Source organism: Trifolium pratense, linkage group LG4 (genome assembly GCF_020283565.1).
Source record: "Trifolium pratense cultivar HEN17-A07 linkage group LG4, ARS_RC_1.1, whole genome shotgun sequence".
In the NCBI taxonomy this organism is placed as follows: Eukaryota; Viridiplantae; Streptophyta; class Magnoliopsida; order Fabales; family Fabaceae; genus Trifolium; species Trifolium pratense.
Window position 1 is genome coordinate 25,882,174 of NC_060062.1, and position 72,089 is coordinate 25,954,262.

Sequence of the window (72,089 nt, forward strand, 5' to 3'; positions counted from 1 at the left end):
TTGAGTTTGGCCAATTCTCTTTGTTTCTTCTGAATGGTATAAACTTGTTAAGGCCCTCAGTAGCCTTCTTGTCGAATACAGCACTGCACCTTGGGCAAAGCATCACCTCAGACTTGTTAAGCTTACACCTTTGTAGAAAATCAATCAGTTCCTCTTCAGCCCCAGGATAGACTACTTTCATTTTCTCATAGTACTCATTCTCTGGAATAGAAACTAATTGAGCGCCTCCTGATAAGTCCATGGCATCGATCATCAAGCATTCGACCGGTTCCACATAGGAAGCATCAGATATTTGTAGTGGATCTTCGTCAATTTTCATCTTGTGTCCGGATTTCTCTCCAAACTTCAGCCTTCCATCTTTCAAAGCCTTTTGAACCAGATCCCTGAAAAGAACACATTGTGAGGTTTTATGACCCAAAAAATTATGAAATTTGCAGAAACCTCTTTTCTTTTGCTGTTCAAGGGGAGGCACTTTCAATCCCTTTGGAACAACAATTTGGCCATCAGTAACCAACAAATCAAATATTTCATCACATTTAGTTATATCAAACGAATAAGTTTTAGCAACAAATTTATCATTTTTGGGTTCGACAGGGTTTTTTCCATTCGAAGGTTTTAGTAATTTGCAGACATAAGGGGGACCAGGTTTTAATTCGGCCACATTAATTTCATTATCTTCTATGTCTCCGTAGTTTATTACATATTCCTCATCATCATCATCTATAGTTTCAACATAAGCAATCTTTTCCCTTTTTTGAAACTTCGATGATCTGGCCTTCTCAGCCTTAAGGCGTTCGACCTGTCTTACCCTATCTGCTAATTGTGCCATGTCTCTTAGATGTTGTGTATCTAATTTCTTTCGAATTGAATAATCTAGGCCTCCAGCAGCCATTTCGACTAACTCATGTTCAGGCACTTGGGTAAAGCATCTAGCCTTAAGTAGCCTAAATCGATTCAAATAGTCATCTATGGACTCTGGTGTCTTTCTCCTGACACTGGCCAATTCCTTCAAACTAATCTTAGATTGGCCCATATAAAACTGTTCATGGAAAGCCCTTTCCAATTGAGTCCAATGCTGAATCGAACGGGGGGGGAGAGTTGTGAACCAAGTGAAAGCATTTTTTGTTAGGGAATTTGGGAAATATTTCAACCTTAAATTTTCGTTATCTGCCAAATTTCCTGCTTCGGCAAAAAATCTTGCCACATGTTCCACTGTTGACTCAGTTGTGTCCCCAGCAAACTTTGTGAATTTGGGGATCTTCCATCCCCTTGGCAATTCAGTTTGTAACACGTATTCAGATAATGGGGAAATAAAGTTAGGCCTATGTAGGCCAACATTGAAACCGTTTTGAGTTAAAATAGTTTCGACTAAATTTGCCAAGTTATCTTGTTGCGCAAAATTATTTCTTTGCACATTTCGAATCACTTCGTCAGCATTCTGATTTCGATTAACCAAAATTACTTCAGGCTCTGGCACATGGTGCACCACTGGAGCCGGTGGTTCCTCTTGTACCACTTGTGGTACTTGATCGTTTGGAACTTCATTGTTCACACGAAACCCTTGGTTCTGAACCTGTGTTTGGTTTCGAATGGGCTGAAGGTTTTGGTTAGGCATTGTAGGAGTACCAAAGAAATCTGCAATCCGCCCCATCTGATGGGCTAGCAACTGATAATTATTATTTGTATTGTTGATTAAAGGGTTCAAAATAGTCCCCAATTGTGAAGTCAGAGTGTTAACCATTTCATGATTACTCTCGTCCATTTGTTGTTGAAAAGACATCATAGTTACATTGGTTAAATTTTGTAAGGCAATATCTCTGGTCCTATTTCCCACAACAGAGGCTGCTGGGGAAGGCATGGTACTCCTGTCAGGATTTGGGTTAGAATTATGTAAGCCTGCCATCAAAGAATCTGGCATTCCTAATCCCGATTGGTTCAACAAAAACGATCGAATGGGGCTCCTTACATCTTCAGCACCAGGCTGACTGCCCCCTATACCATGTGATACTAACGAAGATATCGACCCAGATACAGTCGAACTCGTTGAGGGCATTGTCACCCCTATATTCCCAAAACTGACTGCAGGAACGCTCGCAGCAGATGTTCCAGAGCCTTGGGCCATGACAGTAGCGTTACTAATTGACGCTTGTGTTGGCTGTCCTTCAGGATTTGGGACATTGTTGTTATTGTTTTGATTATTATTTGGTGGTCTAACCATTTTTGATCTAGATTTGACACTAGTTAAATTTGGTAAAGATTTACCACTTCTCAAATGCATACAAAATCAAAACACAAACTATAAACACTAACTGTCTTAATACTTGTAAAAGGATTTTTAGAAAATAAACTTCTTTTAAACAATGTAAATTGCACAAAACAACCCGTCCCACTGGGCGTGCCAATTTGTTTACACTGATTTTTGGTAAACAACCGCTAGTTTAAATTAATTACTTGAGAGATCAACTAGTAAATCTCGGGACAATTGTTCATGCATTTCGTTAAAGGAAATTTGGAAGTTTATCTTTAAAGACATCCTTACTTTATAAAAGAACACTATGTTTAATTTCTGAAACATATGTTAAATGCAATTAAAGCAAGTTCACTCGAACGAGGGAACTAATGAAAAGCAGAATTTGTAAATGCTTTAAGAAAATAAAGACTTATGAAAAGTAAACTTGCATTTAGAATGTAAAAGTTACAAAGAAATTGTAAAGGTTCACCGATTCATACATCTTTCTCGAGTAACTCGTTTCTCGCCTTAACATGGATACTTTGAGTGTTTGAGATTTTGTGTAAATGAATTGTGACCACTACTTCGACTACACATACTTCTATTTATAGAAAACTAAGCAACATCTATCCTAACGTTAAACTACTAAACTTCAGCCACGCGTCCTTTGCATTTGAAATGAACCAAGGCCTGTAAACCGTTGTAACCGTCGAAGTCGAATCACCCTTAAATGATAAAAATGCTCTAAGTCCATAATTCTTGACTACTTCGATTCATTGGCTTCCATCGAAAGATTCTTTCAGTCTCGAGCTATGAAGCTTTTCCATTAGGATTCTCTTGTTCTTGAAGACATTAAAGACTAAGGCTACCTAAAGCCATTTCAACAGGTTTTTTTATAGCAATAAATGTCTTTGGAACTGGAGATTATAACATATTTTACCTTGAGCTAAAATATGGGATAACACTACCTCAAAACAATGTTTGTGCATCATAGGAGCTTCGTCCCATATAATGATCCTTGCCTTGACAATCAAGTGGCTAAATGAATGTTAGGATGAATAGTTCAAGTAGAGTATTCATCCACATTTATGGGAATGCAAAACATGAAATGTGCAGTTCTTCTGCCAAGTAAAAGCAGTGCTGCTACCACTTGATGCAACATTTAAAACATATCGGCTCTTTATGTAATATCTATAATCTATAACAATATATAAAGAGGATAGGGGAGTTTGGGCTGACTTTTTCTTTGGTTCATTTTGCCCTTAACTTCCTTTATGGTTTTTTAATTATTCCATAATTGTCCTTAACTTCCTCTAACTACCTCTTTTTTATTTATGGTTTTTTCATCTATATCTATTCTATCTATAACAATATATAATAGGGGAGTTTGGGCTGGCTTTTTTTTTTGGTCCATTTTGCCCTTAACTTTCTTTATGGCTTTTTAATTATTTCATTAATTTTCTTTATGACTTTTTAATTATTCTATAATTACCCTTAACTTCCTTTAACTACCGCTCTTTTTTTTTAATGGTTTTTTCATCTATATCTATTATATACTATATATAAAGAGAATACATGAGTTTTTGTGTAGATTTTTCATAATATCAACATTACCCTTGCTTTTTTTTAGTAGCAACAAAAATCTTTTATTAACAAACTTACAATAACATAAAGCACATATTTTTTTAGCAGCTAAAATCTTTTATTAACTAAGCATAACATAAGACATCTTTTATTTTGTACATAAGTTAGGCACAGGCAGGCGCGGAACGCCTAGATAAACAAATAAAACATCATGTCGAATTTTTATTATAAAAATATATATATATATATATATATATATATATATATATATATATATATATATATATATAAATAAATAAATAAATCGAACCTTTAATAAATACGGGTCCGCATATATTTTCAAATCAATTAAGCACCATCCTACACGATTTTGTTTAATAATCTGACTCTTTCAATTCATTTTTTAATACTAATAATTTCATTTACCAAAAAAACAACTATAATAATTTTTTTGATGATAAAACTATAATAATTCTAATAGCTATGAATTCCCATTTTATTTTTTTATTATTGATGACAACAAATTATATGAAGTTTTTAGTAGTAGATTAATATAGTTTTTATAGTAATTGAAGACCAAAAGCAAACAAATATCGGGAAAAGTGAAGATACAAGGACCAGAAGCAAGAAAAGTGGAAAAAGCAGCAAAAAGGGCAAAAATGTAATAGAGCAGCGCACTATCGTACCCACGATGAGTCTCAGCGTGGCGCGATGAGAAGACGGATAAAATAGAAGAAAATCTGCTAAAAATCTTTACCATCGTGGCACGATGGCTTGTCATCGTGGCACGATGATAACTTGAAAAATAAGCAGAAAATCTTGAGCAAATCTTCCAACGCACCACGATAGGATCCATCGTGGCCACGATGAGACGAAATTACATGCCATCGTGGCCACGATGGGTGCGATGGATGCGCAGAAAAGCCCAAAACCCAGCTGTAAAACTATAAATAGAGCCTTCCTCCTTACAAATTATTCATTCCAAAATATTGCAACATATTCAAGAGTTAGGAGAACTCTAAGGAAGAGGCAAGGAGGCCAAGGAACTCCAAGGCCAACAAGGTTCTTTTCTTTCTGTCTTTGTAATTTATTTTTCCTAGGTTAGGTGGAGTCGAGAAACTCCCTTTTTTTTATAAAACATTAGCGTGCAAAGGCATCACATGATAACTATGACATCCCAACTATGTTGGCACCCCATAATCATCACCTATCATTTGCAGCACCCTAATAAATTTATTAGAAAGAAAGAAAAAAGAGACAAACTTGGGGGGACTAGACCAAAACCCAAGGAAACAAAAATACAAGGACCCTGCCACTACCTCATTAAAAACCTTTCCTGGAAAACCCCAAGGAATAAAACCAAGGATAAGGGAAAAAGAGTGCAATGGATTTAATGAAATCTAAAAGACTGAAGACCCATTAAATTACTAATATAATTTCCTTGAACACTAGGCGGAACATTATCCCACCAATAAAAACCATCAACATTGATGCCTAAAGCAGCTATTTTATCTGCACAACAGTTCCCTTCAAAAATAAAATTCGCTAGAAGGAGGGGTTGAACCTCCGATCTTGTGGTTAACAGCCACACGCTCTAACCAACTGAGCTATTCTAGCTTCTTATCAAATTTCTATAATATTTATAAATTCAGTTATTTCTATTTCAAACTTTTTTGTTGTCTGGTTTTAGTTATTTTAATATTGATCACATTAGAATAAAATCTAAGGACCCAGTGGATATCACATAGGAAACAAAGCTAGTAATCCCGACTGAATGACAGCATATTAGGGCCTACATGAAACCATTAAATTCAGTATCTGCCGTCTTAGTATAGGATTGGAAAGAACGTTAATTTCTACCTTGCAGAGTATTCCTGTGGGTCCCCACGGTGAAGAGATCAAAGTTTAAACGAAAAAGTGGAGCTCTGGATAATGGTGTCTAAATAATGTAAAGGTAACCTTTAACTAAGCTTTGTAAAAGCTTGTAATAGAAATAAGAACATATATTGCTTCAAACCTATTTTCAAGAGTCTAAATCCTTAAAGAGATAAATAATTGAGCCACCAAGTAGGAGTAAGGGAGGGATCCGATCACACTTAACCACCTCGTGTGGTCACACACACACCCTTTATTTTCAGTCATTTAATTTCAGCATTTTATTTCCTGTCATTTACTAAAGTACCCGCAAAGATACCTTCTTAAAACAAACAAAGCGAAAACAAATATCCATATTCTTAAGCGAAACTAGTAACCTTGACACAATCTCTGTGGAGAACGATAAACTTATCATTTTATTACTTGGTAGCGATTTTGTGCACTTGCAGAACCACCGTCAATTATCATAAGAAAATTGACCCACTTAATTGTCCTATGAAATGTTGCACAAAATGAAATTGATGGTGCTTAATTGTCATTTGAAAATTTTCCTATTTAATTGATGATAATTGATTCCACAATATGATGTTTATTACCTTGATCATAATTTTTATCATAATTGGTTTACATGCCATAATGGTTGAGACACTTTATTCACATTAAGTGTTGTGGGTTCGATTCCAATGGTAGACACATTTATTTTTTATTTTTTAATAATAAAGGTATTGAAAAAGTTGCCTCCAAAACTACATATGCAAATTAGGGTTTACCTAGTTGGATATTACAACCATTATATATAAGAAGATTTAATGCAAATGGTAACTAACGCACAAAAGATATTAGTTAAATGTATAAATTCAAAATTTTTGTCTTAAAAATTGTATATTCAAATATTTTAAAAATTTAAATTATGATTTTGCTAATGTATATCTTTTCTTTTATTTTTCTTTAGAATTTCTTAACTAATACACCCGATGCACTGGTTATCAAGATCATAATTTCTTTTGACAAAATGTTTTAGAGCATCTTCGAGTTTTACTTATTTATTACTGTATTATTTTTTTATCCGGCCGAGATAATCTTATTTTAAACTATCATATAGTAAATATGGATAACTCTTTCAATAAAAATTCAATAATTAAATTGTCACATTATATAGTAGTTCAGTATTTAATTTTTAATGTTGTTTTTGTCTAGTGGTGAGGAATTTGAGTAGTATGTTATAGGTTCTTGGTTCAATCTTCAACTCATTGCAAACCCAAAAAAACTAATAAATATATTACATGCAATAGAATTTTTTTTTTTAATAGTACTTGTAACTACTCTCTCTGTCCCAAAATATAAGAAAAAATTGGTTAAAAAAATAGTGTATTTTGTTAAATATTTGGACTAAATACATCAACTTTCTTTAACCAATTTTCTCTTATATTTTGGAATAGTGACAATAAATTATCAAGCAAGAGCATGCTAGGACCTGTTTAATTTGTGAAAATATTTGTAATTTTTATTTTCTAAAATTGTTATAGTTTTATTTATTAACAAGAAAAAATAAACTTTTAAAGTGAGTCATGTGATGAAGATGAGATAAAATGCTAACAGAGATTATGTTTTTAGAAAATAATGAAAATAAAATTTTTTTGAAACAAAATGAAAAAAAAAAATTTGATACCTTTTTTTGGGTACATTCATATTTTTTAGTACATTTTGATACTTTTATTGTTTTAAAAAATGTAAAACAATTGTTCAAGTTTATTTTTTATTTTTTGTTTGGACTAATATTTATTAACAAGTAAAACTAATATAATTTTTTAAAAATGAAAACAACAATATTTTCGTAAAGTAAAATGATCCCAATTTTCTCTGTTTTTTTGGTTTGAGGGGGTGTTAGCTTAGGTGAAGGATAATGGACACTAAAACTTTGACTTTGGGGTTTTGGATTTGGACCAATAATTAAAGAGTATAAACATTTGAAAAATTCTCTTCGCTCATGTTTCTCTTGTTGTCCAGAAATTCCATTTTTATCCTTTTCTTTTTTGTCAAACCATTTTTATCCATGTTAAAAAACTTTGAAATATGTTTTTCGATGTTTTTGTAGTTCAAATACTACTTTAAACTGTAAAAATAATTTGGAAAATGCGTTTCGAAGTTTTTTATCATGGGCAAAAATGAAATTTCCAAAGGGAGAAGAGAAACGTGGGGAGAAGAGAATTTTTCTAAACATTACCATGAGCATCCGAGCCTTGATTGTCTTGTTATTCAAGCTCAAATTTCTCCTTTATTTCTCTCTTTATTCTTATATTGTTGGAGTTTTATCGGTGCTTTGATTTTGGTTTCCCTCTTTTTATGATGAGATCTTTTTTTGCCATCCTACCTCCTTCTCGGTCGCCCTACACATTTTGATTTTTACCCTTCCGCTACTTAAGTAACAGACGTTAAAAAAATGTCGTCCGCTACTCCGCTACTTAAGTAGCGAACAATATAAAAAACAAATTTGATAGGGTGATTTTGGATGTATCTTCTACCTAATAGTGGACAGGTGTATTTTTATCAACTCATAAGATGCGCGAAGCAATGAATAAGGTGGCAAAAGAAAATTGCTTTCATAATTTGCATCTCAATCCACAATACACTTGCAAAAATAACATTAGCAACAAACCGAAATTCTTTTGTAGACTTATAACTGTACAAAATCTAAGCAACCACTTCAGTCCTCTCAATGAGTATTCTTCGCACCGCCAGCCAAGCACCTCCGACATCATCGTCGGTGATAGAGAGCTAAATCCTTTCGAGACTAAGAACTAGAGTTCTACACTAAAAACTAAGAAAAAACATTAAAAATTAACTAAAAATAAAATAGAAAATTCAATATTTCATTGATTCTAAAAATAAAATAGAAAATTCAGTATTTCATTGATTCTAAATGTGACGATGATTATATCCTTTATCTTTTATATATTAAAACAGAATACACTGCTAACAATAATTAAGCGTCCAAACTAATCCAAAATCCCGCGCATACTCCTTCCACTTCTTTCTTCCAATAAACAAACAAAACATATTACTACTATTAATTCTTTCTAATTAATTGTCGCTAACCCACCATCCACCAACCGTCCATTGTGTTACACAGCCTTCCAAGTTCCAACACCTCACAGTGTTCCTTCCGTTTCTTTTCTTTTTTTCCAATTCTATGCAAATAAAAAAATTGTTATTGTGTGACAAACGTGAGCAATAATAATCTCATAGAAAGTTGTTTCTTGGCTTTTTTTTTTCCATAAAAAAATTGTTTTAAATATGAAGTTGATTCATGTAAATATATCGTTTTTTAATTTTAAAAATAGCTATTTTTAAACCAAACTTATATTTAAACCAAAATCATTTTTTAAACAAAAATAATAATCTTATTAACAGTGTACTGACTTCATTCCCTTTCATAAGATACAATTGAAAAATTGATATATTTGGTTCAAAATAAGTTTGATTAATAATACTCTCTCCGTCCCAAATTATAAAGAAAAAATCACATATTTTTTCCCAAATTATAAGGGAAAAATCATTTTCAAAAATATTTTTTGTTTAATCTCATAATATATCAGCGGTGCTATATGTTACGAAACATTGACCTACGACGAAATACAAGAATACGCATGACTTGATTTGTTGGTTACAAACTCAGACAGTTTTTTCATTTATTTCTTTTATTTCTTTTATATATATATATATATATTTCACTTTGTCCCAGAGCTCCTTTCAAAGTCATCTCTCTTAGTAACCATCTCACCAATTTTGCAGTCAGAGAGAAAACTTGTAATTCTTCTTCACCACTTAAAAATATTTTAGAAAAAATGTTTAAAATATCTGATGTTTAACACTTCTCCTTTATCACAAAAACGTGTTGTGCTCTATGACTGGAAAAACATTATAGTATAATATAGAAGTGGATGAAAGTACTGTATTTCTTTTGGAATGAGGTTTGGGTCAGTATGAGCAATTTCATGGAGAGAATGAACTTGAATAAATTCTCATTAGAGGGGTGTATTAATGGAGTTGAGGTATGCTCCATTTAGCATAACTCCATTTAATCCAGTTCAATTACTAGATGTGTGACATGTGGATAATTTTGTTTTAAAGGCTGTGATTAAAAGTTTAACTCATAGAATTTATTATTTAATTAAAATAAAAAATTAAACAAAGCCTTTCTTCTTCTGCCTGCATCATGATTCACCAGTCACCGCTCTAGCTTCTGCCTCTTCTGTTGCTGCTGCCGTCCTCACTATTCCTTGCCGCTGGCATCATGAGCAAACCTCACTGTCCCGCTGTCGCCGCCATGAAGGCTTATCGCTCCGCCTACATCCGCCGCCGATATGGCTATGTTCTTGGTAATTTGTTTCCAGAAGCAGATAGAAAATCCCAATATTTGTGTTTGAGATTTGTGAAAGGTAGGGGTGAATTGCTTGAAAAATACAATTGTAAAAAGAAAATTTCCATTTCGATATGTTCCTTTTGAAAGTAAGAAGAGGTCCTGAACAAAGATACAATCATGGTGGTGCGGCAGTGGGTTGTCACGGCGGCTGGAACGGTTCAACAAGGTGTGGCGGTAGCATGGTGAGTGTGATACTGTTTCGGTGTGGAAGACTTAAACAATACTGATTCTCAGATTTCTAATCTAGACCGTTGAATGTTTAGTAGACACGTGTCAGTATCTATTAACCAAACTGGGAAAACTGGATAGATATAGCACTTGAGCATACCCGGACTCGTATTAATGACCATTGTTTATTGTTGGAGTTGAGATCAACTCCATTTGTATATCCTCCTTTTCCTCCATTAGTTGCCTAGATCTGTGACATGTGGCACAAAGAAAATCAAACGGTTCAGCAATTAATATGTTTTTTTAATTAGAAAACAGAAGAAAATATTTTTCTCTCTCAATGATTCCGTTCTCTCTCTTTTCGATCTGCAATCTTCCACTGTTCTCTCTTTTTTCCATCTGCAATTTTTCAATCCACACTTAAGAAAATCTAGACGACATAGCATGAAGAAATTTCAACAACATTAAAAATTTGCAGCAAGAGAGCAAGAAAAAGACACGGTTACTACGCCGCCAGCTTTTACTTCGATTTGTTCGCCGCCAAAGTTTTGATACCACATGGTTTGCTCGTTGTTCCTCTTCGTCGCACGATGCATCGCTCACTCTTTCTCTCCATCGCAGCTCGCCGTCATTTTCATCATTATTACCAACTTCAGTTTTAGGACAAACGAGTGTCATGAGCGATTAGGTTTCAACTTTAGGATTGTTTTGTTGTAATAATCAATTGTAGCTGTAATTTTAACTTTCAATTTTAGACTGTAATTTTAGGTTTCAATTTTAGCTTGTAATATTTCTCTTTTGGTTATGTTGAAGATTCTGCATTTTTTTATGCAGAAAAAAAAAAATTGTACTACTACATTGTTATAATAAAGAAAAATTAACAATTGTTATCACAAAGAAGTGAGAAATTGTAACTTGTTATGATAAAGAGAAGTGCCCTGCTGGTTGCCTTATTATTATTTGTCATTGCAATGTTTTTACAGTATTTTTGCTTTTGGTTTTGCTGTGCCAGGTTATTTTGGCTTGTACATATTCTAGTTTCCCTTTGTACTGTGTGTTGATGGCTTTGTGTTGATGGTGTTTTAGCATATCTTATTCTGGATCAGTGTCCTTCTTTCATTTATATATAATTTTAGCAAATTTAAAAAAAAAAATGGTACTGTCTTCCAACAAAAACTCAGTTGAGACAGCACTATGTACAATGCCCTTTAGTCTGCGATTTGTGTAGCAAAGAAAGTGAGGATACTTGGCACGTGCTTTTCGATTGTGAGATGAGTCGAAATTGCCGGGATGCTGCAGGATTACAGGTTGTTATCACACTTCGGCTGAATGTTTATAATAATGTAAAAGAGGTTATCTTTGACATGCAAGGAAGCTAATAAGGAAGTAGCAGGTAGAGTGGTAACAATGATATGGCTGTTATGGAACAATAGAAATCAATGGCTGTTATGCAACACAATTGGGTGTTCAAGCTTTTCATTTGTGGGAAGATTGGTATAAGGTACAAAAGTTTAATAATAATATACCAGATGAGGCTGCTGCTGCATATGAGGTTTTGGCCTGGGACAGAGCTTTGTGCGCAAACATTGTAGTGTTATGGTAGTTTGGCCTGTTTTTGCCTATGTATTAAGCTTCTTTTTTATCTCTTAGCCTAATTGTGTAATTGTGTTGATGGTGTTTTAACATATCTTATTCTTTGCATATGTTCAATCAAAAGGTATGCAAATATAGCATAAACAAAACTCGGCATTACTTAGTAACAACATTATAAAGTAACAAAAATCTGCTACAAAATCTGCATTATAAAGTAACACAAATCTGCTACAAAATCTGGATTATAAAGTAACAAAAATCTGCATTATAAAGTAACACAAATCTGCTACAAAATCTGGATTATAAAGTAACAAAAATCTGCATTATAAAGTAACACAAATCTGCTACAAAATCTGGATTATAAAGTAATAAAAATCAGCTGCATCAAAAGCCATACAAAATAAGTCTAAAAGAAATTGCGAAGTCCTAATGTGTCAACTGGACTTGATTGTGTCAACATGCCTTGAAATCCCAATGTGCCAAATTGACTTGTTGTTTGATGTTGAAGACCCAATGTGTCAACTTGGCTTGATGGTGTCAACAAGCCTTGAAATCCCAATGTGTCAAATTGACTTGTTGCTTGATGTTGAAGACCCAATGTGTCAAATTATTATAGTGAAACTAATGTATCAAATTATTAACATTTTAATCTATCAAATCACTAATGTATCAAATCACCATTTACCGTTAAACTGAAACTGTGAAAATGACGGCGACGACGGCGAAACGGATAGAGAGGGTGACAGCGAGCGGTGCTGGTACTGACAAAGAGAGGTGATGGCGGAGAATGGTGTTGAGACAGACGGAGAGTTGATTTCAGCGGCGAGTTGCAAGGAGATGACGGCGGTGAATGATTAGCAAGGAATCCTAATAGTGAAATTGTGTAAGGGAAGAAGAAGAAGAAAGAGGGACGTGATTAGCAAGGAATAAGGAGATGATAGTGGTGAATGATTAGCAAAGAGTTTACATGTTTCTTTCAATTTTTTTCTTTTTTAACCTGAACCGTTGATTTGTTTTATTGCCACATGTCACATATCTAGGCAACTAATGGAGGAAAAGGAGGATATACTAATGGAGCTGATCTCAACTCTTATAAGTGAATGGATTTTCATTCCTAATTTTAATGAATAATCAATGGTAGTTCTTAACAATTACTATGTTTTTTTAGTAGTCTAATGAGTATAAATTTTACCTTAAAGATGAATAAGTGAGATGTCAGGAATTCGAACCCTAACTCCTGCATATATAATGTAATATCCCTACTAACGGAGCTAAGCTTACGGGGACAACCATTATGATTATTTTACTTGTGTTCGAAAGAAAAGAAAAATTGCTCCGAGAAGTTTAATATATTTGTTACTAATAAATGCTAGTCATTCTTTATTTTCTTTAGGATTAAATTTGTATATAAGTCTCTGTTAGCATAACTCACTAAATAAGAGTATTATAATATGTAAAGGTCAAAATTCGAACTAGAAATTCTCCATTTATTTATTTAAAGAGTAAAATTTTGTCCACTTGACTCTTAGACAAAAAAATTGTATATACAAATCACACCAAATAAATATTCGTAAAGATATAATAAAACCTAACGTATAAAAGTGGCGTGATGATGTGATTTATTTTATTGAAATACGTAAATTAGAAAAAACTTACATCGTTAATACTCTCATTTTAACATCGTATACATTTTCGCCACCCTTAATATTTTTTCCTGTTTCCGTCCATGAACAAATCCAAAACTAATAACTATGGCGTAAATGCATTTAAATGTACTTAAATTCGCATACATTAAGTACATTTAATCATTAATGGAGAATGTTAACTTGTGCCCTTAAGGGCACATGTTAAGGAGATAAATGTGGAAAAAATTTATTGAACTTGTGGTGTATTCAATTCTCTAAACATTAAATGTTTTCTATCATTAAAAGCTATATTTCTATTTTTAGGTAGCTTAACATATGCCCTTAGGGCACAAGTTAACATAACCCATCATTAATATAGTTAGCTACAAGCTGCTTCCTAGTTTTTTTACTTGCAAAAGAATTTGCAGGACCTCCACTATCATGTGGAAAAGTACAACTTGCACTATAAAGAAATCCACCACCGAGATGTCACAACTTATAACAAAGCAACCAACATGCTCATATCCATGATAAAACATCTACCAGAAAAAAGTGCAATGGATCTTTCAAATAGCTTATAATAACAACTTTGTTTCAAGTTCTAGTTTTTTATTTTCGGTGAAGGGGATCGTGAAAGACAATCACTTCTCAAGACCCTCCATGTAAAGACTGAGAGGTCATGTGCTCAATTGTATATATCAACTATTCAACATAGTCAAAACTCAAAACTACTCGAGTCAATTACAACTTAAATCGATAAATCAAAACAATTCCATAATTACTGTGAATTCGGCAAACAAATTCTCCCTCTGAGCTCATACGCTTGGTTGAGAGGATGATCGTCAACAAATACATAGATAAAACCTTCATCCCGCAACAGATACGGTTTACGCCTCTGGTTTTTTTTTTTTTTGACGAACAGTTTACGCCACTTTGTCAAAGAGAACTTATTCCGACAAGTTTCACCACCGAACGTAACTAAAAATAAGTAAAACCTTCATTGCACAACGGATATGGTTTACGCTTCCTCAAAAATAGAGAATATCACCCGACTCTCTAAGGTAAACATAAAAATATGAAACTACACAAAAATTTAATTAAAAATAGACACAAATTTTTTTGATAAAAAATACTTGTAGGACCAAATTATTGAAATTTTCCACTTTTAAATTGAAAAGGCAACACCTATAGTTTTGATCTCACAGTCTCACACCATAACAACATCTCTCTAAGTCTCTATCTTTATCTCCACCGTCCTCTCGATGGAAAATATATAATACAAACAACACAAAAGAACAACACCTAAATTTTCCTTTGAATTGAACAACACCTACAGTTTATATTTGATTGAAAGCTCATTTTATTCCATGAAAAATTTGCGACATTCAATTTATTCTTTAGAAAAGAAAAATTAGTCTCTAAAAGAATAAACTAGATTTAGTCTCTTTTTTCTGTACATTTTATTTGGTTGATGAAGACAACAAGTTAGAGGAAAAAGTGGAGAAAAATAATAGTCTTTTATGTTATTTTGGATAGGTAATATCACCGGTGGCGGATCCACCGTCCGGTTAGTCTGGACATTTGCTCACGTTCTGATAAAAATAATTGGTATTTTAGGAGTCAGATTAGAGAAAAATCAAAAAATTTAGGAGTTAATTTTGGGTAAAATTGATTTTTTTTTTTTCAAAACTGAAATATGTCAGTACAAAGTTCAGGTTTTATAAATTTTTTGGCTCCGTCACTGAATATTAGTATGTTACTCGATAGTTGTTATTCATATCCTTTTTCTCCTTTGCAAGAGTTTGAACTTTTAATTAATCCATAGCTCAAACTAATATATTTATACAGAACCATGTATGTATACCTACAAATTTGTAAGCAATTTTTGGAAACAGGATTTACTGCAGTAATTTTTTCACGCAGTGTTAAATTAAGACCGTCCGATCTAATCTGAATGATTCAGATTGATTTGGACTGATTTTGTATAAATGCAATATGACCCGACCGATTTGAAATGGACGAACGAGATCTAAAACAACGTGTATCTTTATGATTTACAATTGCAGGGCATCTTGATCTCAATTTTTGTATACTTCCAAAGGACCGAAGAAGTTTTGTGTAATATAAGTTATCGCATGACATAAGATAATGTGGTTTGTTAACAAAAACCCGTGGCCCTAATTGCATAGACGGTTTCATGTGACTAGTTTATATATGACTATTATTTGTGTTGTGTCACTGGTTGTTGAACTTTGAGAATGATGATATTATAATAACGTTGGAGAAAAAAAAAACAATTCACTTTGGAAAATAGGTTTCCTTGTGACTGCATGATACAGTTATAACGATAAATTGTCTGATTTAAATTATCAAATGAGATTATTTAACTTTGTGTATAGTTTGAATCATTCGATTTAAAATTAATGGCCGAAAAAGATAGATAGTTATTCTTGTTATGATTGTGGGCTCTAACCGCTTTCATTGTACACGGGTTGGAGTACCCTTATACAGTTGTACTCCCATTAATAAATTGTTTTCGCTTGTAAAAAAAATAACGGTAAGAAACTATGTGATTTTGCTATAATAGAAAATTTTGATCCTCCATTGTTGCACTTAGCAAAGTTTTATTTATTTTTTATATGTTTCATTTACATAAAGTAATCTCAAATTTTTGAAACATTATTAAAGACTAAATACAAATATTTGTATCGTGTGAGCATAGTTCAGTTGACAGACTTATTACATAAAATATGTAAGGATCGAGGTTTAAGTCCTTATACTCTCACTTATTCACATTCAAATCTCTTTCTCAGATTATTGAAACTTTGATTAGTCGTGCTGTTAAAATTTAACTTCTTTTTTTGTACAAAAAATTTAACTCATTCTAGTAGATTTAAATCTCATTTATTCCCTTGCAAAGTTTATCCAAACAATTATTCAAATATGTGGACTGTGGTATGCTTCTCCAAAATGAAAGGGACACCTATAAGTGACCACATTTCATAAATAAACTATAAGTGACCACAGCCAATTTTTTAGAATATATATCATCGTTATTCATTAGTACTAGTATTAGTATACGTCCACATGAAGAAGAGCCACAATTTCTCATAAAAGAAAAGAAAGAAGTAGAGCCACAATTTCTTATATTTATTCAAATACAACAAATGAAATGAATATTGATTATTTAAAAAATATAAATTTTTCCGTACTTAAATATTGATATTTTCAAACATTTACAAATAATTTAAAATAATATACTCAAGATAATTATAAATGAACGAAAGGTAGACGAACAACGAGTTGTCCCGCTAAATTTTTATGTATAGCAAAATCAATCAAACGAAAAACTACATTCGTAGACCTAAATGATATAACATAATTATGTATGATTTTTTGAATTCTTTTCATAAGATTCACACTCACTGATGCAAGAAAGTCAAAAGTGTCAAATACAAATAATATAAAATACATAGATCGTCAGAACATATTTTCTTATATGTGATTATTTTACTTGAAGCAGCTCTAAGAACTGTCTTTTACATTGTTCTGCAAGACACTTTCACCTAAATTCGAATGCAGAAATTTTACAATTGTACAAATTTTAAATGGTATTTATCACTTTATATATGTGAATGAAAAAAACCACAAGCACAAAAGACATAAAGTATTCATGTGTGACCTGCCACCCAAAATCTGCCTGGATCTCTAACCAGTGGCCTTTCGCCAGAGTAGAATGACGATGAAATATTACGAAAGATACCAAAAAATTGGCTCACAAATATAATTAATTAAAAATGATATAGAACCATTTGATTTTATTAATTAATGTTATCTAGACAAGTCATTGAGACTAATCAAGTTACTAAACTAATGTGCATTAGGTATAATACGATTAATCTAATAATTTACCAAATATATTTAAATTGTTTCATTTGCTTTTGATCTAACAACTTATTAATCTATTGCACAAAGATAAAGCTTAAATTTTATAGTCCACCTGTGAAAATGAATGCGGCTATTATAATGATGGTATTTCAATTGTATTAATTTAGACTTAATCATTGTCTCATCGATGAAGATAAAAACAAAACATAGATACAAATGAGAAGAATATATGGCCATTAACTACTTAAATTTAATGTCTTAGTTATACATGAATCTATTTTAGTTTATAGTTTTTAATTTTCACCATCAGTATTCGGTTCACTGGACCACCTAATCTGAATGCGGGGAATCAAAAGTCAATCACTACTAAACCAATTAACGATGAATTTATTTTAGTTTAGATGTAAAGTATACTTAAAGCAAACAATCTGTTATAATCATCCTATCATCATAATCATCATAATAAATTGTGTGTGCTTTATTTCATCCCATATATGAAAAATGACAAAAACCAGATATTACTTTCGGCACCTCACATAGTGGCCGCCTACAATAAGAAATATTAGCTTTACCTGTGTGCTGATTTCTCAATTAAATTTTAATCGCTAAATTTACATCATCTTTTCTTTATACTCTCTTATATTTGATGATTAAAATGTAACAATGGAAAAAATAAGAGAATTCAAATGGAGAAAATTCATTCTCAAATCCCTATCAATACGTATGCAATGCAAGCACGACTGTATTTAATGACACGTGTCAATTTAGAGCCACAAGCTACTTTGACAATAAGCACCGCCCAACATAATAAACCTAGCTAATACACATGTGGAATATATGGACCAGCATTTCTATATTTCTGTATTATTATTACACCCTTCCACTTTTTCCAAACAAAAATTTCGGTCCATTTAAATATTAATATTATTGCATGTACCCAAAAAAAAATATTAATATTATTGCTTGTGGTTTACTTATTGCGATCGAACTTTGAATAATTAAAACTTCATTTCTCTGATAATTCGAGAAGTAATACAAAAAAATAGTGCAGTTTAAAATATTGATCGTTGATTTAAATAAAATTTAAGATGATGTTTAGCTTAATGCTGATATGATTAAAAAATATTCATTTAATATAAATTAATATGAAAATATGCTATAAATTTAAATTTAAATTTTATCTATGGATATTAGTTCACAATACTAAACTCCAAAATATCAAAACATTCACTTTTAATTAAATTCTCAAACTTTCACAATGTTAATTACTTTAGTTTTGTTTTTTTTTTACTAAATAATCACTTTAGTCTTAATAGTCACGTTAATGTTTCTTTTTACTAAATTAACGACAAATCGAGAGAGCATAATAATAGATGTAAATATATCTCAACTATATTGACATGTTTGTACTCATCATACAAATAAGCTAACTCTCAAATATATAAAAAAGAGAAAAAAGATACAAGAAAATTTGGAATGACTAAACTAATATCCAAGTGGGAGCTAACAACTATAAGTGTCTAATTAAATTTTTTTACATGTATAACCCGTAGGAAAAATTAGGTGAAGGAAAAAAGTGCATTGCTCCAAAAGAGATAAACAAAATATATATTCTGGCAAACCAAATCTATTTTTAGTGAAAGTATATATGACTTATATTATTATGAATTGTGTCCAATCATTGAGAGTCTTGAATTTGTAATCCACGAGTAGCAATACCATCAACACATTGATTGTTTTATCTATAAATATGTGAGATAATAAAAAATGTATGTTTTGTGAACTCAACACAATTTAACTAAGATTACGATGATTCTAAGGAATCATGGACGGATCCTTAAAAGCAAGCATGACTAGAGTATAATTAGTCTCTACTAATTAGCAGTTAATATTATTCACGTTACATTCTAAAGTGAATCGTCAATCGGTAGTTGGTCAAGTGGTGCATTGACGCTGAACTTGGTAGGGAGGATCACACTTCGATCTCCTGCAACTATGATGGGGGGTTGGAATCATTTGTGTCAGTACTGACCCCGAACCAGATTAAGCGGTCCAATGTGCCAAATCTTAGTGGTGAAAAAAAAAACGAATCACTCACTTTTGTTAAGTAGTCCAGTGACCGAAAGTTCCGCTCTTAAGATGAATAGATGAGGCGTCTGGAGTTCAAACTTCGGCCCTTACATATATAATGAGATTTTTTTACCAACTGAATTAAGCTCACATGACTAAATCACTCACTTTAAACGAGTTAGATTCAATTCTAACAACAAAATACTCCCTCCATTCCAAAATGTAAGTCAGTTTGATCAAATTACGCAAATTAAGAAATGTGATTAATGTTGTAGGGAAAAGAGAAATTATGAGTTAGTTTACAAAATTGTTCTTCATTAATGGTATAAGAAAGATAAATTGAATAATTGAAAGAAGACAGAGTAATAAATAATTAAGGGTATAATAGAAAAAATAACATTAAATGCTTTATTGGTAATGTAAAGTGACTTATAATTTGGTACAATTTTTTTTCTCAAAGTGACTTACATTTTAAAACGGATGGAGTAATAATTTACCAATTTAATTAAGTTTGCATGACTAAATCACTCCCTTCAGAGGAGATAAATTCAATTTTCACAAGGTAACTTGATTAAACTAGTTGAGTTAAGAATTAAGGAGCAGGAATTCAGGACTCAAATCCTGTAAAAAAAAACTAAATAAGATTGTAATACTAACAACTTACGTTCCTTATAAAAAAAATTCTGACAACACGCTCCAGTATTGCGCGGAACATGGGTAGGTCTTACCCAAAGTAGTTAGAATCACGCCAGCTAGGATAACCCCCTAAAATGGTCCCTATCCACAAAAACATTAAAAAACTCAACATAATACGCAAACTAGGACCCACACACACTTCCATTAACTCAAACCAATTCTCACGTTATAAATCCGCTTCTTATCTCTTCACTCACATCACTCACAAACCCAACACAACACAACACAACAACAATCTAGAACTAGCAAAAAGAACATGGAAGCTAAGGAACAGGATGTGTCTTTGGGAGCCAACAAATTCCCAGAAAGACAGCCACTTGGTATAGCAGCTCAAAGCCAAGACGAGCCAAAAGACTATCAGGAGCCACCTCCGGCGCCGTTTTTTGAGCCGTCGGAGCTGACTTCATGGTCTTTTTATAGAGCTGGAATAGCTGAGTTTATTGCTACTTTTCTTTTTCTTTATATAACGGTTTTAACTGTTATGGGTGTTGTTAGAGCTGATTCCAAATGTAAGACTGTTGGAATTCAAGGAATTGCTTGGGCTTTTGGTGGCATGATCTTTGCTCTTGTTTATTGTACTGCTGGAATCTCTGGTATATTTCTTAGCTAACTATTTTTTATTATGCTTTCACCTAAGTTTAATCTGATTAGAGGACTAGTTCTATCATAATTGTTTTCAAGTCTCTTTCGATCAAATAACAATAAAATTAATAATAAAGGTTAAATATGTTTTTTTTCTCTAATTTATAATTTTTATGGTTATTCATAATTTCTTATCAATTTTGATTTTAATTTTTTAATAGAGACTAAAATGGAATAAAATTTATGTAAAAAATTATCTTAAGAAATTTTAATTTTATAGGAATTAAATTAAATATATTTAATTAAGTTGATGATAGTAATAGTAATAAGAAATTCATAGTATATATAGTAGTAGTTTATTGTGGAATTGAGATAAGCTCACATAGAGCTAAACACAAAGAATAACATAAACTATGTGGTAGTGACAACACTAACACGCCTAACATGATAATGACATATTTCCTTCAAAAAAATGATAATGACATATTAATAATAAAAATAAATAAATTGAAGGATAAATATTCATAATAATTTGGTAAAATAAAAGGAATTAAATGTAATTATATGTGTACCAATATGTACTTAGGACCTGGGAATTTCAAGTTGGAACTCGGGTATTTGCACTTGATGGCTATCAAGTGTCTAGTAACTTTTTATCTTTAAATATAAGACACTTTTATAATCGACTAAGGAAAATGTTAACAAATGTCATAAGAAAGTAAGAAACAATTGTAAATATAGTAAAACTATCTTAAAATTTATGTTATCTTAAAATTTATGTAGTCAACTTCGAAATATTCAAAATATGAGATACTAATTAAGGATGCACTAATTAACTAGTATCTCGGGAAGACACTAGTTAGCATGACTCATAATTAAGTTAACGGTCCGAAATATGCACTTAAATGCATCTAATGTTAGTTTGGTCTTTGAATCTAGCTTTTATTAGTCAATTTTGGTCTAAAATGATTTAGTCTTCATATGTACAAGTTAGTCAATTTGTTCCATAAATTTTCTAACAAGACTAAAATTATGTGTGATGCAGGGGGTCACATAAATCCAGCGGTGACATTTGGACTATTTTTGGCAAGGAAGTTGTCCTTGACAAGGGCACTATTCTACATGGTGATGCAAGTGTTAGGTGCTATTTGTGGTGCTGGTGTAGTGAAAGGTTTTGAAGGTAAACAAAGATATGGAGATCTAAACGGTGGTGCTAACTTTGTTGCTCCTGGTTACACTAAAGGTGATGGTCTTGGTGCTGAAATTGTTGGCACTTTCATTCTTGTTTACACCGTTTTCTCAGCCACTGATGCTAAACGTAGCGCCAGAGACTCTCATGTCCCTGTAAGTCCCCTCCTAAAAATAAATAACATTCTATATACGAGAATCACAGTGATCTACGGTGATTTTTTAAAAAACTATGCTCAATGGTTTTTGCAAAATTACGTTGAGTCACCGTGATTCTGACATACCCACTATGAATAAAAATATTTAATCTATGAAAATATTAATTTTTACATCAATACTAACTAATTGCATATTGTAAAAAAAAAAAAAAAACTAATTAAATTTGTGGCTTATTTTATGAGTAGATTTTGGCACCTTTGCCTATTGGGTTTGCTGTGTTCTTGGTTCATTTGGCCACTATCCCAATTACTGGAACTGGTATTAACCCTGCTCGTAGTCTTGGTGCTGCAATTATCTTCAACAAGGACATTGGTTGGAATGATCACGTAAGTTGAAAATTTATAATGAATTAATTTCCTCTTTTTTTTTTTTATTTATTTATGTTGCAAATTTATTTATTTAATTTTTGAATCTTCTAACTAGTTTTTCTCGTGTGTTCATTGATTTATTTAATACAGTGGATTTTCTGGGTGGGACCATTTATTGGAGCAGCTCTAGCAGCACTCTACCACCAAGTTGTAATCAGAGCCATTCCTTTCAAGTCTAAGTAATCGAATCAAACGGTTTGTGATCAATCAAGACATGTTTGTGGGTTTCGTTTCATAATCATCATTATGATCCGTTTAATCTTATATATCATCCTTTTTATTTTTGAAATTTCAAGTGTTGTATTTGGTAACTTGTATGTAAATGTGTAATGTTATTATGAATTTATGATGATGATTATGATTATTAAGGTGTAGCATGTGTGTTGCATAATGGAACAAATCTCGTGATTGTGTATTTTGCCAAATCGCTAAATAAAAAATAAAGAGTGAATAGCCGAATATCTCATTGAAATTGTAAAATTCGTCAAATATCTTCATGAAAATTTCAAAATGTCAAATACCTCTATCTCTGTTTATTCCGTCTGTGGTGATGACATGGTCGTTAAATGTATATGTGACATTTGCCAATATAACGTTGCGTCACAGTGGCATAATTGACGCAAATTAAATTTCATTCAATTAACATCATAATTTTATAACTTGTAGTCAATTGTATCCTCGTAACTTGTATCATGATCAATTACCTCTATGATGTGACGTCACATTAGCATATGTCAAGTGTGTAGTTAACAGTCACGTCATTACCACATAGGGACAATTTGATAAGTGTCACTCAATTTCAAAAAATTATTTGACACTTCAAAAATTTTAGGGTAGTATTTTAACTATTCACTTCAAAAACAACACTCTGAGGTACCATATTTTTCATCATGTTCCATCGACGTTTTTTCCAATTCCAGTTTGAGTTTCTTGAAAATTGCTTTTTTGACCCCCCCTATTCTTCTCCCAAACCCCTCGTGTTGACCGTTTTGCCCTTGAAAAAAACCATTCGGTACATGAAACCCGAACCTATGTGATTTCGTCTCCTATAACCCGAAATATTGCTACGCGGGGAAAACGTATGGGCCAGAGGCTATAAAACATGTGTTCGGTAGTTACGAACCGAAAATTGTTTTTTTTTAATGTTTTGGTACTTACGAACCGAAAACGCTTCGGTTCGGTCTGCAGTTACCGAAGTGACCCTATATAGCCTAGGTGACAGAAAACACGAACATAATCAAATCAAAATCAACAACAGAATAAAAAGCAAGAAAATGAGAGAGATGAGTTTGAAATCTTACTTGTAAGATTGCTTTCGAGGATTAGCAGAGTGAAATGGAAGGATTAGCATAGTGAAATCGTTGTTCTACTGATGAAACCCTCAATTTGTGATAGAAACCCTCGAAATCGCCCTATGCTCTCCTTGCAAAATGTTTTGACGCAAATGATGAAGGTTTTGGGTTTCTGCTAGTATATTAGACAATTTCGGTTCGCACGAACCGAACGTTAGCTTGTTTGGTACAAACCTACCGAACGTTAGCGTGTTCGGTACAACCCTACCGAACGTTAGTGTTTTCGGTACCAACCTACCGAAATTGAGTTTTTCCTGATTTTGCGCCCTAAGATAGCAATAAAACACGCTTTCGATAGTTACAAACTGAAATTTTATCCTTCGGTTCGTATATACCGAACGATACTCAGACCAAAATCGAGGGTATTTTGGGATTTTTGGACGGTTTGGGAGACACATGGAAATTTAAAAAGCAATTTTTGAGTTTCTTTATCTACACTTGCGTTTGTTATCACTTGTTATGGTATTGAAATTTCAAATTAGGGGAGGGATCGTGAGGAAAGGGGAGTTGAGTTAGGTGGGGGCGTTGTTGTTACCTAACAGGCTAACACTAACATGAGACCATCCCATTCATCATTAATGGATTTCGTGTTGTACAATGTATAATGATTTTTCATCATACCGCAAGAAAAAAAAATTAGTACCTTAGTACAATTTGGTTTTGTTGCTTCATCAGGTAAATTTTTTAGTCAAATAGTTTATCGGTTAAAAATTTACCTTGGTAAATAATTGGGAGATTATGTGTTCGAATTTTGACTCTGCATATTAAATATAGTATTTCTATTAATTGAACAATGATCACAGGAAAGATCGAATTTATTTGCTTATCATAATAAAATAATACTAATTTTCATTTTTTAGTGGAGTTAAAGTGTGGTCATTAGTCCGTAAGGCTAATTTAATGATAATATCAATATTGTTAAATTCAATATTTTTATTGAGATCGAGTTTTTTTTTTTTTTTTTTTGTCAAAATTGAGATTGAGTTTAAAACTTTACAATTGTGTGTGTAAATTTGAGTGATGTTTGTCACTTTGTCTGCAAATAAAAATATGTGGTGATTAGTTTTTTTTTTCTTTTTGTAAATGTTGTATATTTTATGTGGTTATTTAGATTCAAATCCACTATTCTTAATGTGTGTTTAATTTGAGTTTTTACATGTGCATGTCACTTTGTTAAAAAATACTAATTGTTGAGATTAGGATAACATAAATAATTTGGTGATGCCTTTTTAATGATAATGATAATACTAGTAGAATACTTGTCAAACTTATCACCAGCTCACATTTGCTAATTAATTTTTATTGTTTTAGAATTATTGCCTCTAATCAAAGAGCTGTTTAATACTATTTGAAAGTAAATGAATGATGTTATTTATAGCTAACTTTTTTTTTTTAACACAAGATGTTATAGCTAACTTATCACATGGATATTGTCGCTATCACCACACTACCAGTCAATAGTTGTTTTATGTTTTTCGCCACATGGATATAGTTTGTAGGAAAAATTATTTATGCAATTTTTTTTTTTAATCAAACAAACGCATATCATTAATTATTAAAGGTTTAATATATAAGAGAATCATCTCAAATCTATGGAAGTTAGCTCAAGAATTGGTTGCCCTAGCAAGAGTATGAGCAACCAAATTCGCTTGCCTCCTAACAGACTTAACCTCAAAGTTTAGAAAAGACGACATAAAAATAACAATATCATGCACAATTGAAAGAAACTCAGAATGACCTCTATGCTTCATGTGAATAACATCGACCAACATCTTCGAATCACTTTCAAATTGAACTCGATCTAATCCTTTATGTCTAGCTTCATTCATAGCTAACAGTAAAGCCCATGCTTCACCCTTTAAAGTTGACATAATAGTAGGCTGCTAGTGTGTCATACCAGCCATGAACTGACCATTACTATCACGAAAACACAATCCCACCAAGGTTTTCCGTGAGCCAGTAACGAAAGCAACATCAACGTTGCATTTTACCCAGCCTTGATTTGGTTTTACCCACCTTAATAGACTTGGTTCTGTAGCCATACTCTCGGTGTTACACTGTAGTTTATGAACCGAATACCAATCACGCCAAGCATCAAAGGCCTGTTTATCGATTTGGCTCGGCATCTGAACATTGTCATTCCAATTTTTATCATTACGATTGTGCCAAATGCACCAGAGTAACATAGCCACTCTTCCAACAATATCACTATTCTCGTTGCTGCACAAAGCGAAAATGCGATCCATAGCATTAGTTTGCTGATACGCGATGTTATGTAAAACTGAAGAAAGACCAGCTGCACACGAATTGTCCCGAGCTACTGTGCAGTTGAAGAACACATGAAGCTCATCCTCAATCTCTTCATCACACATGGGACAGTTGAGACTACATTCCACTCGCCTTTGTAACAAACAATAACGTGTTGGAAGACATCCTCTACATAAACGCCAAAGTAAATGACAAGCTTTGTGCGGGGCTTGAGCTTTCCATATACCATATTCCAGTTACCCGCCACATGATACTTGTCACTACGTATAATATGACGCATAACTAGCTTATAGTCGGATTTCACAGAATAGCACCCATTCTTTTCCTCCTCCCCTCCTCCCATACCACTTTATCCTCCCTAACCGAGCCCACAAGAGGTGTCGCAAGAATGCTCTCCACTACATCCCTTGAAAATAAATTACGAACTTTAGCTATTTCTGCTGTCTTTTGAGTTTATTATGAGATTAATCTTCTAATCAAGAACAATGCACACAGTTTTTTCTTTTTTTTCTTGAGTGAGTTTTAATTGCGTGTGACATATATGTTCCCCCTGGATCTTTGGATAAGTGATTATTTTGCTCTATAGGTTATTTCTTTCTTCTTTTTTTTTTTGGTACATGCTCTATAGGTTATTTCTAATCTTTCACATCTCCTTTGTTTTATTTTTTGATAAACTACTAAAATATTTATACATGTGTTACACCATCTTAGTACATTATATACAGTCATATATAATAATGTAATTATATAAGTAATGTTAAATTAAATGTATATATTGTGGGTGGGGTCTTTAAAAACATCCCCACTTTTCACAAGCTCCTTTGCTGGGATGTTTTTACTCTTTGTGTTTTTGTACAACTAGCTGGCTTGATTTGTTTTGTAGTTCTTAGTAGTGATGTCTTATTTTGAGCTGTATTTTGGTTCTATTTTCTCTCTCTCAAATTTATCTGTTATGCTACTAAATTTGTAAAAAATTGCATTCTTCGCCTATTTTTTTTGGATCATTATTATGTTTCATCGTATGTTTTTAGAAAAATAATACAATATATTCATTTGAAGTAATAATTGTGAGTTTCTAAATCTAATTACATTCATAAGATGGAGAAAAGATTCTTTCAAGTAGAAAAAGAATTTGAGAAAATAATGTGGGCATTTTAGACCATTAAATTATAAATATAAAATAATATTTAAAAGAAATGGAGAAAATTTGATTAATGACTGAAATGTGAAAATTGAGAGAGAAAAAAATTTGAGAGAATACATTCTTTACTAAAAAAATTTGTCGAGCCCATGCAGATGGCAAGTTTTTCACCGCGATATTGAAAATAGAGATAAGGTATTGAGTAACCTTATTCCACAAAGGACCCGAAATGGGTGTAGTCAAAATGAGAATATGCTCACTTTTTTTTTTTTTTTTTACAATGATACAATGCTCACTTTAATCACTCTAACGATGTGCTACCTTTTATTAAGGATAAAATTGCGAAAGCTCACACACAATCGGAAGCGTACAATACCTTGTGTGTGGTGTGATGTAACTGATGATGAAATAAATAATTACTCTACTTCACAATTTTATTTAAATTTAATTATCTTTCACCAAAAGCGTATGTTTAGTAAAAAAAGATTTATTTTTGCCGCCCTACCTGTTTCTCGCGCGCCCTACGCGTTTTCATTTTTACCCTTCTGCTATTTAAGTAGAGGACGTTATAAAAATGAATTTTTTTTTAAAAATGCTATCCTCTAATTAAGTATCGGATATTATAAAGGTAGCGTGTTTTTGGTGGTATCCACTACCTAAGTGAGTAAATTCGTAGGAGGCGTGAGAAAATGAGCAGGGTGACAAGTAATAGTCTAGTAAAAAGGGGTGTAAGTCAAACTATACGATTTCGGCCCAGTGAAGCCTATGGGCCTACATAGGCCCATATAAAAAACCCTAACCCTCTCGGTACGGTGGTGACCCACACGAGATTGATTCTTACGGTTTCTTCCTCACACTCCTTGCTTGGTGCGTCGCGTGAACCAGCTAAACCGAGGCACCAAAAATGGCGGCAAGTAACCGCACAGTGTTGCAATTCTCGTCTTCAAAGACCTTATCCGGAAAAGTTCATCCTCTCGTTATCTTCAACATCTGTGATTCCTATGTCCGTCGTCCTGACCAAGCAGAGCGCGTCATCGGAACACTACTCGGTTCCGTTCTTCCTGACGGAACCGTTGATATCCGTAATTCATACGCCGATCTTCACAACGAGATCGGTGATCAGGTCTTCTACATATTCCTCAGCTTTATGTTCACGCTAATTATCAATGTTTCGTTGTAGAAGTGCATTCATTGTTCGAAACTAACCTAGATTTTAAGATAGAGAAATTAACATTTCAAATTGTAGTTATAACTTATAAGAAGCAACAAACGAGTGAAGCTGAACTGTGTAGATTATTACTGCGATTTTGGAAAAAACTTCACTTTGGAGCATGAACAAAAATAATGCCGTCACCAATGTTAGTTGGTTCAGTGGTGATTGAGGCTGAACTTGGTAGGGAGGACCACGGTTCGATTCCCGCAACAGAACTGACCCCAAACTAGATTAAACTGGTGGTGAAAGTAAAAAAAAAATCATGAACTCGCCCGCCAATTGAAATAAATGCAAAGTTCTAGTTTAGGAACTCTAATTTTAAATGAAATGTGGTGGATCAATATACATAAATTGTTGATAAGTTGATATCTAGAAAATAAAATAGTATATTTGATGGCAGATACTTGTTGCGTTGGATGTGTGGTAAGACTAGATGATAAGTGTCCATGTTACTAGATACACTCAAATAAGTCAATCCCTAATAGGTTCCTAATTCTTTGTGTATTCAAGAACTATTTTCCCTTTAGAAGGGAAAATAGACAACGTTTTTTATCTCTAACTACAGCAGTTCTGTCCTCAAGTAGGGTTAATTGTTTTTATGAAAAACAATTATGATGCTGAACTGTATGCATTTCTTAAGGAAAATGATAAAGTTAATTTAGAAACTAACTCTAATTGTAAAAATATCGGGTAGCATGTATATACATACACTGCATTGATAAGTTGTTTATTACTTGAGAAGAATAGTATGCTTCACAATTGATCCTCGTTGTCGATTAAATTAGTGAGATTTACAGTCTTACTTTTTCAATATTGGTCCATCTGTTGCTTATGAAAATGAACAAAATTGCATATTTCGGTTGTCTCAAAATAAAAAGGTTGAAAAAACTTGTCTAATTTTCATTTATATTTTCTTATAGGTTCTTTTGGATATTGAGTACCACCAGAATATGTTACTATCCCACCAAAAAGTGAATCCCAAGGAAGTTATAGTTGGATGGTAAGTCCAATTCTTTGAAACTTATTGTATAAATATAAAAATTCCTGTTGAACTTAAGTTAAAATTTTAAAGTTCTGTGAGGATAATTGATAAGTTTGGTTACTTCATGCAGGTATTCAACTGGTCTTGGAGTAACTGGTGGCAGTGCATTAATCCATGACTTTTATTCTCGAGAAGTATCCAACCCCATACATTTGACTGTCGATACAGGATTTGCAAATGGAGAGGGCACCATAAAAGCATATGTTTCAAACAATTTATCTCTTGGAGACCAGCAAATTGCTGCACAGTTTCAAGAAATTCCTTTGGATCTTCGTATGGTTGAAGCTGAACGCATTGGATGTATGTATTGTTTGGATTTCATCTTTATTATATGTTTGTTTCTGTTTTTTTACAAGCTCTATTTGTTTTCTTCTATAAAATAGTTGCAGAGAAGTTATTTGCTTGCTTTCATCAACTCATTCAGGGATGCATCCGAAGAGAGTAGTTCTTCAAATTTTCTTTTAATTGACCAATTGGTGATATTGCTCTAGGTTAGGTTTTTAAGAAAATCTTTCCTGATCAGAAGTATTTTGGCAGTGACTTGGTTTTAGCTCTTGCACACATAATCTAGATATCCTCGTACTTTGCCAAAAGAGCTAATCTAGACTCCCTTTTGCATCATCATATCCAAGAATGCCTGGCGTGTGAGGAAGAAATCGTAGGATCTTACTATCCGTATTACGATGTCCTGATTTATGATTCTATGATCCCTTTCTGAGCCTGGGCAGGATCTTGATTTTGACCACCTTGCCCGTGTGAAATGACGATTTCCTGAAAGCCTGGATGTTCATTTTCTTGTAAATAATGGGACTTAGATCATCTGCAGCCTTGGTTTTTGGATATGCACAAGGTGTACTGCAGTTGAAATCGGACATGTCATATTTTGTCGTTATATTTTAATCTTTTTCCACAAAAAAGTAAACTTTGATGGCTGAGAGAGATCATCATGATCCCGAGTAATATGTTTGTGTTGTTCCCATGTTCTTGGACCAGTTTTTGATGACTAGTATAATTACCTTTGGAATGAATCCCAAATTTATGACAATATACAGTGTTTTGTTAGAATGTGGTGCATTGCGGACATTATATTTTTTGGTATTTCAGATTGAAGTTCCTTTAGATTAAAATTAGATGTTTGGATTCCTGATGGTGTAAGAAGACATGTGGTCTCTTTTAAATCAGTTTTGAGTTGTTTTGCTGTATTCATGTTTTCTTCTTTGTTTTTTTCCCTTGGTTTTATTATAAGAATAATTTCATAGCCACCTTTCCTCTCTGTTCTCCTCTGTGTTAATAATTGTCATCGTGTATAGAAGATAGTGTCTTGTGTCTAGAGAGGAATGCCTCTTAGTTTAGATAGTGATCGAGTTCATGCAAAATAGGATGCATATAAATATCACATCTATAGTTAAGTTTTCTATTCATTGAGTCGTATTTATATACCATTTTATCATGGAAGAAAGCTATCAACAGTGTTTTATTTTTGACAATCAAAGCTATCATCAGTGTTGTATCAGTATAATTTGTGGCTTTGAGATGCCTATAATGGAACACAAATGTTCTTTGACTTGAATGATTAAAAGCCTGATTTGTGTTAACTTCTCGCATTTACAGTTGATAATCTGAAGTCAACTTATGTTGATAAAATCCCATCTGAATTAGAAGGGATGGAAGCATCAATGACACATCTATTGGCTTTGATTGATGACACCTACAAATACGTTGATGATGTGGTGGTATGCTGCTGGGATTGCTTTTTCTATTCATTTTGCTATTTGTTTTGTTGTATTCAACTTTTTTCTCTCATGACAGGAAGGGCGTGTTGATCCAGACAACAAAATTGGGAAATGTATATCAGATGCTGTAGGTTCCCTCCCCAAAATCCCCTCCTCGGCTTTTCATAAGCTTGTGGATGACAGCTTGGAGGTAAATTTGGTTTTGGGATATGTTGTAGTGGACTGATATGAGAATAATTCTTTTGGCCGTCAAAACAGTTTCTTATATTCTTGGTTTATGAACACGTCTTCTAAGGGTTTTGGGGCTGACGAGTGTTTAATGATTTTCAGGATCATTTGCTCATGCTATACTTATCTAGCATCACAAGGACACAGCTCAGCCTGGCTGAAAAATTGAACACGGCTGCTCAGATTCTATGATTGTATCGTGAACAAATACAATTTTGCTTAGGGAAGTCGTCATTATGTGATATTTCCCGAAACTTGGAATATCAGTATTTTGTAATTTTTTAATACCAACATAATGCACTTTTTGTTGAGTAGGTAATTTTGGTTTTTTGGTTCGAGGTTGCTTTGTAGTGGTTCACGGACTTAACTTATGTAATATCTAATGTCATCTTTGAAAAATTAGGTTCCTTTTGTCTGCAATCTTTGGCTATGCAATGCTAAATAGTTATTCTCATCCTACACACTTTTCTGAATTATGCAACACATGAATAAGGATATATGAGTTAATTTTGGTGGGATCTTAGAAGGGATGCCAGAGTCTGACCACTACTTAAGTACTTGTTGCTTTATTATAGGACAAAATCTTTGTATTGTTTGGGAAATATGATGACCTACTTCTTGGATCCTGTTTTTGTGAGTGCGGGAGTGCTTCGCAAGTATTTGTATGAATCAGAGAATGCAGGAAGCCGGGGACAGTAGTCTAAAGAAGTTATGGATGGACCAACCTTTTTTTCTTTAGAAACCTATTTGAAACTGGACACAAGAATGGCAGAAATGATCGACCTAGGGGCATGTCCAACCTAGCTATTTTCAATTGAGTGCTTAAATAGGTTATCTTAGTACTCATTACTTATCACTTGTTTTTATATTTTCATCCTAAATATCCCATTAGCATTTCATCTGTCCAATTCAACAACTTATAGGTCTCACTAATAACTTTATATCTAATTATAATCTATCAATACTAAATGTGCACTATGAGAGGATTTCTATAATATGCATCCTTAAGATTGAGCATCAAATCAAATAGTTACAATGATGAATGAGCCTCCATTGGAGGAGCCAAATAGTTATCTCCCTAATGAGTTTCAACCAAATATTCTCCTTAGGAGAGATACTACCAAAGACATGAGTGTCCACCATTGGAGTCGACAATGACAAAAGTTATAAGATAAACTTGTTTTAAAATTATTATTACATGCCAAAACTATCAACAAATAGGTCTCCATTTTCGACAGTGTGACAAGAGTTGAGTTCAGTAGAAGGAGTTAATCGCTAACCATGGTTCTAATCTTGACCGGGAATTATGTCCACTTTTAATGTTCGACGGTGTCGGTGTCTCAAACACATTTACCTTAGCTAGCTAGATCCCAACTAGCCCAAGAAACCAATGTAACAAAACAATAACAGCGTAAAAGTGGACGGAATGTTTGACTGTTGCTAATGGCCATGATCAACATATATAAATCGAACAATCACTGTTATTCTGTCTTTTTGTCATGACTCAAAAAAGCACATCCATAATATAAGGATCGTATATTATGTGTTTGTTGTATCTAACACTAGCTAACTAACATAAACCTATTCCAATTCTCTTTATTTAAGTGGTGCATGCAATAACCAATATGCAATATGATACCAAATACCATTAAGCCAAGTGCATGCTTAATCTAATTTTTAATAATTAATCTTCCGCATAGTAGGTAGTATTCTTAAAAAAGTAGCGACAAAAGTGGTGGAAACAAGAAAGTAGTAAAAGACACGGAAGATAAGGAAAAAGGTTGTTTCTTTCATTCCATTTCTAGCATTGGACTTCTTAATCACTATCCTATAACAATGCACACTAAAACACCTTTTGTTTTCTTAGATTTAATTTCTTCTTTTCATGAAGCAAACAGTACGCACTTCTTAGATACTTGGACAATTACAAAAAGACATAGGAAGCTAGCTAAAGGTAAGGTTCTTTTGTCAAAACCCTTAGTTTTGTTCTTCAAATCATTCATATACCTTAATTATGTTATTTTTAAGTTAGGCTGCGAGAGATGCTTTAATGACTAAACCAACCTAACCAAAATCCCAAAAATAAAGAATAATGGCAAGTGGCTCTCACAATTGTAGAAATAAATTTCACATAAATGGTGAAATACTAATCAATTTAATAAAGGTTATAATAACATTGTTTGTGAGAGCGATTACTTGAAAATTGTTGAATTGGCTAATGTTGGACGGGACAATTGCACATTTATGCTACGGACATCCTTCATATTATTGATGATTTGCATGAGATTGGTAGCACTACACTAGCGCATGTTCTTAGCGAACAAAATATATGCGCAGATTTTATGGCAAATGAGGGATTACATTCGAGGTGCTCTGCCCACTGAAATTGTCCACCGTCTGCTTTGGAACTTAGTTTCTATTTATTTCTTTTTTTTATCTTTTTTCTCTGTTACTTTATAACACCACAAAAAAAAATTCATCAATTTCATCCAATAAACAATTAGTGATACATTTTGTTCATATGTAATTATTATAATATATATTAGTGATAGTAACATTCAACAAACCAAATTTGATGCGCTTTCAGCATTTCAGTCTAGGCTCTGTTTAATATGCACAAACAAAATTGTCTTGCACCATATAAATTGTATTTTTTTACTCTTAGATCAGTAAGACACATCATATCTAGTGTGATTTATTGATTCAATGATAAAAATCAAATGTATACGTAACGAAGAGACATGTCATACTCGTGCAGAATAGAATTGGCCCTCAATCTAAATAAGTGTGCCTAAGCAAGTGTTTCTCCTCAATCTAATAACAAATTAATTCTTAGTTCTTTGTAGAATGTGGATAGCTGCCTAACATAACATACTCCCTCTAATTTTGAATAATATAAAGAACAAAACTTTAAGGTTGTGTGTAAATAATTTCATTAATCTTCTAGGTGTATTTATAAAAATAATATTATTCTCCAAATTAAATACCTTTTCTAGAAAGTTGTTTCATAAGAATAAAATAATTTACTATAGTTCATAAGACCTAACTCAATTAATAATGTTGATATTATTATAATGAATATTTTTATTTGGGTTTTTACTCGGTTGTGTGTAAATAATGTCAAAGTTTTAGGAATAAAAGTTAATTAAATGATATTTTAGGAATAAATAATGTTTATATTTTATATCATCAAACTGCTTTAAGATTTTACTTATAAAATATAATCAAATTTAAGATTTTAGGTTGCTTAATGCTTATTTTTAAAGTTTGAGTAACATGTAAACTCAACGGCTTCTGTCCAAAAGACGTAGAAGTTAGAGCAGGCAAGACAAACAAAACCTAGTATAATCCAATGCCATGTCAAGTTTCAAGAGACAAAATGACATTAGTGAATAGTTGAAGATCTTTGGGAATTGTAGAAAGTGCATGAAAGAATGTGGACTGTTTTTTTGTGATTACCTGTTGCTAATTTCTTTGTCCTAATTTAAGTACTGCCTCACTATTTAAAGGGATTATATGGGTCTTGTTAAGAATCCAAAAGCAGAAAGATTCTAACAAATTTTGTATAATTAATTTGTGACCAAGTTTAAAAAATGAATTAGATACATGAATTATGATAAAATATTTCATTTTTTGAATCACTAACATGTGCCCTAAAGAATTCATATAAGAGTTGAATGCATAAGTTTCAATAAAAAATATTTATTTTATTAATATGTGTTTTAAAGTCACATGTTAACATTCGAATTTGGACCCTCTCATGTTCTTTTGGTGCTGTCCTCTCTTTGTTTCTCATCTAAGGTGGTGATTCATAAAGAAGGAAAAGAAAATAGTTTTGAAAAGAGAAAAAAAATAATGAATAATTGAGATTGATGTTAAATGGAAACATGAGAGAAAGAGTATGAGATTATCGAAATCCGTTAACATTCTCCTTTAAATTTTACTAAAAGAGACTACAGGCTTATGAAACCAAAACAAAAATAATTGCACTTCATTAATATATATAAGTTCTGTCTATCACAAAATTATTTGAACATGCAAACCTTAACTACTCACTCATTATGGATAACTACTAAAAAAAACTGAGAGACATAATAAAAGTCCAATTTTTGCTTAGTAAATAATTATCATCACAATATACATTTAGTAAGTAATTATCATTTATTTAAAATAAATAAATATGAAAAATACAATATTCTTCAACTTGGTCGACATATTCTATCGGTCAATAATAAGAAAAAATGAACATGAACCAAAACAAACAAAATGGGAAAAAAAAAAAAGAAGAGACACAAGATTGTCCCCCAAGTTTCATAATTGAAAATTAAATCAATATCATGAGTCTATACTATGACTGATGATATTTTTATAACACATGATCGATCGACTCTAGTCTTCAAATCATATTTCAAATACTTTTGTAGGGTATGACAAATCTAAGAAAACCAATTGCAAGTAAGTAAAACATCTATTCAAGAAGTAATACATGTTCATATGTGGATGCTTTTTATGTTTCAATTTTTTTTTTTAAATTTAATTTCTTTTTATGACTTGTACTTTTAGGATACTCTTATAATTTTTCTAAACATTTTTCATTTTGTTTTATAAATCTAAATTTATTGAAAATGGTGTATTATCATGTTATATTTTCTCAATTAATTTGCCAAATGATGTTATCATATTATCTTTTTAGAGTATATATGAGATGAATTTTTTTTTCTCAACAGAATAGTTTTCATTCACAAGAGTTAAAAATTGAACTTATAACCATTTATTATATTTAAGAGGCATAAATCTCTTATCACATGAACCAATTTATCGTTATTCATACCCCTCAAACTTAAATATTTCTTTCTTCCTTAAAATGGGTGCATATTAAATATTAGAGAAATGATAATTCAACACAAAATACCGACAAAAATGTGACAAAAATACGGTTTCAAAATTTTTAAATATTTTTTTGGCATCAATTTGCGTGCAACATGTGTAAATAAGAACATGTCCATCTTTTGTCTATACTTTTTTGTGTCTAAATAACAGCTCTCTAAATATTAATTAAAAATATTTTGGCAGAGAATATATTTACCTCTGACCAAGTTCTTCATATTATTTTTTATTTTTAATGAATAATTACAACTACATGTTTCTTGTTTCACTGTTTTTGAATTCTTCCAATCAATTCTTTCTTTGATAAAATTCATTAACCATTTTTTTTACGAAAGATTGCTCATAATATTTCATTAACTAAAATATGTTCGATACAAGATCACCTTAACCACTTAATTCAATCTTAAGTTATAATACTCCTTCTCTTCAAAGAATAAAATACAAATTAATTATAACAACTTTAAACCATTTGTATATGAACTTTAGCGGACAACAACTTATTTTTAAAAACAAAATTTGTCTTAACTCACACGTCTTGATTGAATAATGGGATCAATCTTATATGTATGGTGTCAAAGCACTAAGCATAAAAGATAAGACATAAGACAATGAAAATTACACCAACATAGTAGAATAGTACAATCATGGGAGTAAGTGCACGCTTTACTGAAAAACACATTGTGTTGTGTCTTAGTATATGAACTCGAGGAAATTAAAAAACATTAAATCTAGGAGTTTAACTTCAATTAGTGAAACTAATATAGTCTTTGTTCCAAGACCAAAACGTTGAACAATGTCTCCTTTTGAGAATATGAAACCGATCAAATCCACATATAATAGTGCCTCACATTCCCTAAATTCAAAGCAGACAGAACGTAGAGTATATGAGATTTGTGTCAGTATTATAGATTATTCGATTGTTGAATAGTCTATGTAGTTGAGTTTACCTTTTATATACTTTAATTATGATATACACTTGAAAGTGGAAAATGTTATACATAGCGGATAAATCACAATCAATCGTATATAATTATATATTGGAAAATGCTAAACAGTGTCCCCGGGACACTAGTTAAGGATGTAAAAATAGTAATTTGGTATTGGAATTTGTGCAGCCAACTTCTCGAAAGTTTAAAAAGTATTATTTTTTTTTCAAAACTTTCTAATCTTGGTTTCCTTAACCAGTGCCCCGGGGGCACCGGTTAGCATGACCCTTATATATTTCACTTACAGATTTGTAAATTTTAGAGAGTATATAGATTATTCAATATATAAATTTAAAAAATAGATTTTGTTTATAAATGTGACCAGAATGAGTACCTCATTCTATGCAAAAGTTTAAAGAATTTAGACAAAAAAGTCCCTGATTTAAATTGCTTCAATGTAAAATGCTCTGTCACCAACGTAGATAGGCCACAATATCATTTAACACGATATTTCAACACATCTAAATATGTTATTTGACGGATGATTTATTTTGCCAGTTTCACATACGTCAAAATAGACCATCCGTCAAATAGTACAGTTAGAGATGTTGAAATATTGTGTTAAATAATATTGTGGTTTATCCACGTTAATGACAATATCATTTAACGCGATACTTCAACTCCTCTGTATGTGCTATTGAACATGGGACCACTAATAAGGAATATACCTGTCTACATTTTTTTTTTTATTTGCAAACCTAGCAAGCATGCTTCCATTGTGCCTTTATGTACTAGTATTATATAAATGCACACGGATTGAAATAAGTTTCATATAAGTGTTAAGTTCATCATAGTAAGAGAATCATTGTAACAAATACTAAAATTCTAAAAATACTGAAATATGGAAGAGAGCATGTCAGGCTTTTGCATGAGATCATCTGGAAGTAAAAGTGGGAGCAGCAGTGGCACAAAGTGTGGACGTTGGAATCCAACAACAGAACAAGTTAAACTTCTGACTGAACTTTTCAGAGCAGGGCTCAGAACTCCAAGCACTGATCAAATTCAAAAAATATCCAATCAACTTAGTTTTTATGGTAAGATTGAGAGCAAGAATGTGTTCTATTGGTTTCAAAATCATAAAGCTCGGGAAAGACAAAAACGTAGGAAGGTTTCTTTTGATGATGACAAGGATGTCTTCATTCATAGAGATCACAACTCTATCAATGCTTCAACACAAAGTAAGTTACAAATAATTTACTCATTTAGTTTTGTTTCATTTTTGGTTTAAAATCAATATTTCTATTAGTATGTAATATATTATGTACATGTTTGAAATCACAGTGAATTTAACGAAAGTAATATTATAAATTTATAATGCTATTAAAAAAAATAGTATGATTTTGTTAAAGCTTTTAAGGGTGCATTTGTTCTATTAAAAAAATAAGGAACTGAACATGATAATTTCAGTTGTACGGTGTTTGATTTTAAAGCTGTTTATGAGACTGGACAAATTGGGGCTAAGGGAAATTTTTGTTCCTCCACTTAACCACGATCGTGCACAAGTTGTTTAAAATATCAAAATAACTTTTTGTCCATCAAAGATCGTACATGTCAAAATGTATTCAATGCCTTAAACTTTATATATCCTGTGTTGTTCTGTTTAGTACTTACATTTTGAAGATCAAACCGGACCTTAAATGTAACTTTTGCCAAAATCAAAATTGCACGCTATGATTTTGTCAAACTAGATATCAATTTAAAATGCAGGAAAGATATAGTACTATTGCTACTAACTAAATAAGGGTGAAGTAAGTCCTTGAAAATTTTCTTATGCATGTTTATTCAATAACCATATGAAACTTCATTATAATAAGCTTGTGATGATGACTAATTATATGTCTATGATATTTCTTTTCTTTTCATATTGCAGGGTTTGTTGAGATGTACTCAGAGCCTGATAGGGTGATTGAGACTCTTGAGCTTTTTCCATTGAACTCATTTGGTGAATCAGAACCATCAGAGAAGCTGAATATGCATATAAATGAATGCATGGAAAATAATACAATGTTTGCATACACATGTACAATGGGAGAACAAATGGAGCATCCACCATTAGACTTGCGGTTGAGCTTTGTGTAAAAGAGACTCAAATCACTTTTTTGATTATATTACTGAAAAATGTTTAGGACTATCATGGATGTAGCTTTAAAATTAATATTTACCTAGTGATTAGCCTCTCATTAACGGAAATGTTATAATTAAATGCCTTGATATTTGACTACGAATCATAGCTGAACCGACAGAAATGTCGAATCTCAATCCCTTCAGTTTGTGTGCATGAATTTCTAATGGCCTGTCATTTCATCTATATACCAAACAAAAATACCTTGATATTCTACCAACAATAAATAAATGGTTCAGGTAGTAAACGTCTTGAGCCCCTTAAATAGGTGGTCAAATGTTCGATTATTGGCAGCTGCGTATGGAAAAAATTCAGTTGAGAGGGGAAGAACTTACCTAATAATTATATGCTTCACTGATTTTCCGACAGAAATTAGTTATCCCTAACGACGGTGAAAATTCATATGACAAAAAAAATATGCCTTCATATTATATTGCATGCCTTATGTAATTTAGTATATTATATGTTGGATAAGATTGTATTTGGATATTGAATATAAAGAAGAATTGGGATTCTAATTATTGTTAAGAGTCCCACAACGGTTGCGAGATGACCTGAATGAATGTTTATAAGCAAGAGACAATTTTTACTTTACAAATCGGTTTTGTAAGGATGAGTTGGACCCAATACTCATTACAAAGATGGTATCAGAGCCTCTCCACGATCCGTTGGGCCACCTGTGATCAGGTTTCCGCTATCGGGCAACCCACCGTTTATATCCACGCACCAAGCCCAATAGTGCAGGGCGTGAGGGGTTTGTTAAGAAGTCCCACATCAGTTGCGAGATGACCTGAATAAGTGTTTATATATCAGAGGCAATCCTCACCTTACAAGCCGGTTTTGTAAGGATGAGTTAGACCCAATACCCAATTCTAAGATGGTATCAGAGCCTCTCCACGATCTATTGGGCCACCTGTTATCAGGTTTCCGCTATCGGGCCACATACCGTTTATATCCACGCACCAAGCCTAATAATGCTGGGCGTGAGGGGGGTGTTAAGAGTCTCACATCGGTTGTGAGATGGCCTGAATGAATGTTTATAAGCAAGAGACAATCCTCACAGTCACATAACATGTCTCACCTTGGAAAGCATACTTGAAGATTACTTTAGTCTACATTACAAATTAGTCATACCTTGGGTACGTTTACAAATATTTGAATATCTTGAACCATATTCACACATAAAAACAATATAATGTGTATACTTCAAAAACATTACTAGGTATCTATCTAAGTTGGGGAATGTCACATCTTGTTATTCACGACTTGATCCTAATTTTGTTTCGTAGAAAGAGGTAATTTGGATTAATTATGGAGATAAGTTGGGTTAACCTACTGGTGTTGGCTCGGGACCTTGGAGTGTGCTCCGATTTAGGTCTCAAGTTTGATTTTATTTGGTGTCAATTTCGGTGGGTTAGTCCATATAGAAAAAAATACTCTGACTTTAAACGAGATCCCCGCAAGTGGACGGTCGGATTGGTCCCTTCGAATTAGTTGTCGGTCCTTGAACTAGATAACGACATTTTTTTTTAAAAAAAAGTACTTTCACTCACGTTCACGTGAAATGAAGTTAGCAAGTCATGTGCAGGAGAAAAGAAAATGTGCAATAATCTTTTGAACATTTGTTATATTAGGGGCTGTTTGGTTTGGAGGTTTTGGAGGAGAAGAGACCGGTTCCTGCATAATATATACGATATCTTTGTCAATTGTGCTAAGCTCGCAGACATTTATGTGTGAATATTCTACTACGATGATATGCAAATTATTTGTGCAAATACAAGATGATTTATGGATGACCTTGAAATCGTATGTACTCATTCAACACATAATGAACATAAAAAATGAAAAAGATACAATACATATAACTTGTTTTCATTGGTTGATGGATAAATACCCTCAAATTATAAAGAGAGTAGTTTAGAAGAAAAAAGCCTAAATTAACACCTTCAAATTCACTATTATCTGACTCACTACACCGTATAATATTTTTTTTAGGTCAGTTCCCCCCGATCGCATCGCAGTTGCGGGGGATCGAACAGTGATCCTTCCTACCAAGTCCAACATCAATCACCACTGGACCAAATAACGATCGATTATTATTTATTTTATTTTACATGTGTTTTGTTCCTACCTATTTTTTTTTACGGTACCTAATTTTTTTTTACAGTACCTCATTTAATCACATATCATGATGTTTCGTTTATAATATGAAGCAAAATATAAGAAAAAGATTTTGATAATTATTCTGATCTACTACTACTAATTCCATCTTTATTCTTTAACAACGGTATATTATATTAATTTAAATGCAGCACTACTCTTTTCTTTCACCTTAAAAAACCTCAGCTCTTGCTTAATATCACAAAATAGAAACGGTGAAAGACACAATTGGATAAAGAATTGATCCTTAAATTGGATAAACAATTGGAGAAATTTAGCTTAAATTAATCCTTAAATTGTTCATCCTCCTATTATCTAACTTTTTTTTTTTTCAAACTGTTGGATTAATTTAAGGATCCAGTGAAACATTATTAGCACTTGTATTATCAACAGTTACACAACAAACTTTTTTAATCCCCCATTCTTTCAAGCATGCCTCTAAACCCTTACCAATTGTTTCCCCCTTATGATATGAAATCAAATTAAAACTCAATATTTTTTTTATTCAACACCCACCCCTCATCAATGTAATGACAAGCTACAACCATGTAATTCAAATTTTGTACCGATGTCCAACAATCGGTGGTAAGAGAAACCATTTGTTTATTTGCAGACAATATGCTCTTTAGCTTCTCTTTCTCATCATTATATAAAAGCATGCAATCTTTAGCAACAATGAAGAAGTCAAGCTTGTTTATAAATGTTATATTATTATTAATTATTAATATCAATACTACATGACATCTTCCATAATCAGAAATCAAAAATCACATGAGCAACTCTTGAGATGAGAGTAAATCGAAACAAAGAAGCTTGAGAGTAAATCATAAATAAAAAATAATAATAAGCTTGAGACGAAATCGAAACAAAAAGGTGTTTGGAGGGACGAGAACGGAGAAGCTTGAGGTGAGATTGTTGAGAGAAGCTCGCGCAGCGATTTTGTGGCTGAGAACAAAAGTATTGATGAGTTAGGTGCTTGTTGTTCTTCTTGTGTTGGAGTGATAACATTCATAGGAGGAGACATCGATTCACTTGTTTGTAGAAGAGTCAGCTTGTGTGCTTATTGAAGTACAAAAGTATTTTTACATCGTATTCACGGGGACTGGTGCAATATCGGTGACATTCAACAATTAATATTGTTTTAAGTATAAAGCAAGTAATTTGTTTATAAACATCCAAACTCACAACACATATAAATTCAGCAAGAAATAACACAGAGACAAAGCTATTGGGATTAGATATTGTTAACTACTTTTCTAATGCAAACTCTTTATCGATTGTATACTTTTTAAATTTAAAATATGCTCTCACCTGTCGTTCACATACGTGTCCGTGTCCAGAGCACGACAAGAGATCTAATGTATTCATCAACCTCCGATTCCTCGAGTCGTTAATCAATACACTAGCATTGAGATTCGATAGTGTACGTGAATGTGAACCTAACACTATCCCTAGGAATTAACATTCCACGTGTGAATTTATTTCAGTTCCTTTAAGTAAAAAGTCTATGTTTAGAGTTTTCTAAATCAAAATATCAATTTCGGAGTTTAATGTCGAAAAACATTAAGTACAGAAATAAACCATCAAACTCAAACTCAAACTCAAAGGGTCTCCAATCCTTTCTTTTCTAGATAGTTTTTTTTTTTTTTTGTTTCTTCTACATGTACCAAAAAAAAAGATCTCCAATCCTCTTTTGTACTTAAAAAAAAAAAAAAAAACTCAACTCAAACAAGGTTTCATATTATATTTTTTAGACAAAAAAAAATAGTCTATAAATTTTAGTTCAACCGATAATGTCAATATTGTTATGCTGAATATAATCATCCGAGTTCAATCAACTGACAATACTGATGTTGCTAAATTGAACATATTCACTTGGATTCAAATCCCAGAACTCAGTCTGTGTGAGTTTCAATTGTATTTGACATTTCGTCTATAAACACAAAAAAAAAATCATATATTTTGGTCGAAAAAAGAGTCCTTAAACATGATTTTCCATTAATTGGGCCCAACAAGATTTGGGCTGATCGGCTGGGCTATATATACCTATAAAGCCCAAAACCAAAAGAAAATAAATTCTTATTTCAATTGAAAGGGTTTAGGTGAGATCGGAATCACAAAGAAGAAATAAACAAAGAGAAACTTCGATTATTCATTCATCGATTCACAGAGAACAAAAATTAGGGTTTGAAATCAAAATCACAAGAACAATGGATGTGATAAAGACCCAACAAATTTCATGGAGAGCGATAGAGAAAGTTGTAGTTCATCCTTTAGTTTTGCTTAGCATAGTCGATAACTACAACAGAGTCGCCAAAGACACTCGCAAACGTGTCGTCGGTGTTTTGCTCGGTTCATCTTTCAAAGGCACCGTTGATATCACCAACAGCTATGCCGGTTCGTTTTTTCAATTTCAATTTTGCAATTTCAAATTTTCAATTTTCATTACAATAACAAAAACTAACTCAATTGTTGATTGCTTTGAACAGTTCCATTTGAAGAAGATGATAAGGATCCTAGCATTTGGTTTCTTGATCATAATTATCATGAATCAATGTTCTCTATGTTTAAGAGAATCAATGGTATGGAATGTTATTGTTATTTTAACTATTTTTCTGTTTTTAGGATTTGAAATTAGATGTAATTAAAGATATGTTTTTTTTTTTTTTTTTGTTATTGATCAATTTTTTTGTTTGTTGCAGCTAAGGAGCATGTTGTGGGGTGGTATAGTACTGGACCAAAATTGAGAGAAAACGACCTTGATATTCATGGTTTATTCAATGAGTATGTTTCTTAACCTTAAATCCACAATATGGCTGTGTTTCAATCTTTTGTTTATTATTGCAATTAGGAGCTTATGCTTTGGTGTATTTTCTTTTTTATAGCTATGACTCTATAAGTAGTATAGTTTTGTTGAGTGAGGTGTTTCTATTGTAGCATAGTTATATTCAAATGGAAAATTAAGAATAAGAACATGCGCATGACATTTACTTGTAACCTAAGAGTTAACAATTGGTTGTAGACATGATATAACACAACATTATAGATCTATGATGTTAATAGCGGCGCTATAGCGGGATAGCATAGGCAGACCCCCCTCCCCGCTATGCTATAGGTCCGCTTTCCGCTATTTGCAGGTGAATAGCATTTTCGTAGCGGCAGACCCCCTCCCCGCTATGCTATAGGTCCGCTATGTTATAGGTCCGCTTTCCGCTATTTGCAGGTGAATAGCGTTTCCGCTACCCGCTATAGCATTTTTGGGGTCGGCGCTACGCGCCGCTATCCGAGATTAACAACATAGTTATAGATGTTGTTTGTATACCTCTTAAAAGGTTAGTGTAGCATAGATGAGGATGTAGTGTTGGATGTGTGGTAAGACTAGACGGGATAGGATTAGAATTTAAAAATAACAACACTAAGGAGAGAGTTGCGGTAGCACCACCTATCGTAAAAAAGATTGTGGAAACTCGGCTTAGGTGACTTGGGCATTTACAGAGAAGACATGTAGGTTTTGTAGTAAGGAGAGTAGATCAGATGGAGGGTAGTCAATTCACTAGAGATAGAGGAAGACATATAAGAGAAACTATTAAGAAAGATCTAGAGATTAATGAGTTTGATACATATATGTTATATGATAGAACAGTATAGCGTTGTTTGATCCATGTAGCCGACCCCATTTTGTCGGATAAGACTTGGTTGTTGTTGTTTGTATACCTCTTATTAACGTTCATATCAATTTTTGGGTTGTTGCAGCTATGTTCCAAATCCTGTTTTGGTTATAATTGACGTTGAACCTAAGGAGTTGGGAATTCCTACAAAAGCTTACTATGCTGTTGAAGAGGTTAAAGAGGTTGGACTGAAGTACCCTTTATCTTTCTTTGAAATTTTGTACTTGTGATTTTATTTATATTGCGTGTTGTCACAATCACTCTGCTTTATGTGATCAAAGCTGTTAGTGTTTGCTTGACACTTAATCGTTGAATGTAGGAGCTGACAGTTGGTTTGTTTTGATTGTAGAATGCAACTCAGAAAAGCCAAAAGGTCTTTGTGCATGTGCAATCGGAAATTGCTGCTCATGAAGTTGAGGAAATAGGTATGGGATGGAATGTGGAGCTGCTGGGTTTTCTTTTTGCTTTCTTTTTTTGGTTTAATTTTAATCTTTTTTAATTAATGCCGAATCTCTTTGAATCCTATCCACATGGTTCTTGATAGTCTAAAAACTCTAAACATGTTATCTTATAAGTTTATTTTCTTCTTTCCCTTGTGCAGGAGTGGAACACTTGCTCAGAGATGTGAAGGATACAACCATTAGCACCCTTGCAACAGAGGTGCCTTTTGTTTATACTTCTTTTTATACATTGATTCCATTCTAGTTGGTTTTGGTTTTGTTGTCCTTCCCCTAATGATGTATAAATTTCCGACAATGTCATGTAGGTAAGTGCAAAACTCACAGCCTTGAAGGGTTTGGATGCAAGACTCAAAGAGATAAGAAGTTATCTTGACCTTGTCATTGATGAAAAGCTTCCCTTGAACCATGAGATCCTGTACCATTTGCAGGTTGGTTTCCATAATCTATGTAATTGATGATTCTCTTGTTGTTAGACAAATGGTCCAGGAATTTACGTTGATATATTTTCTGCTTATCAACTTCACAGTGTTTAATTAAATTCAAAACTGGATTTTAAATCAGTCACTTGACTTTAGCGACTAAAATACTACTAATTACTTGAAAGGATCAGATTTGTGCTTCTTCAGTGTGTTTTTTTGGTGGGTTTACTCTATTATTGTGTTTCACCATGTCTTGTTTTATTTTGCTAGGACGTATTCAACCTGCTTCCAAATCTTAATGTCACTGATTTGATCAAGGCTTTTGCAGGTTAAGAATTTGACTTAATGTTAAATATGAATTTTATAGTGTTATGCAATTTCCTTTCTAGATTGTTGATCCTTGTCCTCATTGTGCAGTGAAAACGAATGATATGATGCTAGTAATATACCTGTCGTCTCTCATCAGAAGTGTAATTGCACTTCACAACTTGATTAACAACAAGGTGAGATTGCACTATTGAATCATGCATTGCTGCTAGTATTTGTTATTGGTGTCTCCCGATTTTGGATTTATATTTAGCAGTTGTTACTATATTGTTACAGTTACAATTTTAGAAATGTCAGCAAATTTTAACTTAGTACTCCTTCAGAGTTTTACCATGCTTTGTTTCTTGAGCTTCAGTTGAGTAATTTGGGTTGATTTGTTGAAATTGCTTTCAATTATGTTGAAGTTTAGTATATAGGCCATTGTTAAATGTGATATGCTTGTCAAGTGAAACATTTGAAACCATTAATGTGATTTATGTTTCTTAACATATGAATTATCATTTTAGATGCTCAACAAAGAACATGAAAGGGCTGAAGACTCAAAATCAGTGCCTGTACCTAGTACAGGAGGAAGTTGAGATTTGAGAGGCGTGTGATACTTGGAGTTCGAAGGGCACTGTTATTTAATATGATCAATACATGGGCCAAGCCAACTGACACCTTTCCGGCCACTCCTGAGTTTTTCTTCATGGTTTAATGAAATACATGTAATATGGCACAATGATCTTTTAACTCAAGGAATACATGTAACATTGCTTTCGCTCGTGATTCTATATTATGTATTTTAATTTTATTGCTGCTTTTTGTTTTTGATTATCTAGTAGCTTAACTCAACCGTTGAAGATAAATATCTATTTTTTACTATTGTTAGTAGGATTCATATCTGAACTGATCTTTATTCTCATTGGTTTTGTTGATGCCTTGCATCTGCTGAACTGATAGCTTTCAACATGAGTTCGTTGTCAACTCCACTGAAATTTAATATTTGAAATCTTAACTGGAAATTAACTATTAGAATTTATACGCCCACTTTTAGCAATATTCACTTGCCATACATGCATGTTCATGCAATGTACGTTGCAGATTTATTTTATATGCATCAGTGACATTTTAGAAACAGGGATCCCAATGATCATGATGATTCTTTGATTTGTTTGTTTTAAAAATCAAGTTTTGCACTTCATAGCTAGCTAGCTATGCATATCACATGTAAGTTGGTGATTCACATTAGTTTTGCCATTAGGTTACTTGATAAAAAAAAAAATTAAATCGTGTCATCCTTGCTTGACGACGACTATGAGCATGGTGTTACTTCACCAGCTCTTGATTGACAACTGTTGATTCATGAGAGCAGATCCTCTCCCGTGTACTTCTATTACAATTACAATTTTAACTGTGTTTTTTCTTAATAACATGGATGGCTGTGAGTACATTGGACCATGACACTAGTTTGAATTTGTTCTAGTATTTTCAAAATTTAAACCAAATATATAACTTTTCGATCAACTTTGGCATATAAATAGAAATAAAGGGAGTATATCTAAGAACTATGTTTGAATTGATCAGGTAACAATACCCATTTAGGAAACACTTATCTCAACATCTTCAATGAGAAAATGAAAACCTTTTTGGTTTTACTTCTAAAGAAAAATCTTACATAAACTCTTACATGCACAAGTACAAGTCAGAAGTGCTAAAACTAAACTCAATCGTATAACACAAGATATGATGGATCTAAAACTAAAGAACAAAACTTGAATACATTTAATCCTCATATGAAACCGATTGTTCAAAATCAGCATCCATTATAACCCCATCCAAAACATGAACAACAATCTCATTTTTTCTAACATCAATTATTTCAGACCTAATCCTATTAACAACAAACATTCCATCAACATCTTTTGAAACATACAAAGGAAAACCAGACAAAGAATCATAAGACAAAACCTCACCAAACCTTAAATCAACCGAACATAGTGTACGAGGAACAGCAGAGAAACCCAACACACGACTCACAATTGCATATGTATCATTAAACTTGTCTTGTTTCAAACTATCATTGACATTCAAATGCAGATCACGTTTAAAGGCTTCCTCGGATGGAACAAAAACTGTAAAAGCAAGATCTTGTGGTAACATTTCAATCATCATTTCACCAAACTTTCCCAAGTTAAAATCTTGATAGGAAATTTTTCTAGATCTGGTAATTGGGTCAAACCCCATTTTCTGATTAGTCTTGTTTTGAGCTTCTGGAAGCTTGAAAAATGTTACAGTTATGATGAAAATGCAGCAAACGGTTACTAGAATGGTTACAAGAGCGATTGAATGCTTCAAGATAAGATGCTTCTTCATTTTGATTAAACCCAATAATCCACTAGATGAATTGTTGCTAATCTTAAATATAAATTTGTGAAATTTTCAACTAGTTGTGATGGACAAGACCCAAAATTTGAGGTTGTAAAGGTGAAGACTTGAACTTGAAGAGTCAAACGAAAAGAAACATAAAGTGGTGCAATACCCACTAATGTCTAATAGGAAAATCTTAAAATACAAGAAACTGAGCTGAGATAACAATATTTTCATTCAAAATTGCTCCAATTTCATGAATGAACTTGATACTTTAAGCATTTTATTTGTTTAAAATTTTAGTTTATTTTTTCAAAACATTTTATATTTTTATTTCTTAAAATTGGTGTTAATTTTACTTATTAACAAAGAAAAAAATAGACTATTAAAGTGAACTTTACAAAAAAAAAAAAAAAACTCTCTCTGGTCCTATATATAAGTTTGGGGAAGCAAGAGTTATGATTACGCCCAGACTGCCAGATATCAGTAGCAAAGGTATTGGAATTAGCCGATGACAACCACGTCTTGAGCCAGTTGAATCGGAGGTTGAAAAGAAATTCCTAGAGGAGAGAACTTTTACAATTTTGAATACAATAAAAATGTCAAATAAGTATTTTATCTCATTTCCATCACAATGACTCACTTAAAAAATATATTTTCGCTTTATTAACAGTAAAATTATCAAAGATTTTATAAAAGTAGAAAATGTTTTTACAAACTAAAGTGACTCTTTGTTATTAAAAAGTATTACATTAAGAATAGCTAAGGTGTTATGAATTTTGTTAGTAAATTATAAAATTTAATAATTTTGAACTTTTTGACCTACATATTAATTTCATATTTTTCAATAAACTAATTTCTTTATAGGATTGTACATATTTCATTGCAATATAATATTAAAAATTTAAATGGTAAATAACTTTTCGAGCAACTAATTGGGGTGAAATTTTGTTATTTTGAATTAAATAGACAATGGTTGCTACACAATATGGGATGCACAAATCAAGACTAAAAGGGGGTGCAAGAAGCATTTAAATGGTGTAGGCTGGGGGGAGGATATAGCATTTTATGGGTGTTAGAAGGACTGAAGGAGAAATTTTATCTTGCTTGCTGAAAACTTACTTTTGGTAGTAAAACTTTTGTTAGTTTTGTAATTTCATAAAAATTAATTATATATATATATATATATATATATATATATATATATGTAAGATAATTACACTTGAATGAAAGATAAACATGCAACAAATTGTACCATTAACCATTTTTGGATGACAAAATCAAACATTTTAAACACTACATCTTAAAACATATGAGATACCATATTGCTATACAAAGTTAATGTTGTCTTTCATTTTCCATGTAAAAATCAGCAAAGAGGTTTGCATCCTATAGATATGTTGCAACACACTAATATAGATTAGTTTGAATTTTTGTAAAATATTTTTTTTTTAATCTAAAAATATATCTTTTTGAATTAGAAAGAATTTGTCTCTTTTTCATTCTAGATTGAACCAATCCTTTTGATCTTATTAAGAAATGAAGTATTTTGTGGTGATCATTCCATAAGACTTATAATTCATCTTCTCTATAGAAGTTTGAGTGTGCCACCATCCCTTTCATCTATATTCTTTCCATCTTTTATGTTTTCATCTTCATACAATTCCTTTATTGTTTTTTTTTGTTCTCACAATCCTGCCCTTTTATATTTCCTTGTCATTTTAATTCTATCTTCACTTTGTTATTTAAATCTAATTTCTCGAATCCATTTTTTTTAGAAAGCGTACCTAATTTTTCACATCAATGTCTATTTTTAAAATTTTAACCGTAATGATGACTCTTGTTTTGTAGCATATTATCTTTTTTTTTTTTTTTTTTGTGAAATCTATGTTTTTAATATATTAACTTAAATATTAGTCAAAAAAAACTTAAATAATATAGTTGGAGTCGGAAAATCGGTGGCGGAGGGTACTTCCTCAGTCCCGCCCTATAATGTCTTCCGGAAATTTTTTTCCTCCATCTTCGTCTCTACTGGAAAAAATTCTCGACTTCAAAGCTCCGAACAGATAATTCTTATAGGAAACTCGTTAACATATGTAAATTGACATCCCTATTGTAAAGTTTGATGAGTGAGCGCTTGGATATGTCATCCATCTCTAAAATTCTTCGTCCATGTAAAGGTGTTAACCTTTTCTGTAGCAAATCTTACCTCTCGTTTTAAATATAAAAAAAAAATTCATCAATAAAAACTAATGTTCTTAATTTAAATTTAAATTAAATATTATTAATTTTTTATTGACCATTTTTTTATATTAAGATCCGAGGAAGTACCTTCACTAATAATTAGTAATAGACCCGTGTTATCGCACTAATCACTAGTAACGTTCCGCCGATATTTTTAAAAGTTACACTTTACTAATTAAAATTGAAAAAAAAATATTCTTATGTTAGATATATTTGATCAGTTATATGAATCATATAGCATAATTGATCTCATGTAATAATAACGATAACAATTATCAGTATTCACTTAATTTTGTGCCATATCCAAACTTCATATACAACTAGACAATATTCTCACCGTCCATAACTTTTCAACAAAAAAATAAAGTTATTGAGCAACTAACTATTCTTTGGATTCGTCAAAAAAAAAAACTATTCTTTGGATTAATAGTTGGTGAATCTTGGCCTTGCAATTGACCAAAGTTATTGTGGTACGACCTTATCAATATAATGTGAAATAATTTATAGCCAATTGTTTTGCAGATACGTTTGGGGTTTAAATTTGTGATTCAGAATTGAAAGCTGCATTGGCTGAATATTGTAGATTCCAATCAAAGTGATGCACTTTCGTGGTCCATTATCAATTTCATTATTACCTCTCTCTATTCTATGAACCCACGCGGTTCATTGCATGAATACCTAGCACATTTGATGGGATACCTCTAAATTAATTAACCTAATGTTTTTTGCCCTTAATGTTACTGTTGGAACAAATAGCACATTATGTGTGAATTGAAAATAAAATATTTGAGTCCCACTCGGGTACTAGAACATATTAGTATGTATTATATACTAATGTGTATTTTGAGTATAAAAATAATAATAGAAAAAGTCAAACATGTGTTCCTATTAAGAAGCATCAGTTATTTTCCTGTGCTATATAAGTGATAAATCTTTTTAGAAATAACCCTAATAATTATTATAACAACACATTAGAGTGGCGGCTCACAACAGAAAAAAAAAGAAAGCACCGTAACATAATTTTTCTTAGCGATTTGGGAAAAATAGTGACGAGGAAGATGTGTGTTGACATTGTCTATGGCCTTGGAAATGTTTGAATTAAAAGAGACTTTGTTTCTCTTCTATCTGTTCGTTCCAATCCTCTAATACAGGAGCTAGTCTATGTCATGATGCACAACTATGATTATTGAACATGATGTAGTCTTATCATTAAACAACAAGGTTGGTATTCCCATTCTCTTTAACTGGTCATATTTGAATAATGGCAAATGATTTAGAAATCATTATCAGTTACTTTAACTATTTGAGATACATGGTTTACACAAGCCTTTGCTTGTTCACTGAGTTATTTTTAATGTTGATATCATGTTTTAGTACATTCGGTCCACATTGACCAATTGTCAGTTGATTATTCCTTAGCTTGTTGCTAATTGCTTTACATGATTAATTGTCTAAATATAGCTGACACTGATTATGGCTTATTCGAGTAATACTTGACAGAGTTTTTGATACTTTGAATTCTATAGTTATACATTATATATATGTTCCGTAAATGATTATGACTCAATTGACCTATATATAATAGTTTGAAATTGAGATTGAGATTTATTCCATAAGTTGAGTAATACTAGTATTAGTATTATTATTATTATTATTATTATTATTATGTTTTAAGAGTGATCCTAGTATCATAGTTCCTTCAAATTTAAGAATGGTCATAGAACCATATTCCCTATGATTTGAATGGTCTTAGTTACCATATAAGAATGGTCTCAGTATCATATTGGAATGGTCATAGCACCATATTAGAATGAACTTAAAACCATAGCGCACTGGTTTAAGTATCATAATTGAGGGTGTAATTCTTGCCCGATATCTACAGTGCAGTATTTATCGGTATCAGTAGAACTGGGCTGTTTTATCCTGGGGACTTCGTGGTTGATCGTCTGCCTTGCATAATTTTGGGCAGTGCCACGAAACGTCTTAAAGAAAGCGTATCGACCCGCGACTCAATCCAGTAATATCTTCGGTGGCTGAAAATTATTTTTAACGATTTTGAACCACGGAAACAACAATTTTAAGACGTTTCTTTTCTGCCATGTCTACCGAAGAAATTACTGGCTCAGATTATGATATTGCGAACTAGAACAAACCGTTTCGGTTTGATGTAAATCACTTCAAATATTGGCAACAAAAAATTATGGTTTTATAATAACAAAAGAGTTGCTACTTTTGAAGAAAGTGATTCCAATTTTACTTTAAAATTGAACAAGCTATAAGGATAAAATGGCTAAACGATATTCCCTCGAATTTCTGATAACATGTCTTCGTTTTGAAGAAGAAGCTAGAAAGCAAAATCAGAAAAATGAAGTGCTTGTTGTCTTGAACAACAACACTAGAAAGAAATTCACAGGTCTGAAGCCAACTGGCAAATTATTCAAGAATCAGATACACAATGTGAATTAAAACTCTATTAGAAACAGAAAATATCATCACTTTTATTGATGACTGTTCAAGTTATATTTTCATACATCTTATGAAAAATAAAAATGAGTGATGTTTTTGACATGTTCCAATTATATGGAACTGAAATTGAAAAGTAATTCAATGAGAAAATCAAATGATTTTGATAGAGGCACAAAAGTATGATTCCCACAATTTTCAATGAGTATGAAATTATCTTGAAACAACTGCACTTTACTCTTTTGAGATGAATGGTAAAGCAAAAGAAAAATTTTATTAATTGATTGTTTTGTGCTAAGTAAAGTGCCTAAGCACAGGAACAAAATTTCTACTTTTGAAATTTTGAAGAAAAGATAATTTAATTTGTCTTAGTTTTGAACTTGGAGTAGTTTGACGTATGTTCAAATTCCTAACTCCAAGAGAGTCAAACTCACTAGTAGAGCCTATGAATGTGTACTCGTTGAGTATATAATTAAAAGTAAAGCTTATAGGTTTTATGACCTATATGCTAAAGTGATCATAAAATCAAATGAAGTTGATTTCTATGAAAATGAATTTCTCTTTAAATTGAGAAATAGTGGGGGCACTAGTGGGGGTATTGCAACTTATCACACTCTAGTGATCAGAAGCAATGATGAGAACATCGAACAAGATGTTATGAACCTCGAAGAGGTAAGATAGCAATAGTTGCTAAAGAGTGTGAACCTTGTTACATGGTTTATACATTAGAAGAGAATCTATAACTAGTTTTCAAGAAGTGTTGTCTTCCTTGAAGGTTTATATATGGCAAGAGGCCATAAAAGAGAAGATAGATTCTTTAGGGTCTAACAAGACCTGACATTTGATAGACTTGCCTCCTGATTACAAACTAATGGGTTGTAAATGAATTTTGAAAAAAAAAATCTAAAACATTATGGAACTCTTAATAAATACAAGGCTCACCTTGTAGCCAAGGGTTTTAGATAAAAGAAAAAATATAGATTTCTTCAAAAAAAAAATTTCTCATGTCACAAGAATAACATCCATAATGGTACTAAAATCTCTTGATTCTATTTATAACTTAATAGTACACCAAATGGATGTCCAAAACTGTTTTTCCATTGTTTTTACGGTGAGTGGAAGAAGAAATTTATTTAGAACAACCTGAATATTTTGTAACTCATGGGTGGCAAGAAAAATTTAAGTCTATAGTCATATAGTACTTTATATGGTCTTAAATAAGCCATAAGAAATGTCATGAAGAGTTTGACAATTTGATGATATCAAATGAATTAAAAGTGAATGAAAGTGACAAATATATTTACTATAAACCGGTAAATAGCATTTGCATTATCATACGTCTCTATGTAAATAATTTACATGTTTAGAGCAAACATTCATATTGTGAATGGATTGGAATCATTGTTGTCTAACAACTTTGATAAGAAAGAGTTCGAAAAGGTAGATGTAATCTTAGTTATTAAGATTACTAATTCATAAATGAGAATTTCCTTAAATCAATCTCGCAATGATGAGAAAGTTTTAAAGAAATATATTTACTGACTGCAAACTTGTTTGCATACTATATGATCCAAGTGTAAAAACTATGGAAGAACACTGTTGAAAGTGTAAGACAATCAGAATATGAAAGCATTGCCGACTGCATTCGGTATGTCACTGATTGTACTAGACCCGACATTGCATACGTTGTGGTACAGTTGTGTAGGTTATGTAAACCTTATAATGAGCATTGGTGTGCTATTGAGAGGTTCATGAAATACCTTAAAAGGGTCATGAATCTCAGATTACATTTGCAGAGATTCTCTGTCGTGTTTGAAGAATACAGTGATGTAGATTGGAATATATTATCATATGATTCCAAAACAACTAGTAACTATATTTATTATAGTAGAGAAACTGTATCTTGGAAAATAAAAGAAATATACCATATTGGCTCAGTCCACTATGGAAGTCTGAAATGATAACATTAACGATTGTTAGTGAAGGAGCAAGGTAGTTAAAATACTTGCTAGCTGAAATTCCTTTAAGGAATAATTTATGCCAGATGTGTTGATCCATTGCGATAATACCGCGGCTATTGCATAAATTGAGAATCGTTATTATAACGATAAGAGACGTCAAATAAGAAGTAAACACAGCGTAGTGAGAGAGTTACTCTCAAAAGGAGCTGTAAGAATGGGTCATGTACACACTGATGAAAGTTTAGCAGATCCTTTGACGAAAGGAATAGCTAAAATGAAGTCCATAATACATTCAAGAAGATGGGACTAATGCCTACTGCGAATTACTTATGATGGTAACCCAACCTAAAAGACTGGAGATCCCAAGAATTAGGTTTCAATGGGTAAACAACAAGTCATGAGTAATAGGGAATGATCATGCAATTATAAGAGGCATGAATCCTGAAGCGAAAAGGATGAGGTAATAGAAACTCTTAATGAGATCTATACTCTGGATCAGAGGAGTACCTAGCTTCAGGGGTACTTTAGATAGACTCACCTATATGAATGTGGAATTGAGGCCGGTTCCTATGGAGTTTTGGGGCGAACTCCTAGAGCGTTCATGAAACTGGGATAGACGTGCAGGGCCATTAAAGCACGGGCTTTTAAGATACACCTTAGGAAAGGTTGTGTGCGGGTTTGAGAAAAATCTGAGATAGAGTTCAAGACAAGCGTCACTCTTGTTAAATCGGGCTCTTACTCGCTATGTGAAGGTTCAAGACAAGCGTCACCTTTGCTTATGCACAATCTTATAGAAGCATTATATGCTACTTTGGAATTTTCTTTTAAATTCAAGTGGGGGATTGTTGGAACAAATAGCACATTATGTGTGAATTGAAAATAAAATATTTGAGTCCCACTCGGGTACTAGAACATATTAGTATGTATTATATACTAATGTGTATTTTGAGTATAAAAATAATAATAGAAAAAGTCAAACATGTGTTCCTATTAAGAAGCATCAGTTATTTTCCTGTGCTATATAAGTGATAAATCTTTTTAGAAATAACCCTAATAATTATTATAACAACACATTAGAGTGGCGGCTCACAACAGAAAAAAAAAGAAAGCACCGTAACATAATTTTTCTTAGCGATTTGGGAAAAATAGTGACGAGGAAGATGTGTGTTGACATTGTCTATGGCCTTGGAAATGTTTGAATTAAAAGAGACTTTGTTTCTCTTCTATCTGTTCGTTCCAATCCTCTAATACAGGAGCTAGTCTATGTCATGATGCACAACTATGATTATTGAACATGATGTAGTCTTATCATTAAACAACAAGGTTGGTATTCCCATTCTCTTTAACTGGTCATATTTGAATAATGGCAAATGATTTAGAAATCATTATCAGTTACTTTAACTATTTGAGATACATGGTTTACACAAGCCTTTGCTTGTTCACTGAGTTATTTTTAATGTTGATATCATGTTTTAGTACATTCGGTCCACATTGACCAATTGTCAGTTGATTATTCCTTAGCTTGTTGCTAATTGCTTTACATGATTAATTGTCTAAATATAGCTGACACTGATTATGGCTTATTCGAGTAATACTTGACAGAGTTTTTGATACTTTGAATTCTATAGTTATACATTATATATATGTTCCGTAAATGATTATGACTCAATTGACCTATATATAATAGTTTGAAATTGAGATTGAGATTTATTCCATAAGTTGAGTAATACTAGTATTAGTATTATTATTATTATTATTATTATTATTATTATGTTTTAAGAGTGATCCTAGTATCATAGTTCCTTCAAATTTAAGAATGGTCATAGAACCATATTCCCTATGATTTGAATGGTCTTAGTTACCATATAAGAATGGTCTCAGTATCATATTGGAATGGTCATAGCACCATATTAGAATGAACTTAAAACCATAGCGCACTGGTTTAAGTATCATAATTGAGGGTGTAATTCTTGCCCGATATCTACAGTGCAGTATTTATCGGTATCAGTAGAACTGGGCTGTTTTATCCTGGGGACTTCGTGGTTGATCGTCTGCCTTGCATAATTTTGGGCAGTGCCACGAAACGTCTTAAAGAAAGCGTATCGACCCGCGACTCAATCCAGTAATATCTTCGGTGGCTGAAAATTATTTTTAACGATTTTGAACCACGGAAACAACAGTTACTCATAGTGAATGCGATTATATTTGTCGGTATGGCCAATTCTTGCCATTGGGCTAGGGATATATACATGTGGGGATATGTTTAATTAAGCTCTATTTTTTTAACCCTAAGCAAGTAATTAATTGGCATTTGGATCATGTTCTACTTAGTACTTACTTTTAGTGTGTCACTTGTGATTTTGAGTTTTATAAATGTAACCGATGTGAAATTTCTTAACGTATTTTTTCGCATTTAATATTATTAGGTTTGAGGCGCGAATATAAATCGTAGATTATCCGATTTAAAAACTTGATAGTAGACGACTTTTAAGTGGATCCAACTCATTTTTATAAAACCGATTTTTAAAGTAAGAATTATTTTTACTTTATAAATATATATTCAGGTCATCTTACCATCGATGTGAAACTTAACAAAAGTTGCATATTTAAAAATAATTAAGTGACAAATATTATATTTGAAAATTAAACAACTTAGTGATGTTGACAAGGTGGAATTCACTACAAGAAAAGTTGCACATACCCACGACTTTTTTACCCAGGGCTCTTTTCCGTGGGTATTATGGATGATTTATTCATGGGTAACGTAAAAATAAGGAAACTATTCCATCCCACCCAACTTTTTTTCGCGAAAACGCAATTCCCACGGTATATCTGTGGGTAAGCAAAAAATATAACTTTTAGTACCCACGGCATATCTGTAAGTAACGGTTCCCACGGCATGGCCGCATGTAAGGGGAAAAAGTAATTTTCTCTACCCACGGCATTTCTGTCTATACTGTAATTCTAATTATTTTTTATTTTTTGATCTAATACGTTTAACTTTACCTTTCCATTCCCTTTTCACTTTTCTCATTTGTTTCTCATCTCACTCTGATACACTTTTCTCGTCCCACTCATCTCCGACCATCTCACTCTCTACTCACAACAACAATCATCTCTCTTTTTCCATCTGGTCGCAGAAACGTAACAACATCATCGTTCGCTCATCTTCTCGCGTTCGCAGCTTCACCACAGCACAATTTAGCCGTTGTTCTCCTCTTGTCTGAGATTGTTCAGATTCACACTTTACCTCGCCTAACCATAGTGAGGAAGTGAATTTCTGGTGAGTGCTTAACCTATAATTGTTTCTAAATGTGAAATGACCCAAAAGTTTTAAAACCCTAATCCTCAATTTTACCCCCAATAAAGAGTTTTGATTGATTCATGTTTGTTTGTGTTGTGTGGTAATGGTTAATTATTGTTTGTTTTTCTTGTTTACATGGGTTGTGAGAACAAACGTGAGAAATCTGAATGTGTAGGGGATATATGCTTTCAACATTGTAAATTCTCATCATCATCATCCGGTTGGCTCCTCATCCATTGGTTTATTTTTCAATTCTGATTGAATAAACTATGGAATTGTAGTTTCTGCTTAGCACTTGATATGGAGTGAATGGGTTTACACTTGATCTTCCCTTGGTAAGTTCATACTTCATATTGACTCACCCAAACATTAGATACACGCATTATGTTGCAGCCAAATTGGTAAATGAGTTAAGTAGCATAGTTTATTAGATTGTTACTTGCACAATTTTGAATTTTATTTGTTACAGTTTATATGCGTGAAGTAGTATTTCAGCAGCTAGTGTTAGCTTGGAAGGGGGTGTTCTTATTGGGAGTTTATTTTTTAGTGCCATTAATTAATATTGTGTCTGGGATGGATGATTTTATGTTTTGCCTTGACCTGGGTAGTTTGTAGCAAGATAAGGTGGAGTAATAGTTGTTGTATCATTTGGAGAAGCCTTAAGTGAGTTCATTCATTCATTCATAGGAAACTAGCATTAGGAAACCCAAGGCTTTGCTTGTTTCATTCATAGTTAGTGATTTTCTAATTTGTTTTTATGACAAATTTCAGAGACTCTACTGAACGTGAGGTTGCTCTCATGATACTCAGAATGTGAAGGACGTTCTTTCGTTCATAAACTCGAATGCATTGTTTATAAATAACCAAGCTGAATGATTTTATGAAAGAGATCCATGCTGCTGGCCAGAATGGGGAAATTTCAGGTGAATTTTGCAGGTTTAATGTAGGGATTCAAGACTGGTACATCGATGCAATGTCAAATACTATGTTTACCGGGTTTGTGAAGTTGTTCTGAAGTCAGAGTCCCTATATGGGATGCACACCAGGTTTCTTGTAAGCATCGTGAGGTGATGATATTTACAATCTCGTTCATGTTATGGTTTGTTCATGTTTATATTGTCTTACTATAATTTTTTTTATGGGTATGATTTGTTTCCCTTTGCATCTGTTTTACAGTCACCCCAAACCAGCTTAGATTAACAGAATTATTATTTTGGTCAGGCAATAAGTATCGTTTTGGAGGGTATGATTTGTTTCCCTTTGCATTTGTTAATTATGCAATGGTAATTATGACAGTTCATTGGATGGAATATCAGGCTTTCCAATTTTTTAATCATATATATTTGGAAATCAATTTTCTTAATTCCAATTTTATAGAGTTGCTAACTCATACACCTTTTTTATTTTATTTATAGGAGATCTAGTCATTGACAATGATTTCTTTTGTATTATTTGATTGGTAAGTTCATTTTGACTAGTCTTAACATTTTGTTACCGTTACTTTCTACTATGATTACAAAACTTAATTTCTTAAATTTTGGGTTTATTATATCTTTGGGTATATTGTTGGATTTTTGTTAAACTTATTAGGTTTTTTTTGTATATTTTATAGATGTCCGCTAAAGAAAAGACTTGGACCAGATTCCTCAAACAAGATGGCTGCACAAATGACATCAATTCAGGAGCAAGCAAAGACATCAAAGGATGAGGCTCAAGGAGATGTGAGAAATTATAGGTTCATTTTGAGATTTGAAGTGTTACTTGCATTTTTTGCTATGCCTACACCTTATTTGATAGTGATCTTTTGTGTTTGTAAATTATTATTTCAGTGATAAGATTTTTATATTTTTCAGATTTTTGCTTAAAGTTATTGAGGGGTTTTTTCTGTGGTACTAGTGGCTACTGGCAAATATTAAACTTTTTTTTTTTTTTTATAAAATTGACTATACCCATGGCAATGCCGTGGGTAATGCTTACTGATGGCTTTTCTATGGATAGGTTCCCACTGTCAAGTCCTCGATAATACAGTGGGAAAGGTCGTCGGTATTACATGGGTAACGTTACCCACGGCATATCAGCAGGTAACAAGTTACCTACGAAGTTTTATTCCACGGCCACATGCCGTGGGTATTCCGTGGGTAAATTCGCTCTACCTAAGGTAAAGCCGTGGGTAATAGCAAAAATGGCCGTGGGTATAGCCTGATTTTCTTGTAGTGATTGTGGAAATCTTGATGATACAACGGATACCTTGTATACAATATCTCTAGCTATAGGAGAAATCCAATTTCTTGATGTCAAGTAGACAAGGTCATCAACAAAGAGAGAGTACATATCATTATAATATCAACATAAAACACATAATCAAACATAAGATATAACCAACATTAACGACCATTATGCTTGACAATGACTTATGCATATATATCCTAATCATTAATTATCAAGTAATTCCCATACATGAATCCTTTCTAACTTTTGGTTGATATGGGTAGAGTCACTTGCTACGAACACAGTGTAGATATTATTAAAGATTTTTATAAACTAAACAAAACAAGGTGACATTATATTTATAACAATAAAACTCTAAAAAGAAATTGATAAAATATGATACAATTTGATTTATATTTTTAATTCATTTTATATATTTTTATGTGTCAAGCTATGCAATAGCTCAAGGAATAGTAAACGGAATATTGAGATAATTTTGTGGGGAAGGAATAGATAATAGATTTTTTTTTTTTTTTACGAAAAGATAATAGATATGTTGGCTACCTTCTTGTTAAACTCTTCAACTAATTTTAATGTATAAATGTACATATTATTAGAACTTGCTTTTATTTGCTTATAAAAAAAAGGTTAAATATGATTTTTAAAAATAGACCTTACATTTTTTTATATTATATTTTGAGTTCTCGACGTTTTTATCATTTCACTTCCAACATTAATTGGTCTCTAATGTGAAATTTTTGGTTGACTAAACCGACGAAAAACACCACATAGGTTTCATAGAGTCATTTAATGGTTATTATTTGCGCATTCACGTCATTAAATAAGTTTGTGTGGTATCTATGTGACATTTTTCGTTCGTCCAATTAACTAAAATTTCACGGTATGAATCAATATTGAAAAGACAAAAATATAGAAATTAAAAATATAATAAAAAAATACATGTATTATTTTTAAAAATCCGCTAAAATATAGAGAATTAAAACGTATTTAATGAAAAAGAGTCATACATTTCAACCGGCCCACTTTCTACTAATAATAAAGATCCCAAAAATAAAAGTCAACGAAGTCCAATCTAAAATTGAAACGTGACATCTATATTTAAAAATAATATCATGTGAGGCAAGTGGAACAACTAGTTCTCTGCTCCAAAACTTTGTACATCTGAATTTGGTTGATATAAATCATCCACATAAAAGTATGAAATGACAACCAATATATATCAAGTGGTAAGGTGAGTAGTATCAAAATAAAAGTGTATGGAAAAGTATATAATTCAACACGAGTCTTTGAACGTATAATACATGTGTTAATGTCAAAAGTGTATAGAAGGGAACAAGTTTAATCTTCTTCATTTCTTATATGTGAACTTGTATTTACTTTGTCGAGACAAAACATAGTCCCCCGATTGACTCTCATTATGGATTAGGGAAACTGATCTTTCTGATATTTGCATGTGTTTTGATCTTTCTAGGATGTTTTTAATTTGTTAGAGTATAATAATTTATGTTTCTATAAGCATAACTTGATTAGTAGGAATATTATTAACAATAAGAAGTTGAATCAATGCAATAATCGTCTCGGAGACTCAAATGGAGTTGAAGGTCACCAATTCATCCACTGCTAATAAGAGAACTGAGAACATCCCTAGAACTAGCATAGACAATATCTTTCGGGACACACAAAGTTGTGCACTTCCTTTGATAGCACAAAGGGATATGCAAATTATAAGACAAACATGGGCATACAGACATTGCGGAGCAAGAACAAGAGTTTACAACAGTTATATCTAAACAACAAAAAAAGAATAATAATAGAATAGCCAAAAGTGCAGATCAGCCTTATCACACTCGCTTCAAATGTGCCCCTCCTCACATGTCCCTATGAAATTGGAGAGGGTTTGACAAACCAGAAACTAGAGCTCTTTGTGAATTCCCTTTGTAGGGATTTTTACTTTTTTGGACAACTTTGATTTTGGTTACTTTTGGGGTAAAGTTTAGCTCTCCGTGTACATTTTTTATTTATTTATTTATATTATTATGAGCTATAGGTATAAGATGAGAGTGTTTAGATATATCAACTTAGTTGGGATGTTACTCAATTTTTGATGTCTAGATGCTCTTAGCTTATCTAAAAAAAATTAGTAGGAATATTGCATTTTATATGTAAGGTCGGAGTTCGAACTCAAGATCTCCCACTTATTCATTTCAAGAGGTGGAGTCTTAACCACTAAATTCTCCCACTTACAAATTAATACTACATATATTCCAATTTATAAATTACTTTACAATATCAACAAAATTTAATTTTACTTTTAGTAAAGTTATATATTTTTTCTGTATCTCACATTGTAACATTTTTGGTAAAAAAAAAAAGGTAAAAATAAATAATTGACAAGAAAATTCACAAATAAAACACAGATGATCAAAGAGAAGAGAAAATAAATAGTCAATATGAAAACATTAACAACATAATATATTATTACAAAATTAAAACCAAAAGCAGATAAAAAAAAAACTAAAACAAACAACAATTATGTCACAATAAACCCCACATTCCCAAGAACACATCACACACTTGGAACCATACAATTATAACAACAAAATCAGTAGTAGTTAACTTGTCCCCACCACAAAACAACACGTGTCATAACTGCCTAGTAGCATAAACCATAAACTCAGCATCATTCTCAAGCCCCGCCATAGTTTCTGGCGCCAAAACAACCTCTAAATCAACGGTCCCACTTCCATCTCTCCCCGGAAACGCCGAAATCTTACCGTCAAATTTATTCGCTTTCCCACTCCTAACCGCTAACGGTTTTCCCCAACCAAAATCATTATCGTACATTGGAAACCTCGGAGAACTACCCATTGTTATAGAACCACCATCAGGATTCCCCAATGGAAAACACCTTGGATTGTTCTCCCAATCCTCTACAAACTTCCTCACCATACCATTATCATGCGCCTTCACGTTTTTATTCAGCTGCTCCGCACACCACCGTATGTCTTTCGACATTACGTCTCCAGCGGAAGCGTAAGTCGGAACACTCTGGATAGCGTTTCCGAAATAAAATGATTCTAGCTCCGGTTTAACACGGTGTCTACAATTAACCGCCATTCTAAAAGTAGTTGTTTTGGATGGATGAAATTTCCTCGCGCGCGTGACTGCACGCCATAGTAACGCGCATAGAGATTGAAAAGATGAAATCTCAACCGTTTCTGTTTCTGTTACGGTAACCGTTTGTTGTTTTGAATTAACATTGGTTTTAAACCAATTTTCAATTAACGTCGCTACCTTACCGTTACCGTTTTCTTTATTGTTGTTGTTATTGTTATAGTGATCGTTCATGTGTTTCTGCATCAATTCAACGGCGTTGTTATTTTCCGTCCAGCGACGGTTATTAGCTCTGCCTTTGAGTTTCTGAATTGCTTCTCTGCTGAAGCTAAAGATTCTTTCTCGAATTGGAGCGTCGGCGTTGAATGTCACTACCGGACCTCCCTCCGGTAACCGGAGAACAGCGTTTGAGATTAAAACAGAGTCGCGACGGAAGCTTGGAGAATTTCTGATACATTTGTTTGCTCCTCTGCATAATTGTGCAAATGTATTGAAGAAATTCCAGAAGGAAGTACCGTCGGTGACAGCATGATTAACGGCACAGCCGATAAAAATACCGTCGGAAAGTTCAGTTACCTGAACGGCCATTATTGGAGAATAATGGCCGCTGTAACTAACTTTCCGATCAAAAGTAAAAAATTCTTTGAAAGACTCATTTACATCCATGGTCGATAAAAGATCATGGATGTAGAGTTCAGTGGCAATGGCAGTGATAAAATCGACGCCAGCATCGTTGCAGGTTATGTAAACATAACCGTCCGAGTCAGTGGTTAAACGACCGGCGAGAGGTGGAAAGATTGAGAGAGTTCTAGATAGAGCAGTTTTGATGATAGCAATTAGATTATGAAAGGGAATTGATGGTTTTGTGAAGAGACAACCTTTTTGGATGTAGTGACAAGAAAGCATAGGAAGATCTGAAACAGAGAGTTTAAGGTTTCCAATAGTGGATTTTTGGTCAGGGATTATAGTACATTTTGAGAACAAGGTAGGAGAAGAAGAAGGCATTGTTTGGTTTCTTTTGGTGTTTAATTGAAAAAGGGGAAATGAATAAAAGTGATTTTTTGTTCTTGTTCCTTTCTCTCTCTCTCTCTCTATTCCTTTTTGTGGTCTTAAATTGGGAAGTGTAGAGTGAGGTGAGATGAGAAAAGAGGGTGGGAGTGTTCTAGTATTTATAAGAGTAGATGGTGTCTAGATTCATGCATCTTAATATGATGACAAAGCTGCTACTATTATTATTTTTTTTGTTTCATTTCTTTAATGCATTCATTTGGGAGATTTTAATTAATTAATATCTCATGCTTCAATCAAGTAGTAATAGTGAAGTGAATTATTTGGCGGTTGTTTTTTGATTGCTTGTTAAGTGGTATGTTAAATGTGAAATTTTGCAGAAAAGACAAAAAAAGGAGTTGATAAATTAACGTTTTAAGTTTTATTTGGATTAAAAGTATGTTTAGTGTTAGTTTATTGTCAAAAAAAAGTATGTTTAGTTTATAGAAGAAAGGGAGAGGAAAGAAAGGTAAGGAAAGGAGTTTGTTTGGTCAAAAATTAGCACATGTTGTGATAAAAAATTGGGCACATGTTAAATTAGATGAGTATAATCTATTTTAACCCTTCTCTTACTAACAATTAATTATTGGTAGCTATACATCAATTTTATTTGTGTTTAGAGGTATAAGTTCATGTCAATATATATATCTATATACTCCGTATTCAATTAGAGAGGTATTTATTAACTCTTATATTTGGGATTGAACTTTTGGGTCGGATTAAGTCCAATGACTCGTCCATCAATTCAATATCATATTTGTTGGTTTATATGAACACTCTATTATGATTTTATAAGTTATGTTTTATTTTTATCTTCTTTCACCCGCCTCAAGTTTATATTCATTGGGTGTCAAAGGTTTGTAGGTATATCTCCTTCATCCTCGTCATCTCTCAATTGGAATTCTGCCTCCACTTTCATTCACAAAGCATGACTTTTACTGATACCATTATGAATATGTTGTATTTATGAACATTTTGATTCGATGATCAAGTGAGATGATAAATTTTTATTTAGATACTTTACTCTTTAGCAAACGAATTTCAAGGCTATAAGGTGAAATCTTTTTAGTCAATTGAGTAAAACCTAATAAAATGAGAGGATCCACATATTTGCTTGGATACGCCATCAATGCGACTCCATAGCGTATGTGGACCTACCCCATTCCAAATCAGATAATATACAAAATACTTTAAATTTGGCATCCACTAAAAACAAATATTATGAAAAAATGATAACAAAAATTATATTGACATAATGGGACACTTGGAAGAGAAAGGATGGGTATTCTTGGTGGGCTAAAAGTAGATACGCATGAGATTGTGTTGCCATTGATATAATATAGGAAAGTAGAATGAACATTCAGCACAAAGATTATTGTTTGGACTCTCAATGGAAAGTTAGATATAAAACTCACAAAAAGAGTGAAACCAAGAAGTACTTGAATAGTTGACTTAGATATGTTATGTAAATAGCAAAACAAGTATCCTAAATTCAAATAATAATCAAAGATGTGATACATATTTGGAGATATTACTAAGGATCTTCAAGATTTTTCCTTAAAATCTTAGGAGTATCACAAGCCCTCTAGTGGGGTGTGGTCTTCCTTGAAGGACACAATCCAAATATCTGATCTGATTTGTCTTTTATTGAGCCTCTTTTTTAAATTTTCTCATTCCAAAATATCACTTCAATCCATGTCCTTTTCTTGGCCAAATTGCTTTTTTTTAAGCAAAAAAATATTAGTTCTTATTAATTTGGATTACGACAACTCATTCTAATTAAAGTATTGTTATTGAATACTATAAATATTGTTGTATTCACATACACGCACATGTTCTTTTTGTATTCACAATAGCCAGGCAATTGGTGTTTCTTTGAAGTTTCAACATTTGACAAAGCTCAAATTTAGAGAACAATTTTTACTATTTTAATAAAAAATAATTTCTTTAGTACAAATAAAAAATGAATTTTACATCAATAAAAACAGAGATAAATATATATAATGTTTTCTTAAAAGTAATAAGATCACCTTTGAACGAGTTTATATTAGATGTAAATTTATAATAAGTGTGATGAGTAATTCAACTGGTTGAACTAATTAAGTTAAGGGTTGTAAGTTGAGGGTTCAAGTTCTGATAAGATGTAAAAAAAACTAACACAACAATTAATGGATTAACAATTTGCCATTATAAAGAAATGCAAATTTATACACAAGATGTTAATTTTATAAAAAATTACAGTAATTTAAAATTTTGATAATGAACATTTGATTGGCGTTACGCACGTAAGAATTGAAATTAGTCTCGAGATTTTTTTTAATACCAATCATAAGATATTTTTTTTGTCAAGTAGCTTAATGGCTAGAAAATCAACCTTAATGATGAATAAGTGGAGTGTCCGAGATTCAAACCTCTACTCCTACATATATAGTGTGATGTTCCTACCAACTGAACTAAGCTCACGGTTTTATTAAGAGATAATATAGAGCTAGTGAGACAAGTGTACAAATTAACATTATTGTACAAGATGGCAATTTGATTGGATTCCGCATGGGTATAAGCAAGTTACAAACTTACAATATTGTACAATCATTCAATCACAAGATAAGTTGAATTTACATGATTTTTAATTCAAATTACTACTCATTCGGACTAAATATTTATGTTTGAGTTTGGCTTCTGAAAATAAAAAATAGTTTGGGTTTGATTCATTTATTTAAATGAGTTTGACCAAAAGTTTGTGTTTGGCTAATTGGCTTGTTTAAATTTTTTTTGTTTACAATGAGTTGGGGATCGAACCCAGGACCTATAACATACTACCCAAATTCATCACCATTAGACCAAACCTAGTGACTTGTTTAAATATTAAAATTTGAGTTTGGCATTTTTTTTAAATCCAATTATATCTTAATTTTTTTAATTGTGCACATTTTTCATATTTTGATTACAAGAAACAAATATAAATTAATTAACATTATCAAGTCCAAATTATTTTAACATAATTCTATAAACTATAATACAAATAATATAGACTAATGGAGACAGGAAAGGAGGAAAAACTCTCCTAGGCGTGAAATGGATGCGAGGTAAGAAGAATTTGAGTGGCAAAGTGTTGGAAAGTTCGAAAGAAATAACGAGTCAAATGTACCATAATTTAATTATATCTATGCCTCTTTTAAAAAATGACATTTACAAATGGAATTTATATCTATGCTTCTTTTAAAAATACTAACTAAACTAAAACTTCTAACTAACGAGTCCAATTTTTTTTTTTTTATCACTATTATTTTTTTTTATCATTATATCAAATTATTAAGATTTGTCGATTGTTAATTAATTCAATGATAATTAACGTTGGACTTGATAGAAAAAAACTATTGTTTGATTTTCTACAACTACGATTGAAAGAGTACTGAAACCACTTGATTTCATAGTTGACCTTCAAATTAGATTAGACAGAACAATTGATTGGATATTGATCGTAAAAAAACAAATCATTGAAGACTTATATATATTGCATGTCCAAATAGTTCAACTCATTGATACCTACTCATCATTTATATTGCATTTCATTCTTTCAAAAAATGAAAGATATCAAAAAAAAAAAAATGAAAGATATAAAATATCTATCTTTCCTTAAAAAAATAATTTAATTTAATTTTGGCTTAATTACATTTTTAGTTTCTTATCTTTATTTTAGGTTTTAAGTTAGTCCCTTATCTTTTAAAATTTTCAAGTAGGTCATTTACCTTTTCTGTAGGTTTCAAGTTGGTCCTTCCCGTCAATTTTTTCACTATTACCGTTAAATTTCGACACGTGTCATCTTTCCAAGTGTAGTTTCTGTTTGTCACGTGTCCAAATTTAACCGTAATAGTGAAAATTCGACGGGAGGGACCAACATGAAACCTGCAGAAAAGATAAGGGACCAACTTAAACTTTTAAAAGATAAGGGACTAACTTGAAACCTAAAATAAACATAAGGACCAAAAGTGCAATTAAGCCTTTAATTTTTTATATAATTAAAATATTTGCTTAAGAAAATTAAAATATTTATATGATTTTTTTTTTGTTACAATATTTATATGATTTTTCATAGGAAATAAAATTAATAAGAAGCATAAATGTATTTACATTCTGTATGTGTGGGCTGTGATTCCTCAAACCAAAATTGGTCGGCTCCTTAGAATCTCAACTGTTTAGCTAATTCTGAACTGTCTCATATCCTTAAAATAAATACTAATAATGTAGTAGTACCTTAGGTTTGGGATAATCTGATTATTAGTAGTTTCTTCAAACCAACTTATTGGAATCTCCCATAACCGCCATTCTGATTTGTCGGTTTGTGTCAGCATATAATATGCTACCCATATACTAAGTTGTTATGTGAGGAAGATTATCATTATTATCTCTATTTTTTTTAATGAAGAATGTTAACTTGTGCACATGTTAATGAAGTAAATATAGAAATTATTTCTGTGAACTTGTGTATTTTTATTTTTACACATTAAATTTCTTACATTATTAAATGCAGTATTTCTATATTAGGATATCATATCATGTGTTCTTAAGGCACACATTAACATAACTTTTTTTAATTTATAGTACTGATTAGCAAGATTCTTATTATAATATCATGTTTAACAATGTCAGGTATCATAAAAGAAAGTCTAAAATTAATATTGGTAAGATAAATTTTTTTTTTCACTTTTAGGATATTAAATAACAAGTTTAAATTATAATTTTCTTATTAATATATTTAACTTGTGTTTGAAGTCACTGTTTAACATTTTTATTATTATTATTATTATTATTATTATTATTATTATTATTTATAATATATAGTTCTCAACTCTCAATACTTTAATGTGTTGATTTATATAAAGAAACAATAGCACATTTTGGTCTGTGGTATAGTTAATTAATTGACTAAGAAAAATGTATTAATAATTGTTGCTTGATAATGAATTAAAAAAATAAAGGTGATAAGTAGAGTGATGCAATGTCTTGTGACACTATGGGACAGTAAGTTGGTGTGTGTGAGGGAGCTGTTTCTCATCCGAATTATGAACATCATCATGTATTAATTTTGGAATTTTCATTACAATGTATCTTGGAATGTGCCACGTGGCTAACAGTTCAGGGCCAACCGTCAAGGTTCTATGGGTTCTATTGTGTGACACTGAACTTAACTGTTGCCAGGTATTTGACAGTCGTAAACAACCTTCAAGAGAGGTTTACTTTGAGAAAAAAATGCATAGTTGAGCAAGATCCAAATAAAAGGTTAAATAAGTTTTTAGCAAATTATTAAATAAAAAAATCGTATTAAAAAACTATTTATGTTATTTTGCACTCATGTTTAAGATGAACAAAATTCTTACCCTACGAAATTTTGGGACAAGCAGATAAAACAGTGCGTAGGTTCAGGGGCGATTATGCCGCCGGTCATGCCTGGCACGTGCCTGGGCTGACCCAATTTAATTTATTTTTTTTGTAATAAAAAAAACATAAAAAAAGTAAAAGAAAGAAGAGTATCGTTCTTTCACTTTCTCAATCTCTTTCAGTCTTGTAACAGTCCGGGCCCCTTTTTTACGTATTTAGTAGGCAATCTCGGCTGCCATCTCACGATCTTCTCTACCCCCCTCACTAGTAGAGTTTTTGCCTTTCGTGGGAATCGAACCACGTACTCTGGGATTCAAATATGTGTTCAATCCATTCCCACTACCAATTGAGCTACGTAGCCTCCTACGGGTTCAAATACGTATTTTCCTGGTACAAGGTTTGTGTGCTATAATTACATTGAACACAATTACATTGCCTCCTAGTTTTATGTAGTGGCTATTGGTATGTTATATTTCATCCCTCTTATTTGACTATGTTTTACTGGTTTTTGCTAGTTATGCTTTGCTGGTTTTTTCTAGTTTGTGTAGCATCTTATTTAGTTGAGCTTTAATTATATTAGAAACATGGCTATACTCTTGCTTGTTGTTTCTTGTTTAAAAATTCCTTCCAAAATTAAATATTGAAAAACAGGGTTTAAATATTTCTATTTTTGAAATTTGGGTTGATAAAATTCCCTCCAAAAATTTGTCCAGGCTCTCTAACATTCCTGGAGTCGCAACCACTTAATTTTGACCTAATTCTGACCGTCTATATCTTCGATTTATTCGAGTGTCGGTTATACAGGTAACGGGTAGAACAATTAGGTTTTATAAGTTAGATTGAAATTTTGTTGTCACATACCTCATACACAAGACAACAAAGGATAGAAAAACTAAATGAACAATAAAGAGGGTGAAATGCAGTTACTTTGTTTCAAATTTATAGATCCAAAGACAATAATAAATCAAATATATGAGAAGTAGAAACAAATAAATTTTTCGCACCTCCTTCGTCAACATATTACAAGCTTGTAAAATATAACATTTTCCTCCTCTATCAAAAGTAAATAAAAGTAAATAAAGTATAAGAGATTAAGAGATAGAGGAAGGGTTGAGAGGGAGAGAGTGAGAGAGGTGCTAGACATCGGAAAAAAATTCCTTCATAGTAATAATTTGGTCGGTTTCGGTTAACTAGAGATAGATTTTTAAACCCGTACCCACCCGTATACAACCCCGTTCATGATCGATTTTTCACAAATATTAACCATTGGCTCGACTTGCACCCGACCAGATGCTTCTATGTGTTAGCAGTTATTTCTGTTTCTAGTGTTGCGGATTTGTTAGCATTTTTTGGTTAAAAAGAAAAACATTTGTGAGAATTTTCTTTATTTTTTTTTATTTTTACCACTAGTTTAATCTGCTTCGGGGGGTCCGTTGTTCCAAGCATTTTTTTTACTTGTGAATTTTGTGAGGAATTATTTTTC

At 32.2% G+C, this 72,089-nt stretch overlaps 6 protein-coding genes, 1 long non-coding RNA gene and 1 other non-coding gene across 8 annotated transcripts; 5 read left to right on the forward strand and 3 right to left on the reverse strand.

The window, feature by feature from the left end:
• Window positions 1-5,357: 5,357 nt before the first annotated feature.
• On the reverse strand, window positions 5,358-5,431 carry TRNAN-GUU. Its single transcript has one exon. It is a non-coding gene; the product is annotated as a tRNA-Asn (tRNA).
• A 14,872-nt stretch (window positions 5,432-20,303) lies between these two features.
• LOC123920452 (probable aquaporin PIP-type 7a) lies at window positions 20,304-22,981 on the forward strand. Its single transcript, XM_045972705.1, has 4 exons — window positions 20,304-20,745; window positions 21,780-22,078; window positions 22,327-22,467; window positions 22,600-22,981. The coding sequence occupies exons 1-4, from the start codon at window positions 20,409-20,411 to the stop codon at window positions 22,690-22,692; spliced, it is 870 nt and encodes a 289-aa protein (XP_045828661.1). The 5' UTR covers window positions 20,304-20,408; the 3' UTR covers window positions 22,693-22,981.
• A 5,106-nt stretch (window positions 22,982-28,087) lies between these two features.
• On the forward strand, window positions 28,088-31,945 carry LOC123920454 (eukaryotic translation initiation factor 3 subunit F-like). Its single transcript, XM_045972706.1, has 6 exons — window positions 28,088-28,393; window positions 29,404-29,483; window positions 29,596-29,825; window positions 31,137-31,258; window positions 31,335-31,448; window positions 31,589-31,945. Exons 1-6 carry the CDS (start codon window positions 28,175-28,177, stop codon window positions 31,676-31,678), a joined length of 855 nt encoding a protein of 284 aa, XP_045828662.1. The 5' UTR covers window positions 28,088-28,174; the 3' UTR covers window positions 31,679-31,945.
• A 6,215-nt stretch (window positions 31,946-38,160) lies between these two features.
• Window positions 38,161-39,611, forward strand: LOC123920455 (WUSCHEL-related homeobox 5-like). The gene is made up of 2 exons (XM_045972707.1): window positions 38,161-38,537; window positions 39,230-39,611. Exons 1-2 carry the CDS (start codon window positions 38,201-38,203, stop codon window positions 39,436-39,438), a joined length of 546 nt encoding a protein of 181 aa, XP_045828663.1. The 5' UTR covers window positions 38,161-38,200; the 3' UTR covers window positions 39,439-39,611.
• A 4,097-nt stretch (window positions 39,612-43,708) lies between these two features.
• Window positions 43,709-47,309, forward strand: LOC123924341 (26S proteasome non-ATPase regulatory subunit 7 homolog A). Its single transcript, XM_045977202.1, has 10 exons — window positions 43,709-44,038; window positions 44,131-44,223; window positions 44,344-44,425; window positions 45,395-45,491; window positions 45,659-45,734; window positions 45,911-45,969; window positions 46,076-46,198; window positions 46,460-46,517; window positions 46,607-46,692; window positions 47,023-47,309. Exons 1-10 carry the CDS (start codon window positions 43,852-43,854, stop codon window positions 47,092-47,094), a joined length of 933 nt encoding a protein of 310 aa, XP_045833158.1. The 5' UTR covers window positions 43,709-43,851; the 3' UTR covers window positions 47,095-47,309.
• Window positions 47,310-48,108: 799 nt separating this feature from the next.
• On the reverse strand, window positions 48,109-49,033 carry LOC123924343. Its single transcript, XM_045977203.1, has one exon. The coding sequence runs from the start codon at window positions 48,869-48,871 to the stop codon at window positions 48,281-48,283; it is 591 nt and encodes a 196-aa protein (XP_045833159.1). The 5' UTR covers window positions 48,872-49,033; the 3' UTR covers window positions 48,109-48,280.
• A 10,796-nt stretch (window positions 49,034-59,829) lies between these two features.
• On the forward strand, window positions 59,830-60,296 carry LOC123924686. Its single transcript, XR_006814803.1, has 3 exons — window positions 59,830-59,904; window positions 60,014-60,080; window positions 60,253-60,296. It is a non-coding gene; the product is annotated as an uncharacterized LOC123924686 (long non-coding RNA).
• A 3,208-nt stretch (window positions 60,297-63,504) lies between these two features.
• On the reverse strand, window positions 63,505-65,326 carry LOC123921703 (protein ENHANCED PSEUDOMONAS SUSCEPTIBILITY 1-like). Its single transcript, XM_045974351.1, has one exon. The coding sequence runs from the start codon at window positions 65,183-65,185 to the stop codon at window positions 63,710-63,712; it is 1,476 nt and encodes a 491-aa protein (XP_045830307.1). The 5' UTR covers window positions 65,186-65,326; the 3' UTR covers window positions 63,505-63,709.
• Window positions 65,327-72,089: the final 6,763 nt, after the last annotated feature.

Coding starts and splice junctions, on each gene's coding strand:
- LOC123921703 (XM_045974351.1), bottom strand. CDS start 65,185: ATGCCTTCTTCTTCTCCTACCTTGTTCTCAAAATGTACTATAATCCCT.
- LOC123924341 (XM_045977202.1), top strand. CDS start 43,852: ATGGATGTGATAAAGACCCAACAAATTTCATGGAGAGCGATAGAGAAA. Junction 45,492..45,658: donor CTGTTGAAGAGGTTAAAGAG/GTTGGACTGAAG, acceptor TTTTGATTGTAG/AATGCAACTCAGAAAAGCCA. Junction 45,735..45,910: donor TCATGAAGTTGAGGAAATAG/GTATGGGATGGA, acceptor TCCCTTGTGCAG/GAGTGGAACACTTGCTCAGA.
- LOC123924343 (XM_045977203.1), bottom strand. CDS start 48,871: ATGAAGAAGCATCTTATCTTGAAGCATTCAATCGCTCTTGTAACCATT.
- LOC123920455 (XM_045972707.1), top strand. CDS start 38,201: ATGGAAGAGAGCATGTCAGGCTTTTGCATGAGATCATCTGGAAGTAAA. Junction 38,538..39,229: donor TATCAATGCTTCAACACAAA/GTAAGTTACAAA, acceptor TTCATATTGCAG/GGTTTGTTGAGATGTACTCA.
- LOC123920452 (XM_045972705.1), top strand. CDS start 20,409: ATGGAAGCTAAGGAACAGGATGTGTCTTTGGGAGCCAACAAATTCCCA. Junction 22,079..22,326: donor CCAGAGACTCTCATGTCCCT/GTAAGTCCCCTC, acceptor TTTTATGAGTAG/ATTTTGGCACCTTTGCCTAT. Junction 22,468..22,599: donor ACATTGGTTGGAATGATCAC/GTAAGTTGAAAA, acceptor TATTTAATACAG/TGGATTTTCTGGGTGGGACC.
- LOC123920454 (XM_045972706.1), top strand. CDS start 28,175: ATGGCGGCAAGTAACCGCACAGTGTTGCAATTCTCGTCTTCAAAGACC. Junction 28,394..29,403: donor ACAACGAGATCGGTGATCAG/GTCTTCTACATA, acceptor ATTTTCTTATAG/GTTCTTTTGGATATTGAGTA. Junction 29,484..29,595: donor AAGGAAGTTATAGTTGGATG/GTAAGTCCAATT, acceptor TACTTCATGCAG/GTATTCAACTGGTCTTGGAG.